Consider the following 72,089-nt stretch of genomic DNA (forward strand, 5'->3'; position numbering starts at 1 on the left):
GATTTCTCTTTCAGGAAAGGAAACAATAAAAAAAGGAAGCAATTAGATCATGTAATTTAGGGAACATAATAAGTAATTGGCAGGAAACAGAATGGAAAGATTACAGTTTTAGTGTTTCTGTTGCTGTTGTTTGTTTACTTTAACCTTAAGGCCATTTGACTTGGATGGAAAGGTTTGCAGATTTGAATGACCGAAAAATAAATTTGGCAAATACAATTTTTTAGGTGAAGTTCTTTAATTAATTCTCTTTTCCTCTACATGTTATATTCCAAGGCATCCAATTTCTTAAGGTCAGCAGTCTATGCATTGTAACAGGCCAAATCTTGATTACATTCCATTCATGGTTTTTAATTGGAAATACGCATTCTTACATTTATTTTACAAGCGTGTATCCTGATGGAGTACCTCATCATATGGGCCATGCACTTTTCTCAGCATATAAATTTGGCCAATATACAGCTCCTTCCTCAACAAATTTATAGTCCAGCTAGGGAGACCACAGATGAACAGATATGATATATGCAGAACTCTGTTCTATAACAACTTCAGTTGTATGTCACAGAAACTGGCTTAAGTGTAAAATGTCATTTTTTGGCTAATGTAAATGAAATGTTCTAAGTTATGTCTCCTCTTCTTTGTGACATAAATGCTTTCACATGAAGTCACCATATTTTGGCCACAGAGTAGTCCTGGCTTTTGCTGGGCTCACATCATCATCCTAGCACATCCACAGAAAAATAGAGACTCTGCTTTCCTGTAGCCCAAACAGGAATCAAATATCATTATCTTGAATTGGTCTGATTTGTTTTGTGAATGCCTCCCTTAATCTAGCATTTCCGTTGTGCCCAGGCAGTGTAATGGTGCCGTAAGAATACTGCTTAAGAATGGCGTAAGAATGCCGTAAGAGTACCACAGTGCAGTTGTGCCTTGAATGAGTGGCACGTGTGCTGGGCATAGTAGTAGGGCAGGACTTGGGCAGCCAGAGATCCAGGCTAGTCATCTCTGGTGATGGGTAGCTTCATCTTTTGTCTCAATGTGGCATGACAATATATATATATGGCTTCCCTGGTGGCTCAGACTCTAAAGTGTCTGCCTACAATGCAAGAGACCCAGATTCAATCCCTGGGTTGGGAAGATCTCCTGGAGGAGGAAATGGCAACCCACTCCAGTACTCTTGCCTGGAAAATCCCATGGATGGAAGAGCCTGGTAGGTTACAGTCCATGGGGTTGCAAAGAGTTGGACACAATGGAGCTTCACTTTCACTTTCTTTCATATATATATATATATGAAAGAAAAAAATATATTTTATGATATATATATAATATATATATATTTTATGAACCCTACTATGGACAAAGATGGAGAAGCAGTGGCTTAAATGCATTTTTATCACTAGTGAGATACAATGTTTTGTTCAGCCCATCCTTGAGACAGGATGATGTCAATTTTTTTGTGGATTCTCTGGAATGGAGAGTGGGGGAAGGGGTATGATTCATCTAGGGCACATTTGAGAGGTTGTTAGCAGAATTAGGGAGCATAAAACAACAAACGGGCGCTTACAGCAGTGGTAGAGAATCTGATTCTGTGTTTTCTTGTCAGAAAACTGGAGCTTTGCTTGTGCTCTAGAAATAAAATACCACACAGTTGAAGTCTGCAATGTTTTTCTATGCATATATTGACAAAATATCCCTAAGACTTCTGTCTTCTCAGTGGTATACTAATTAAATCTTAGGATAGTCTTCAATAATATATGAGTTCTTGCAAAAAATTACCAATTTGCATTAAAAAATAAAGAGAGGATAAAGAGAAGGAGAGCTTGGGGTGGAATTTTTTTTTCAATGAAAGGTCATTGAAAAAGCCTCTGAGCAGGCGTTTGCTCCATGGGCATGACAAATACCTCATGATTTCTGCATTGCCATCATTTACAGGCTTGGGACATGCTTTTAACGATCTGAGGAGCTGCTAAGAAATTGGCTCCTTAGGGTTATATAGCAAATAAGAAGGTCTGATTAGTCAATTATCCCTTGGTCTGGAAGAGGCCATTAAATCTGATGAAGGAAGCTGTCGATGCATTAAAAGGTATGAGTGAGTGAAAGGTGAGAACAAACGCTGACACGTATGGTAAACACAGGACACAGCTGACAAGACACAGGACAAGCTGAGCAAATGGCTCATAAAGCTGATTTAGCAGAAGGACAGTAAAAATCCTTCCTTTCAAGTGATTTGACTTTTTACTAAGCATTTATATGGAGACAGGGTCTACAAAGGAAGGTGGATGACATGTTTTGACCAGATTTTGCAGGCATCAGTCTTGTATAATCATTATTTATTGTAGCATTAAATCTGCTAAATTCTTACAGTACTTTTTAGCCTAGAATCAGATATTAACTGTCTTAACTCTAACCATTGCTTTTGACAGGTTCTCTTCTGTATCTTTTTAAAAAAAGTTATGCAGAATTGAGTTTCTCTTGTAGTGAAGGCTGGTATAAGGTAAATCCTTAGAACTAATTACAAAGAGGAGAAAGACCCAACAACTTCTCCCTCTCCTAAGAAATTTTACAGCTACTGCTTTATAACTCCTCTTGCTGCAGATGGTTTTATCTCATGACCACTATATTAACACAGTCCTTATTAACACAAAGGCCTCAAAAGGGTTAGAGATTTATTTTGTTTCTAAATAGGCACCCAGACATTTAGATGTTTATTCAAAGTTTGTCTGAACCTCATTGGTCTGGAACATGCTTAAATTTGTGAATATTTAGTAGCTTCTTGTAAGATTTGTAGTTTCAGATTGCATTGGAAGACAATGAAACCCAACTGCTTGGTAACTTTTCACAGTAGCCTGATACTTTCTCATCGAACCATCTAATGAGACATCTACATGCCCATTGTTTTCTTAAGGCTGTGTTCAAATGTTGAGTTATGCCTTGTGGCTTGGCCATCGTTGTGACTGGGCAAGGGCTGCTCTCTAATTTATAACCTTTTATTAGTAATGTAATGCTAGCTGCTGAAACAAATAAAGCCCGGATTCTTTGTGGCTTAACATAATAGAAATTTATGTCTTGCTCATATCAGGTCTAAGTTGTGGCTGGGGATTTACTCCCTGCAGCACATAAGGATCAGGCTTAGGAAATAGTTGGTGTCCATGGTCACACTCAGTCTCAAATTCAGCCTGCAGGCAGGAGAAGAGAGAGAGAGCAGAGTCTCTAGGCAGATTTTTTTTTTTGGGAAAATCGCTTTGGCCACTTTCCACTCGGTGGAACTGGGTCTCAGGATCTCACCCAAAGTAAAAGGTGTTGGAAAATGTAGTTTCTTATTGGACAGGGGCTTCTCAGACACAACTGCACACAAGGGAAGGAGAAGCACAGATATTTGGTGGGTAGTTAGCAGTCTCCCCACAACTGCCGCAGGACACAGCTCTGGAGCTACAGGTGCTTATGACCTATGTGTCTGAATGACGAACTCCTTTGGAAATAAATCTTCCCCACCTTCAGTTTAGAGAGCCAGAAAAAGTCCCCTCCAAAATTCTTTTTATTTCCCCAAGTTAGGTACAATGATAAGAAACTCTTCAAATTCCCAGTTACCTAATGGTCTTAGGATTCTGTATAACCTCCGAGAATATTCTGTCTTTCATAGTTATCAGTCTATATGGCGATGACCACAGTCCTTGTCCCCAAGATGGTTCACCCACAGTTTGAGAGGCTTTTTTTTTTTTTTTCCAGTGGCCTGACGTTCTCTCTGAATTCTAGCTCTTGGCTGGCATGTGCTGAAGATCCATGTTAAAGAAATTACTTTTGCCAACAAAACTAACATCATAAATTTTAAAACCTGAAAAGGCTTCTATGGAATAAGATCTGTGTTTTTTCTGCCTATGTGTAAGCCATATGACTATTTTCCAAGCTCACTCAGTAATAAGACTAATGTTATTAATAGTAGTATTATGACCACTTATCCAGGGCCCTGCTCAAAGTACGTTAGAGGTATTAAATAATTTAATCGTCACAACCAAAGTGTGAGGTACCATTATTATCTCCATTTGACAGATGAGAGATATGCCCAGTGTCAGGTCTCCGGGAAGTGGGAGAGCTCATTTTCTAACCCCAGGAGTCTGGCTCCGGAGTCCTGGCTACTGACCACCACAATGGGCTGCCTGTCCCTCACTTCCTTTGTAAGCTGGTTAGATCAAATCCATTGTTATAGTGAACATTTATTTTCTATCTTATCTGAAAAAAGAAATAAGTGTGCTGAACTGGCCCCACAATTAATAGAAGGCACTAATATTTTACTCTGGGGTCATAATTATGGTTTAAAGGATTTGGTGGGATCTGGAAGTGGAAGCTGCTTTGGACATTTGGCTGGAGATAAGGAAGATGATGTCAATGCACCATCGGGAAAGGTCAGCTAACATATATGTGCATATACCATAGAAACAAAGCAATCACTGACAGGAGGCTGTAATTCCCTAAAGTTCCCCAAGGTCAGGCTAAGAGTACATGAGTCTTATCCCTGAAACACCAGCCTTTACATCAGTAGGATCCCAGTCTACCTATCCCCTCTTTGCCCCTTTTCCACACCTTACCATGGAAAAGCCTTCTCTCCCTGCTTTCCACTCCAGCCCCTTCACAAAGCACTCTATACCACTGAGGCATCTCTTTTTGTTGAACATCTGTAATTTATTTAGAAACTATTATTCAGATGTTATTGTATAAAAGATATAAATGTTCATGCTGTTTCTCTCAAACGAGATTCTAAATGCACCAAGAGTAGTGAATACATCTTTTAGTTCCTTTTTATCTTCCTACTTCACTCAGTGTGATACTTAATTCCTAAATTAATTAAAACTGTGATTTACAGAGAACCATGTAGGGTGAAAAACATCACCTGGGTTTGAGCCTTATAAAGATGTTTACCAGTCAGTTCTTTCTGAAATCCTTCCTAGATTATAGTTTCCCTGGATTCAATATTGTCAGGGCCTTTCTCAGATGCCTGAACCTAGAAAAACACACATTTCAGACCAAAAAAGTTTTCGAAGTCAAATTGCTTCACTGTTGTTTACTTTGTTGACTGGAAAATGTTCTGAGTCAACCATGAGGGCATCTCTAATTGTCACAGCTGTTAGAAGCAGAATATGTGAATAAGATCAAGATGCTTGGACTTTTTGCAGGATCTTGGAGAGGACAGGGTATGGCAGAGCAGTGCCTGAGTGACCACATGTGTGCTGGGAGGTCACGGGCTCTCCCTGCCACACGGCAACTGGTGTGACTGAGTCATCACCACCAGCTTTGTCCCAAACTTGGGATGCGAGTCAAACACTTGTTTAAAATTATAGTAGATTGTCCTATTTAAATTTATTTTTATATTTGCAGTTCAGAATGTTGACATGGAAAATAGCTATACATATATATATACACATATACATATATATGTATTCTTTTTAGTCAAGCAAACAAACTATTGTAGAAAGATGCAACACCCTGGAAAACATCTGTGAGTGTATTTTTCCTGCTGGGTGGTTACAGGATACAAATCCAATGTACTTATTACAGAGATTATCTAGAGAATGTTCTGGAAATACTATACTGATCTAGGACTTAGCAGATAACGATTATCCAGGAAACATTGGACACTAGTTGGGGGATTTGTCATGACACATTTATAACATCACTGGTTCTATACATCCTGAACCTCTTCTGTTTTTTGATAGCATGGGATTCTGAAACAGAGCTACACATTGATATATGTCACAATTCCTTAAGAAAAGTTCATCTTCTACCACAAGTTTTATTTTGTATTTGGAGTTAATTTGAATAACTATGAATGTCAATATTGCTTATTTTTAGAAATTATTTCTGTGAATACTTTTGCATGTATATTTATAAAATTGTCTGTAATTCTATAAATTATAAAGTCAAGAGTTACTTGGGCAACAAAATTTAACTTGCTTAAAGCTCTAAGGTCATGTTTTTTTTCCCCCAAAGTGTGGGTTTTTCCCAGACATTCATTCATTCAACAAATATTTATTGAGTGCCTACTATACACCGAAGAATTGATGCTTTTGAACTGTGGTGTTGGAGAAGACTCTTGAGAGTTCCTTGGACTGCAAGGAGATCCAACCAGTCCATTCTGAAGGAGATCAGCCCTGGGATTTCTTTGGAAGGAATGATGCTAAAGCTGAAACTCCAGTACTTTGGCCACCTCATGCGAAGAGTTGACTCATTGGAAAAGACTCTGATGCTGGGAGGGGTTGGAGGCAGGAGGAGAAGGGGATGACAGAGGATGAGATGGCTGGATGGCATCACTGACTCGATGGACGTGAGTCTCAGTGAACTCCAGGAGTTGGTGATGGACAGGGTGGCCTGGCGTGCTGCGATTCATGGGGTCGCAAAAAGTCGGACAGGACTGAGCCACTGATCTGATCTGATCTGATGTGCTAGGAACTGTTCGAGTTACATGGAGTTGTTGTTTAGTTACTAAGTCATATCCAAATCTTTGCGACCCCATAGACTGTAGTCTGCCGTGCTCCTCTGTCCATAGGATTTTACAGGCAAGAATACTGGAGTGGGTTGCCATTTCCTTCTCCAGGGGATCTTCCTGACCCAGGGATCGAACCTGCATCTCCTGCTTGGCAGGTGGATTCTTTACCACTGAAAGCAAAAGCCTCAAGTCCTTGTTGGGTTGATCTGGAGGCCAGGAGAGTTTGGCTATAAACAACAATTATCAATAGTAAGTTGTGTAGTCTGTTAGAGGGTGATATATGCTATGGAAAAAAAAATGAGTAGAGAAGGTAAGAGGAATCGAGAGTGAATCGCTGGGTGAGCAGTGTTACAATTTTAATAGGTAAGGGTGTTCTAAACAGAGGTTCTAAGCAGGGACTTGCTTGGCAAGTTCAAAGGGCAGCAAGAATTCGTTTCTGGGACGAAGTGAGGAGAGAGAGGTTGGAGAAGTAATAAATAGGGAGGGTTGTGAGGGAAAAGGGCAGCTCAGGAAGGGCCTTTTCCAGTGCTGTGAGGACCTGCTTTAGCTCTAAATGAAATGGGAAGCCAAGGTAGTTCTCATATTAGCTTCACACAGCTGCCTGGTGCATGTGTATGAAGTATTACTTCATCTTATGAATGAAGAAATGAGATGCTGAAAGTTGAGGTAACATGTGAAACAATCTGTTCTTAATAATTTGATTTCTTATAGAAAATGAAGGAAAACATTTGTAGAAGACCACTTTTGGACAGACATTATATTTTGAGCTTGTCTTTCCTATTTTCACTTCCTTTTAATTTTTACAAATAATCATAAGATAGATAATAAGTTTCCTGTTCAATAAGTGAAAAATGGAGGTTTAGAAAGGGTGTGAGTTTCAGAAAGCTTTCACAGCTAGTGAACATGGATTCAAGGTTGAGTCTCTGAATCCTCATACAAAATGATTTGTAAAGCTATATTAAAATGGCTTTAAATTTTTGACTAAGAGTTACTTCAAAATCAGAAATCAAGACAATATAAAAGCTGTATATTGTAAAAGGAGATGTCCCTAGACATCTTCATGATCCAAAGATATTAATTTTTACCCATGTATGCTATAGATCATGTTTTCTTTAATTTGAAAAATAAAATATTTAGGGTTTTTCCCATTTGGTTGAGCCAAAATGCTATATTGTTATTATATTAATTGGAATCTTTTATTATTCAGTTCAGTTCAGTTTAGTCACTCAGTTGAGTCCAACTTTTTGCAACCCCATGGACTGCAGTATGCCAGGCATCCCTGTCTATCATCAACTCCTGGAGTTGACTCAAACTCATGTCCATTGAGTCGATGATGCCATCCAACCATCTCATCCTCTGTCGTCATCCCCTTCTCCTCCTGTCTTCAATCCTTCCCAGCATCAGGGTCTTTTCAAATAAGTCACTTCTTCGCATCAGGTGGCCAAAGTATTGGAGTTTCAGCTTCAGCATCAGTCCTTCCAGTGAATATTCAGGACTGATTTCCTTTAGGATGGACTGGTTGGATTTCCTTGCAGTCTAAGGGACTCTCAAGAGTCTTCTCCAACACCACAGTTCAACAGCATCAATTCTTCAGCAATCAGCTTTCTTTATAGTCCAACTCTTATATCCATACATGACTACTGGAAAAACCATAGCTTTGACTAGATGGACCTTTGTTGGCAAAGTAATGTCTCTGCTTTTTAATATGCTGTCTAGGTTGGTTATAGCTTTTCTTCTAAGGAGCAAGTGTCTTTTAATTTCATGGCTGCAGTGACCATCTGCAGTGATTTTGGAGCCCAAGAAAATAAAGTCTGTCACTGTTTCCATTGTTTCCCCATCTATTTGCCTTGAAGTGATGGGACTAGATGCCATGATTTTAGTTTTCTGAATGTTGAGTTTTAAGTCAACTTTTTCACTCTCCTCTTTCACTTTCATCAAGAGGCTCTAGTTTGATTATTAGTGAAGTAAAAAATGTTTAAATGTTTTTATTAACCACTCAGTTTACTTATTTTCTGAATTGCCTGTTATATTATTAGTCTATTTTACTATATATTACCTTTTACTTATTCACTTGAAGAACTCTTTATGTGTCCTAGTTAATATTCATTTATCTGTCCTAATCCTTGCAAATATTTTCATGCAATCTACATCTTATTTTTTTCACCATTTATTATAAATACACAAAAGATTGAACAAAATATACATGTATGCTTAAATAATTTTTCTGATCACAGAGACAGTATATCAATTTTTCCTCATTAGAATATATTACCTTTAGGTGTCTGGTCAATGGCATTTATTATATTCACTAAGAAAGTTGCTAAAATGGAAGTGATATATCATCAAATATATTTTTTGCTTTTATTGAGGTGATTAATACATTGAAATGGTGAATTATACTCATTGTTTTTCTAATGTTCCAACAATTCAGCATTTTTGGAATAAACCCAAGTTGTTAATTTTTTTAATACATTTTTCTATTACTTTTTTTCACTTTGTTTGTTTAGTATTTTGCATCAGTATTCCTGAATGAAATGTCTAGTAATTTTCTACTAACTTCCTTTCCAGACTTTTTATGATAAAATAACTTGGCGGGCATTCCTTCTGTTTTTGTTCTCTGGGAGTATTTGTGTAATATTGGAATTAGTTGATCCTTGTTTGTTTCATGAAACTTGCTATTGAAGCCAGCTGGACCTGGAGATTTATTTATGGGAAGGTTTGTTATTATATTCAGTTTTTTAAATGGACTTTCTGTTTTTATTTCCTCATGAGTCCATTTTGATACATTATTTTTTAAGGGATTATTTCATTGAAATTTTCCACTTTTTTTGAACATAAATTTGTTCATAATATCATCTAATTTTTTAATGTGCATATTAATAATAATGATATTCACTTTTATATTATTGATGTTGATTGTTTTGCCCACTCTCTTTTACTTGATTAATCTTCAGTTCAGTTCAGTTCAGTTCAGTTGCTCAGTCGTGTCCGACTCTTTGCGACCCCATGAATCACAGCACGCCAGGCCTCCCTGTCCATCACCATCTTCCGGAGTTCACTCAAACTCAGGTCCATCGAGTTGGTGATGCCATCCAGCTATCTCATCCTCTGTCATCCCCTTCTCCTCCTGCCCCCAATCCCTCCCAGCATCAGAGTCTTTTCCAATGAGTCAACACTTCGCATGAGGTGGCCAAGTATTGGAGTTTCAGCTTTAGCATCAGTCCTTCCAATGAACACCCAGGACTGATCTCCTTTAGGATGGACTGCTTGGATCTCCTTGCAGTCCAAGGGACTCTCAAAAGTCTTCTCCAACACCACAGTTCAAAAGCATCAATTCTTCGGCACTCAGCCTTCTTCACAGTCCAATTCACATTCATACATGACTACTGGAAAAACCATAGCCTTGACTAGACGGGCCTTTGCTGGCAAAGTAATGTCTCTGCTTTTGAATATGCTATCTAGGTTGGTCAGAACTTTCCTTCCAAGGAGTAAGTGTCTTTTAATTTCATGGCTGCAATCACTATCTGTAGTGATTTTGCAGCCCAGAAAAATAAAGTCTGACCTTGTTTCCACTGTTTCCCCATCTATTTCCCATGAAATGATGGGATCGGATGCCATGATCTTCGTTTTCTGAATGTTGAGCTTTAAGCCAACTTTTTCCCTCTTCTTTTTCACTTTCATCAAGAGGCTTTTTAGTTCCTCTTCACTTTCTGCTATAAGGGTGGTATCATCTGCATATCTGAGGTTATTGATATTTCTCCCTGCACTCTTGATTCCAGTTGTGCTTCTTCCAGCCCAGTGTTTCTCATGATGTACTCTGCATAGAAGTTAAATAAGCAGAGTGACAATATACAGCCTTGACGAACTCCTTTTCCTATTTGGAACCAGTCTGTTGTTCCATGCCCAGTTCTAACTGTTGCTTCCTGACCTGCATATAGGTTTCTCAAGAGGCACGTCAGGTGGTCTGGTATTCCCATCTCTTTCAGAATTTTCCACAGTGTATTGTGATCCACACAGTCAAAGGCTTTGGCATAGTCAATAAAGCAGAAATAGATGTTTTTCTGGAACTCTCTTGCTTTTTCCATGATCCAGCGGATGTTGGCAATTTGATCTTTGGTTCCTCTGCCTTTTCTAAAACCAGCTTGAACATCTGGAAGTTCACAGTTCACACATTGCTGAAGCCTGGCTTGGAGAATTTTGAGCATTACTTTACTAGTGTGTGAGATTAATGCAATTGTGCGGCAGTTTGAGCATTTGGGGCATTGCCTTTCTTTGGGATTAGAATGAAAACTGACCTTTTCCAGTCCTGTGGCCACTGCTGAGTTTTCCAAATTTGCTGGAATATTGAGTGGAGCACTTTCACAGCATCATCTTTCAGGATTTGAAATAGCTCAACTGGAATTCCATCACTTCCACTAGCTTTGTTTGTAGTGATGCTTTCTAAGGCCCACTTGACTTCACATTCCAGGATGTCTGGCTCTAGGTGAGTAATCACACCATCGTGATTATCTGGGTAGTGAAGATCTTTTTTTGTACAGTTCTTCTGTGTATTCTTGCCACCTCTTCTTAATATCTTCTGCTTCTGTTAGGTCCATACCATTTCTGTCCTTTATTGAGTCCATCTTTGCATGAAATGTTCCCTTGGTATCTCTAATTTTCTTGAAGAGATCTCTAGTCTTTCCCATTCTGTTGTTTTCCTCTATTTCTTTGCATTGATCGCTGAGGAAGGCTTTCTTGTCTCTTTTACTATTCTTTGGAACTCTGCATTCAGATGCTTATATCTTTCCTTTTCTCCTTTGCTTTTCACTTCTCTTCTTTTCACAGCTATTTGTAAAGCCTCCGCAGACAGCCATTTTGCTTTTTTGCATTTCTTTTCCATGGGGATGGTCTTGATCCCTGTCTCCTGTACAATGTCACAAACCTCTGTCCATAGTTCATCAGGCACTTTGTCTATCAAATCCAGTTCCTTAAATCTATTTCTCACTTCCACCCCTAAATCATAAGGGATTTGATTTAGGTCATACCTGAATGGTCTAGTGGTTTTCCCCACTTTCTTCAATTTAAGTCTGAATTTGGCAATAAGAATTTCATGATCTGAGATACAGTCAGCTCCTGGTCTTGTTTTTGCTGACTGTATAGAGCTTCTCCATCTTTGGCTGCAAAGAATATAATCAATCTGATTTCGGTGTTGACCATCTGGTGATGCCCATATGTAGAGTCTTCTCTTGTGTTGTTGGAAGAGGGTGTTTGCTGTGACCAGTGCATTTTCTTGGCAAAACTCTATTAGCCTTTGCCCTGCTTTATTCTGTATTCCAAAGCCAAATTTGCCTGTTACTCCAGGTGTTTCTTGACTTCCTACTTTTGCATTCCAGTCCCCTATAATGAAAAGGACATCTTTTTTGGGTGTTAGTTCTAAAAGGTCTTGTAGGTCTTCATAGAATCATTCAACTCCAGCTTCTTCAGCATTACTGGTTGGGGCATAGGCTTGGATTACTGTGATATTGAATGGTTTGCCTTGCAAACGAACAGAGATCATTCTGTTGTTTTTGAGATTGTATCCAAGTGCTGCATTTCAGACTCTTGTTGACCATGATGGCTACTGCATTTCTTCTAAGGGATTTCTGCCCACAGTAGTAGATATAATGGTCATCTGAGTTAAATTCACCCATTCCAGTCCATTTTAGTTCACTGATTCCTAGAATGTCGACATTCACTCTTGCCATCTCCTGTTTGACCACTTCTAATTTGCCTTGATTCATGGATCTGACATTCCAGGTTCCTATGCAATATTGCTCTTTACAGCATTGGACCTTGCTTCTATCACCAGTCACATCCACAACTGGGTATTGTTTCGGCTTTGGCTCCATCCCTTCATTCTTTCTGGAGTTATTTCTCCACTGATCTCCAGTAGCATATTGGGCACCTACCAACCCGGGGAGTTCCCCTTTCACTATCCTATCATTTTGCCTTTTCATACTGTTCATGGGGTTCTCAAGGCAAGAATACTGAAGTGGTTTGCCATTCCTTTCTCCAGCGGACTTCATTCTGTCAGACCTCCCTACCATGACCATCCCAACTTGGGTGGCCCCACACGGATTAATCTTATCAGAAGTTAGTTCTATAAGTTATTTTTAAAAGCCAACTTTTGGCTTTGTTGAACCTCTCTCGAGCATCCTTATTTTTTGTGCCTTTAACTTTGCTTTATACTTCCTTTTTATTCATTTAATTACTTATTTATTTATATTTGTTATACTGCCTTTTTCCTACTGCCCTGAGATGGATGATTATTCACTAAGTTTTATTCTACTTAAAAAAAAAAAAAACTATAGTAAGCTATCAATTTTTCTTTAAGTCCTGCTTTGGGTGCATATAGGTTGGCTTGTATTTCTGTTCAAAATATTTCTGATTTTAATATGAGTTTTAGTGTGTGTTAAAAAAATAAATGTGTTTTTAATTTTCTAACATTAGGCATATTTCTAGGTTTTTTGTTTTCTTTTCCCACTAAGATTTTAATTTCTAGTCATAGAAAATGTGTGATTTAAGTTATTTGAAATTTGTTGAATATACTTTTAGTCTAGGATGTGATCAGTTTTTATAAGTGTGCACATTGCAAAAGAGCATGCATTATAAGGTTGCTGAATGGAGTGGTCTGTAAAAATCTACTATATCAAAAATTTTTAGATCAAATTTTTAAATATAGCTATTTGAGTTTTCTATATCCTTATTTTTTCTTTTTAATTAATCCTTATAATGGAAATTGTGTTAATCTTCCACTCTGATTTTAATTTATATATTTTTCTAGTTTTATCAATTTATTATATACAGTAAGGTTTAAAATATTATAAGTTATTGGTGAACTGTAATAGACATATTTTCTCATTTGAAGTGGCCCTGTTGAAATACAATAATATTTTTTGCCACAACACCTCTTTTTCTGCTATAAAGTGTCATTTTTAAGGAAGATTAATATTTCCAAAGTACTCTGTTTCCAGTTTTTGAACTTTTATTCTTTCTTCATTTCTATTTTTAGTGTGCATCTTTAATAAAAAGTTTGATTTTGCATTTTTAATTTATTTTATCTTTGCTGTTTAATTATCACATATAGCTCATTTATATTTAATGTAATTGCTAATGTTAAATTTTACCATCTTTCTCGTGCTATTTGTCCAACCTGTTGTGTATTGCTTTTTCTAATTTTTTCTGTTTTCATTTGTGATTGTGTTATTTCTTATTGCTGCATGTTTTTTCCATTCCCTAATTGGAATTTGTAACTTTTTATTCTTTAGTGGCTGCTCTGCAAAATACCTATCACTTCATCTATCAAATACAGCATTATTGAATGCATTTTTTTCTGAAGGAGTGTAGGGATTAACATCGTACAGCTTCTAGAGTCTGTTCTCCTACCACCTATTTCCGCTTATGTGACAGATTGAGAAAGTAAGTTCACATCGTACAGGTGAAGTCGAACTGTGCTGTTTTGGTAACATAGGTCAGGTACCTTCCTCAATAAACTAGAACTTACCCTAGAAGCCTCACGAAATCATGAGAATAAAATCCATTATTTTAGGTTTCAAGAGGTTCAAAATCTCTGATTTGATTCATTATAGAATTACTTCAGAATCCCATATGTTGTTTTGTTTGAGTAAAATCTGAAATATATTAAAAAAATACCTACTGCTGCGTTGCCTGTTTGCTTTTCTCTTTTTAAAAGTCCTATTGAGAAGTGCTGCAGAAATTTTGTCTTGACATGTGGGGGCCCAACTATTTCCTGCCACACTCAGCTTGGGGGACATAGCCTCTGGGTTATACTCTTTTGAAATTGTCCTGCTGAAATGCATGTTTTGATTTTTGGATTTTCCAGATGCTTCATAAGCAGGTCCCATGTGTTAAAATTTGTGGCAATTCAGGCTGTTTCTGAATATGAGGCATCTAAGTAGTTCACCAATTTAGGGCAGTTAGTCTATTAGCTATGACGAGAGTATTGCTATTTAATTTTATTTCATTCTATTGTTTACATATTATATGTTTATTCTATGCTTTATTTTTTATTTTGTCTGCATTTTTAAAGAAGTCTCTACATTTACCATTTTAAACAATTTGATTTTTACATATAATTATATCCTCTGGCTACTTAAATTGAAGACACATTATAAATATAAAGCAAATTAATATCAATAAATGAACAATGCATTCACATATGACAGGAGCTTATTTCTATGCTAAGATTTTCTGCTTATTTTAATCCTCAGAATTATAGCACCACATAATATTAAAAGTTGGAAATAAATTTACATACCATGTCCACAGATTTTCTCACTCAACTGATGAGGAAACTGAGACCCAAAATGTTTAACACATGGGTGATAACTCAATTAGTCCTCAAACCCAAATTTCTTCATTCCTTATATCAATCCCAGAAACATGTCATATGTCTTAAACATAATGGTTTCAAACATTAACGAAGTGTGATTCTAAAATAACATGATGTTCATACAAATCTAAAATTTCAGTCTTTGCACAGCTATTCAAAGGGTTTCCCTGGCAGCTCAGATGGTAAAGAATCTGCCTGCAGTGCAGGAGGCCTGGGTTCAATCCCAGTTTTGGAAGGTCCCCTGGAGAAGGGAATGGAAACCCACTCCAGTATTCTTACCCGGAGAATTCCATGGACAGAGGAGCCTAGCAGGCTACAGTCCATGGGATCGCAAAGAGTCGGACATAACTGAGCAACTAACACACACACACTAGCTATTCAAAAGGTAATATTGTTGTCTTAAAGTTTCTTACTGGGGCTAAAGCACCTGCCAGTCACTTTGATAGGTACCAGTGATTTAGTGGTGAAAAAAAAAAAATAGATATGATCTCAGCCTTCAAAAGGTAACAAATCATAGAAATGAATGTGAAATTGCAACTGGTGCAAATACTCACCGTCTCTTCTTAACTCATCCCAATTACCTCTTCCAGATCTTTCAAACCTCAACCTGGATTTCCTTTCTTGAGAGAACTTTTCAGACTAGTCTAGGTCTCTAGTCACCCACCCTTCTGTTACTGTACCTGTTTTGGCTCACTCTTAGGGAGGCCACATGTATTTGGGGTGTGTGAAGTACACCTTGGAAGGCCTTACAGTAATCCATAGTAAAGACTTGGATTTTTAACCTTACACAATTGAAACCTTTTCAAAGACTTATTCATAATATCTATGCATTCAAATAAGTTGCTTGGCTGCATTCTTGAAAGGTAGGAAGCGAACTTAAAGGGAGTCTAGTTAGAAAGCTGCCACAGCAGTCCCATGGGAGATGATGCTAGTTTATTCTGAGGAATCTTCCTGAATAAAGAGATGGACAAATTTGAGAGTGGCTCAGACAGTAAAGAATCTGCCAGGAATGCAGGAGACCCTGGTTCGATCTCTGGGTCTGGAAGATCCCCTGGAAAAGGGAATGGCTAAACACTCCAGTATTCTTAGCTGGAGAATCCCATGGATAGAGGAGTTTGGTGGGCTATGGTCCATAGGGTCACAAAGAGTTGGACACAACAGAGCACACATATGAGGATTCCTAAAGTATGTTTATTGTTGTTTAGTTGCTAAGTCCCATCCAATTCTTTATAACTCCATGGACTAACATTCCAGGCTCCTCTGTTCATGGGGAATTCCCAGACAAGAATACTGGAGTGGGTTACCATTTCCTTCTCCAGTTGATCTTCCTGACCTACAGATTGAACTTGGGTCTCCTGCATTGGCAAGTGAGTTCTTTACCAATGAGCCACCAGGGAAGCCCAAAGCATAAGCCTAGAGAGCATAAAAAAAAAATCAGATGTAAATATCAATGATGGAAATATGGAAAATGCCTTCAAATGTAAATAATATATGTCTAAGCAACTTGGAATTTTATGATTGGAAAGATTTGATGTGGGAATCCTTGATAACATATTGTTGTTAATTAAAACATCTATTTATAAATGAACAATGGAATACGACTACTTGACGTGATTAGAACTTCTGAAAATGTTAGGGATGCTTCCTGTATCTACATGTAAGAAAAGTCTTTATGCTCATTTTAGCATTCGAATTACTTTTATTTATTTTATTTTATTTTATTTTTTTTTAAAACCTGAGTGTCCAAAATTATATTTTTATGCAGTACAGATATAACATTTTTAATGCAATACAGTTACACTTTTAAAAAGCTGGGTGTGCTAAAATTACTTTTAGATCCCACATGAAGCATAGCAGATTTGGGGTTGTATTGGTTAGCTGTTTTGTCTGATATAAGTGAATGGTTTATTTTCATATACAACAAGATGTAGCAGGAGGAAATATTACATATCAATGTGAATATTTATTTTAAAAGATGTTAGCACTTTTGTATTAGGTAGGAAAGTTTTCTTCATTACCATAGAAAGCCAACCTGATTATTTTGGGACACATTAAAAAGTTATCAAATTGCTATTTCTTTTTAGTGATATGTATATTTTTTAGCCCTTTGTAAAGGAAAAAAAAAAAACTTTGGAAAGGAATCTGGGTATCAGATATGCCTTAATTTCTTTGTGATTTTTTAAGAGCTACAATAATAACCTTGTTGATAACTCACAGTATTAAGAATATATACATAATATATTCCTAACTGAATCACTTCAGTGATTCCTGAATCAGTGATTCAGTACAATTCCTATTGTACACTCTAACAAGACATTGTAAAATTAACTATATTTCAATTTTTAAAAGTCTAATGAAAAATCCATCAAAGGTTTTTAAAATTTTCTTTGGCTCTAAAGGTAATACTACACCTGAAGTATATAATTCACCTCCTAACTCCAGAAATGGTTAAACCAAACTATGCATTTAATATAGATATCATTGTGACAGGGCTTAACTTACCTTGAAGTGGCAAGACACCTCTAGAGTCTTATTAAAACTGGCCTTAAATTTGCTAACTGGCAAAGTTTGGATTATATATGGGGTCTGGTTATCCTGAACACAAGAATATATTCTTGATGTTCTTAAGGCCATTCTAGTTAAAAAACGGCCTCTGCCAATAAAAAAATGTATAGCAGAAACCAACAACACATTGTAAAAAGCAATTACATCACAATAAGAAAAGGTCTGTGAAACCATCTTCCATATAGATACTTTCATTAAAAAATTCACATTATGCATCATATTAAATAAAGTTTGAATTCTGGGAATTATGTGGTTTTGAAAAAAATACTGATGGCAACAATAGTTTTAATTTACTGAATGATATATAAATATATTTATATATATTTAATATATATATTAAATTTCACAACCTGTAAGCTTGATTCTGGACTTCCCTGGTGGCTCAGACGGTAAAGCATCTGTCTACAATGCAGGAGACCTGGGTTCGATCCCTGGGTTGGGAAGATCCCCTGGAGAAGAAAACGGCAATCCACTCCAGTACTATTACCTGGAAAATCCCATGGACAGAGGAGCCTGGTAGGCTACAGTCCATGGGTCTGCAAAGAGTCGGACATGACTGAGCGACTTCACAAGCTCGATTCCACTATTATAGATGAGGCACGTGTGGGCTAAGCAGCCCCATCTGAAGTGACACAGCCAGTGAGTAGTGGAAGTGGAAGCACACCCAGGAGTGCTGACACTCTGGCATGGTTCTCACTTTGAAAGATCATTAGAGCTTATAGTAAGTGACACTATATTCTCTGTCTAGTCTGGAGTTGAAGAAACTAGAGGCATGCAAAGTTTTTACTTTGCTTTATGGTATATTATTATTTATGCACATATTTAAGTTCCATTATAACAAAGATAGTTCAAATCAACATGGGGGGTGGGGTGTGAACTGAAATCACTTTTTCCTTTAAAAGTCCCCATATATTACTCAGGTTTGACACACACCGTACTGGTCCCATCCAAGTTCAACATTTTATGATTATGTGATTTCGTTGGCTGTGGGTTTTGGTCTTATAGGAACCATTTCAAATTACTTCAATGGATGTTGTGCAATCCTGCTCTACTAGGAAAGAGTTATGCTCTTTATACACCGGAGACTGGGTTTATTAAACCCATCCACACCCTGTGGTGTGTTTTTATGCACACTCCCTTTGTCTTCTAAAGGAAGTTTCTGCATGTGGGAGACGGGTGTAAAGGAAAACAAAATCCTGGACTCTGTCTGTATGATGAATACAACTGAGACACAAAAACATCTGCTGGGTTAAAGATACCAGCTGTTGACTGTGCAGAGCAATCACATACAATGCCGTTGGTCAGGAAATTAAGAAAGCCCTGGTGTCAGTGGATCAAACTGTGAAGAATCTTGGAAAGACTAAATATTACTATACACACTGACATTTGACCAACACAAAGGGCTTAAATAAAATATACTTATTTTAAGACAATTTCCTTCTCATTCCCTCTATTTTCATCACTGATTTTAGCCAAGTAATTTTGAGTCACTCTCAGAAAGGAATGAGCTTATTGCTGTGTACAAACCCTGACCTGCAATGAAAGAGGGGTTTTATATTTTTAATTCACCAGTGTTTTGCTTCTCATCTCCAAAGAAGCTCTGCTGATATTTCACATCAGAAAACACTTTTGAAACTGATGTAGCTTTTTTAACGCACAGCTATTGATCATCCCTTCCTACTTTCTTTTCATCTATAGCCCTGAGAAGGAAATGGCAACCCACTCCAGTGTTCTTGCCTGGAGAATCCCATGGACGGAGACGCCTGGTAGGCTGCAGTCCATGGGGTCGCACAGAGTCGGACACGACTGAAGCAATGCAGCAACAGCAACAAAAGTCTAAATTTCAAAAAAACATATGCACCTATTTATTCTTAGGACTTATCAATAGTATTTTTGTAATGTTGTATTGGCAAAATACCGATATCCTTGAAGACTTGTCCTGTATTGTGGCATCATGGTAAGTCACATTTGATTGATGCTCAGAGTAGAACAAGTCTCATGTTCCTCAAAATATAGAAGATTTACATTTTATAAAATAAAGGAATGATTCTGAATTTGTTTTATTTGTTGTGTTAGCTGTAGTTAAGTACAAATAGCTATAGCAGAGGAAATTGTTATAATTGACCAACTTCACAGCACTTGAAGCTTCTTACAAGCTCTGGAAAGAGCAAAAATATAATAGATTACAGAAAGAATTCTCTAATTAATCAAAAGCAAAGAAAGACTTTTTTTCTGTGTCCAGAGTGTTTGGGTAGAGATACTAAACTCTGATGCCCAGTGCTTTTATCTGTTTGGAGGAACATTCATTAGTATAACACTCCTGGTTGCTGAGCCCACCCTTGCTTCTCCCAGAGAAGTAAAAGGGACTACCTGATTTATCAGGCATATGCTATTTGTGTGCTGCTTCTTGGTTCCATGGGGTTGATCTACTAAATTCTTGCAAATGGGGGCTCAATATCTTATTTCTCCTTCTCACTCCACCAGATTCTGAGAGAGGCAATGACCTGGGTAAGTTTTTTTGTCCTGTAAATTTCAAAATCTCCTTTGGTTAAGTTTTCTAAGACCAAAGCAGTCAAGTTGCCTCACCAACTGACCTCCTCCAGCTTAACATGTGTAAGAGAAGAGTGTGGGTCTTCATCAGCAGGCTCTTTTGGCTTATCTCACGGTTGGCACAGAAACTGAGTGGATGAGAAGGATGCTCTTTATCAGACCGCCTTCACTTCCATCTTGGCCTATTTGTTTCATTCATTGGGAACTTCATGAAGTAGAAGCCAGGGTATGTTATTTTTGGACAAAAACACTTATGAAGAGGCCCAGGGAAGGGTCAGGGCTTTGAGCTTAGGATTCTGGTAGGAGACTCTGTATGCCTTTAATGTGGACAGCCTTTGTGGCTGTTGTTTTTGTTCAGTTGCTAAGTTGTGTGTTTTGTGACCCCACAGACTGTAGCCCTCCAGGCTCCTCTGTCCATGGGGATTTCCTAGGCAAGAATACTGGAGAGCCTGCTGCTGCTGCTGCTAAGTCGCTGCAGTCATGTCCAACTCTGTGCGACCCCATAGACGGCAGCCCACCAGGCTCCCCCATCCCTGGGATTCTCCAGGCAAGAACACTGGAGTGGGTTGCCATTTCCTTCTCCAATGCATGGAAGTGAAAAGTGAAAGTGAAGTTGCTCAGTCATCTCCGACTCTTAGCGACCCCATGGACTGCAACCCACCAGGCTCCTCCGTCCATGGGATTTTCCAGGCAAGAGTACTGGAGTGGGGTGCCATCGCTTTCTCCGACTGGAGAGCCTACTTGGTATAAATAGTGGAGTGTGGCCGGGTTTGAGGTGGTTTTAGGATTTAAGCATAAGCCTTATAAGATTTTCCCCTGAAAGATCATTGCAGCTTACAGTTGTTCAATTTCTCAGTCATGTCTGACTCTTTGCGACTCCATGGGCTGCAGCACGCCAGGCTTCCCTTGTGGTAAGCTTATGGTTAAGTGACACTTTTTTAGAGGCAAATTTTGCCTTATTGTCTACAGAGGTGGTGGGGCTTAAGTGAAGAAGCAGGTGTTAGAGAAAGCTTAAGACTTTGCAAACATAGGTGGGTTTTAAGTGTTTCAGCACACAAAACATGAGCTGAGCAGACTGGGATAGCCTGCGAAAATATGCAAGGACCGTAGAAACCTTAACCAGGATTTAAACTTGGTTTTAAATGTTGTGTGTGAGACTATCCATGAAAAGGCATGGCTTATATAAAGAAAGTTTTCATGCACAGGCATTTGGGGGCGGAGCCACTGGTTATTGTGTTTATTGTGTTTTTCAGTCACATAGGCCGGACATTTTTCATGCCAGCTCTAGACAGGAATGTGCTGTTTGCTGCGAATTATTCTGACTTGCCTTTGGAGCCAACAGAGGGAACAGGGAAAGCCTAACCTGGGAACTCAGGAGACCTGTAGGGAAGAATCACTCCCCACTCTGTCTTCCTGCCTTGCTCTGGATTGTTACTTACCTAAGCTCTAACCACTTCGGGAGATTTTTCAAGACCCAAATATTGACTTCTCTCAAATAAGAAAAATACATTTCATTACTGGGCTTCCCTGATTGGTAAATAATCCACTTGGAATGCAGGAGACCCTGGTTCAATGGGTCGGGAAGATCCGCTGGAGAAAGGACAAGCTACCCACTCCAGTATTCTTGGGTTTCCCTAGTGGCTCAGCTGGTAAAGAATCTGCCCGCAATGTGGGAGACCTGGGTTCGATTTCTGGGTTGGGAAGATCCCCTGGAGTAAGGAAAGGCTGCCCACTCCAGTATTCTGGCCTGGAGATTTCCATGGACTGTATAGTCCACGTGGTTGCAAAGAGTGAGACTGAGCGACTTTTACTTTTGGGGGCTTCCCTCATGGCCCAGTTGGTAAAGAATCTACCTGCGATGCAGGAAACCCCGGTTCGATTCCTGGGTCAGGAAGATCCGCTGGAGAAGGGATAGGCTAAAAAGAAGAGGACCTTTTATCATAGGCTAAAAGGAAGAGGACCCTACATCATAATTTAGAGATTCAATCCATTTTAGAGCTTCCTAGCAGCAGAATCTCCACTGGAGCTCCTGTAGGACATGTATTAGTGGGGATTCGGAAGTAGAGTTTTATCTGCATTGTTTAATTTTCTTTTACCTAAAATGCCTTATATTCTGTCAATATGTGAAACCATCAACTATTTTCACACATTAAACAAAAATCAGAATTGGGTAAAGAAGTTGCATAATAAGATCAACAGCTTATAGCTTCCTGTATTTTTTTTTAAATATTATTTTTGGCCCTTTTATTAAGAAAGAGATCTACAATTACATTGCTGTTTTCAGAATCTTGATTTACAGTTTAGAGGGAGGTGTGCATTAACATTTGGAACTGAATTCTTTCTTTTGTGATGTGACTGAATTTATCCCATGCCTGCAAACAATAACTTAATTAAGTTCCCAAAGTGCCTTTGGGTGAAATAGGACAAGATTTAATGAATTTTGAGGCATTGCAGAACAACAAAAGAATTTTAGGGCATTGTTCCCCAGCTCCGAGGAGGGCCTGTTAGTGTATTCGGCTCTGAGGGGCCCTAACAATAGTGGTTCTCTTCCAGTCCAGAGTTTCCAGTCTTGAGTTTTGTTAGCAAGGACACCAAAGCCAAAAGGCAGTAATGACCTGTGCCATCTGGCTTGTCAACAACCAGCTCCAGTGAAGTGTGAAGGAATTCAGTCATTATTTATGTATCTTGGCTCCATGAGTCATTTTGATATATTTCCCCACTGTTAGTCAAGATCAAGATCTGCCTGTGTCTTCTTGAACATGTCATTTCTGTGAAGGGTTTAGCTTAAGATCATTTTGCAGTTCATTTGAGTAGAAGATTCTTTTCATATGAAACAAATTATGTCTTTTCTTTAATTTGGCGGGCTATTTAAAAATGAGCTACTTGAAACATTTCATTAAGTCCCACCATGGGTAAGTTAATGTCTGGATTTAAAATTGGAAATATTTAGAAGCAGGGATAGGCTAAAGTGGTTTATTTATTTTGTATTTTCTAAATTGTACTCAAGTTTTGGTATGATTGGGATTGATAATCACTTCCTTCTAGATATCTGAAAGCACTCGGAAAATTCACCTTTCTTCGGAAAATTACAGTCTCATTCTTGGACTGGAATGATTCTGATCAGAAGGTAGGAGATTTTTCTTAACACCAACACCCCCCCCCCTTTTTTTTCCCCAGAAATAGACTGATTCAAACACTATCCCCAGTTCCTCCTAGATTTCTTTTGCTGGGTACTTCTTTACTAAACTGCTTTTAAATTTTTTTTTTTTAAGGGGAAGACCCTCACTTCACATTTCTCTATGAAGAAATAGAGGAACAGAGAGGGTAAGCTACTTTCCCAATGTCACACAACTTTTAAGAAGCAGAAGTGAGATTTGAATTGAGGCTTCATGAGGTTCCAGAGTCTTTGATGTTATAATTTCCCAGACACAGCCTAGACCCTTTTGAAAGATTTTTATTCAGCAAGTTTGAATAACTTGCTGGGGATATGGTTTTTAAGCAAACAACCCAAATGAGATGATTTTCCCCATTAGGAAAGTTTGGGAAACCTACTCCAGTGAATAAATGTAAATGTATATATTGCAGAAAATTTTAACAATTTTGGTTTTGCTTAGAAATAAGATATACCTATGCAAACTTTATGTATGTTCTATTCTGGGTTCCAGATTCTTACACAACTCTTTCTTATGAATAAGTTGGGAATAGTTGCTTTCCATAACAGTTCAGGAAAATAACCTGAGGCTAATAAAAATGGCCTAATAGAAATTAGGCAGTAGGTCTGAAAAAACTGGCCATGGGCAGCTTTGTAAGAAATCACCAAAAAAGGAAGCAGCCAAGTTATAAGGATAGACATTTTCCCTTTGTTTAGAAGCTTCTGTGACTTGCTGGGTTGAGCCAAGAACAGGAAATCTGAGTCTCTGTTTTCTTCCAGGACTCTCTTTGGCCCACTGCATACACAGGAAGTGGCAAAAAGCTGTATGGTGGCTCGGGAGGAATTGAAAGTTCTTGGGCAAATCAGTCCGACCTGACTCTCTGCATCAGCAAGCCAGAATAATAATACTGGCTAAATTTATTTGAATCCCATCTGGATTTACTTACTGGCAAGTGTAAAGTGTTTCCAAAATACCAAATAGTATATAGGGCATCCAAGCAGCTTCAGTTTCAGTGGCCCCAACCTTCCCCTTCTTCCGCTTCAGTGTACACTGCTTACTGGGATGGGATATACTGTAGTAAACCCCCAAATCCCTGGACTCCCACACCCGTGCCTGATGGTGTTCTTAGGTGCTCGTGCAGTTCCTGCTGGCCAAGACCTGCCTTTGGGCCACCTATTCTCTGTTTACTTCCAACAACTACTTTGATGATCCTAAAGAAAATTTTGTTTTCAGCTTTTTGGATACCTGAATAAAAACATACAGACACTCTGAAAATTAAAAAAAAAATAATTGCTACTGAAACATATTAACTTTCCCAGTACACAATTTTGGGAACTCTTACCCCCTACCCACAAGGCCTATCACACCTTGCTAATTCGCATACTCAAGGCTCCTCTGTCCATGGAATTCTCCAGGCAAGAATACTGGAGTGGGGGGGGGGGTTGCCATTCCCTTCTCCGGGGGATCTTCCTGACCCAGGGATTGAACCCAGGTCTCCTGTGCTGCAGGCAGATTCTTTACTTTCTGAGCCACTGGAGAAGCCCTGAGAAATAGGTGTGCCTCTCCTGTTTTAATTTTGGTCCACATTACAAATCATGTAATTAATCTCAGAGCCCTCTTTGTACTGACTGCTAGGAGAGTCAGATCTATGTGTGTGGCTTACATGAGGACTTGACACACATTTATTTGACATATATACTTCAATCCCAGCTTCATCTTTTATTTCCTACTTTGCATTTCCTTCTTCTCATTCAATTACTATTAACACTGTGTTTTAATGTGTTTTCAAGTTGCCTTAAACACTTGCATGCATAACAAGAATGATTGAAGAAGACTTTATTTAAAAATTTTCTTGGCAAATCCTTGCATACATCCTCCAGAATTCTGGATGCATAAAAATATAAAAGACTATCTCTAGTTTTCTTAGAATGTGTATTTTTTTTCATGATATAACACAGAAATCTTTATTTCTCTCCTCTGAGTATGCACTATATTTGAGAAAAACAATTTCATGCATCTGTAAGAAATTTCCTCAGATTTGGTCTTCTTGAGACATCTAAAACCTTTTACATGGAATTTCTCATGTTAAGGGATTCGAAACACACTTGATTTCTCTTCTCAGGGAGCACTTGTCTAAATCAGAAGAGCAAAGGTAAAGAAACACTGAATTTTAAAAAGAGCAAGTGAATACAGGTTGAGGGAAATTCTACTTTATGAAGTCCCTCCATTTCATTGCCTCATTCTCAGAGCCTATTCACTACTTGGAAAAATTCATAACCTGGCAAAATAAAAGCATTCATTCTCCTCCAGGCTGTAAGCCAAATCAAACCATTCTTTTTAATTACAGGTGAATAATAACACCCTTAAATTTCTTACAAATAACGTCAGCCTCCTTTTGCTTTTTGACTGATGGAAGGTGATGAATGAAGACCTTTTAATTCGGTACAGCTGGATGTCTTTTGTTGCACTTCCTCTCAAAGGTTGCTGTGCAGATCTGGCCTATTTTGTCAGATGTGCTAAAAACAGCCTGCCTGACTGGAGGTGGAAACAGCCTTCGAACAGGAGACATTTGCGTGATTGAATGCCCTGTCGGGGCAGCAGCTGCGGCAGTCAACAGGCGAGGTGGGAGACAGGCCATTTGTTTGAGCCCATGTGCTTGTGTGAGCACGTGTTTTTCAGTCTGATGGTTCTCCCAGGACTAGAGAAGGCCTCCTCTAGTCAACCTTTGGAGCTGGTATGAAAGTGACTTTAGTACTGTTGCCAGTTTTGAGGCTGCCCTGTAAAATGGAGAGCTGACTGCTTGGACCTCCAGTCTTTGTTCCTGTATGGATTTCAGAATACCCAGTAAACCAAGCCTTCCTTGAGCAATTTAAAAGATCTGTGAGCTGCAGAACTTGGTGACATCTGGACAAGGAGTTGACTTGCTGCAGGTTGCAGTTTATCCAAACTCTTCCAAGAATGAACTCAAAATCCATGTCCTGGGGAAGATGGGAAAGGTGCAGTGACCACCCTTCACCATTACCCTTTGCTCACTGTAGCTTTAATTGAAATGAGTGATCTGTGACAGAGTGCATCTGGACCTTATCTCATTAGTGTTGATCTGTGTCTCTAGAGGCACAAGTTCAATTGTTGGTAATAGATAGCTCAGCAGAGACTCAGTTTACTAGGGATATAGCCTTCACACACAGGAGCCAAGTCACAGGACCAATAGAATGGATTCCCAAGCTAGAACAAAGTCTTGAACTGGCTAAATTCTTTCTTTTGTGCTAGACTACATATAGGGTATTTCTTAACTACCTTATGAGATAGGCATTATATTTCCATTTTATAGTTAAAAAATGGTAATATAAAGCTTAGAAGAGAGCTGAAAGGACAAACATTCTGAATTTAGAGCCAGATCTAATTTGAAATTCTGTGCCCTTTTCTCAACTTTACTTCATTATCATTTTTAATCAGTGTGTCTAATAAAGCTGATGGTAATAATTTGAAAAAGAAAAGCACACACTGTACTTGAATAAATGTGTAATAATTTTTTTTTTGCCAAAATGTTTAAATTATTAGGGTTTATTTAAAAGGCAAGCATAATTTGCTAGATTTGTGTGTCTACTCTTCCTAAGCAAAGATAAGCCTTAAAACATTTACTTGGATGATATTTTCACACCAAGAGAGAAAGAGAAAAAAGAAGACAGTTGGTATTGGAGAATTTCTTGTTTGGAACTCTGGCTTCTCTCCAGTTGCCTTTAAATTCCTTACGTGGATCCACACAACATAAATTTAAATCACTCAGCAAACTCAGTGATTGATCATCAGCTAATAAATACCTTGTATGAGCTTAGGGAGTTTAACACTTTAAGTTCGAATATAAATGTTATGTTTGGAGGAACTTTGAATATGGTAAAAGAATGTCCTTAATTAGCTGAAAATGTAAGTAATCAAAGTGAGCTATATATGTTTAAACCTCATTGCCATAGCCTTATAGATATTTTGCAATAGATAATTAGTTGTGTGTGGGGAGTGTTCTGAACAGTGTAAGATTTTCAGTAGCATCTTTGGCCTCTATCCACTAGTTGTCAGCAGCACTCCGCTTACAGTTGTGAAAATAAAAAATATCTCTAGATATTGCTAAATGTCTCCGGGGAGTCAAAATTGTCTTTGAAGGAGTACGGCTGCTTTAAAAGATGTATGACCATATAAAACAAAAATTTAATGTATTTTGTATATATAGCTCTACCTGTATGTGTATAGATGGATGGATATAGGTACAGATATTTGCATATATATCCAAAAAAGCACAGAGAATATGGGGTGTTGAATTGGATTCAAGGCTCCTGTATATTTTATATGAAGCAGTTCAATATTGACTCCACATAGTTTGCAATAACTTAAAGATATGCAGCATAATTCTTTAAAAAATTTCAAGGAGATATACTAAACAGGAATAAAAATGGAATACTAACAATTGATTAACTGAAAATAGGGCAGGAAAGAAGAAATGGATAAGGAAAAGCAACAAGAACAACAACAAAATCATTTGAGGGGAAAAAATGGATACAAAGTGGCATACTTAGGTCAAACTATATCAATAGTTACATTAAATGTAAATGGACTATGTTTTACAATTAAAAAGGAAACATTATTGATCTGTATAAAGCAGCAAGACACAACTATATGCTGTGCCTAAAAAGATATATTTTAATTAGAAAGGCACAAAGAGTTTAAAATTATAAAGGATGAAAAATTATATATCATAGATATACTATTCATAATAGAGCTGAATTGCTATACAACAAGGTTGAATACATCAGAAAGAATTTCAATGTGTATATGTTTAAAAACAGTTTTGATAAAAATGAAGCAACTACTGATAAAAAGAGAGATATAGGCAAAATCACAAACATACTTGGAACTTGTATCACATTTATCCCAGTAGTTATATAAAGCAAGTGATTCATGTTGATGTGTGGCAGAACCAATACAATATTGTAAACCAATTAGCCTCCAATCAAAATAAATACATTTAAATTAAAAAAAAGTAAAATACAGCTTCAAAAAAAAATTAAGCAAAAATAATCAGAGGAAGAAAAGAAATAATGTAATTAATACTATTTTATTAGCAGTGTTCTCCAGAGAAACAGAACCAATAGAATATATATGTCCATTACATATAGCATAGTATAGTATAGTGAAATTTGCTCAGTTGTGTCCAACTCTGTGACCCCATGGGCTGGTTTAGCCTGCCAGGCTCGTCTGTCCATGGAATTTTCCAGGCAAGAATACTGGAGTGGGTAGCCATTCCCTTCTCCATGATATCTTCCCAACCCAGGGACTGAACCCAGGTCTCCCGCATTGCAGGTGGATTGTTTACCATCTGAGCCACCAGGGAAGCACATATGTTTTATATTCAGTTCAATTCAGTTCAGTTGCTCAGTCATATCCGACTCTCTGACCCCATGGACTGCAGCATAGCAAGCTTCCCTGTCCATCACCAACTCCCAGAACTTACACAAACTCATGTCCATTGAGTTGGTGGTGCCATCCAACCGTCTCATCCTCTGTCATCCCCTTCTCCTCCTGCCTTCAATCTTTCTCAGAAAGAGGGTCTTTTCCAATGAGTCAGTTCTTCATATCAGGTGGCCAAAGTATTGGAGTTTCAGTGTCAGCATCAGTCCTTCCAATGAATAGTCAGGAATGATTTTCTTTAGGATGAACTGGTTGGATCTTCTTACAATCCAAGGGACTCTCAAGAGTCTTCTCAACACTACAGTTCAAAAGCATCAATTCTTTGGCACTCAGCTTTCTTTATAGTCCAATTCTCATATCCATACATGACTACTGGAAAAACCATAGCTTTGACTAGACGGACCTTTGTTGGTAATACGTATATATGGAGATTTATTATAGGAATTGACTCACATGGATGATAATGGAGACAAAGAAATCCCACAATCTGTTATTGTAAGTCAAAGAACCAGGAAAGATGATGTTAAAACTCAGTCCAAGACTTTCACTGTGTGGATCACAACAAACTGTGGAAAATTCTTCAAGAGGTGGGAATATCAGACCACCTTACCTGCCTCCTGAGACATCTGTATACAGGTCAAGAAGCAACAGTTAGAACCAGACATGGAACAACAGACTGGTTCAAAGTTGGGAAAGGGGTACGTCAAGGCTGTGTATTGTCACTCTGCTTATTTAACTTATATGCAGAGTACGTCATGCCAGGCTGGGTGAAGCTCAAGTGGAATCAAGATTGTCAGGAGAAATATCAATAATCTCCATGAAGATGATAGCATTATAATGGCAGAAAGCGAAGAATTAAAGAGCCTCTTCATGAAAGTGAAAGAGGAGAGTGAAAAAGCTGGCTTAAAACTCAGCATTCAAAAAACTAAGATAATGGCATCTAGTCCCATTACCTCATGGCAAATAGATGGGGAAAAAATAGAAACAGTGACATACTTTATTATCCTGGGCTCCAAAATCACTGTGGACTGTGACTGCAAGCCATGAAATTAAAAGACACTTGCTCCTTGGAAGAAAAGCAATGACAAAGCTAGATAGTGTATTAAAAAGCAGAGACATCACTTTGCTGACAAGTATCTGTCTAGTCAAAGCTATGGTTTTCCAGTAGTCATGTATGGGTGTGAGAGTTGGACCAAAAAGAAGGCTGAGTGTTGAAGAACTAATGCTTTCAAACTATGGAGAAGACTCTTGAGAGTCCCTTGGACTGCAAGGAGATCCAAGCAGTCAATCCTAAAGGCAATCAACCCTGAATATTCATTGGAAGGATTGATGCTGAAGCTGAAGCTCCAATACTTTGGCCACCTAATGTGAAGAGCTGACTCATTGGACAAGACCCTGATGCTGGGAAAAATTGAAGGCAGAAGGAGAAGGGGGCAACAGATGATGAGATGGCTAGATGGAATCACCGACTCAATGGATGTGAGTTTGAGCAAACTCCAGGAGATGGTGAAGGACAGGGAAGCCTGGCATGCAGCAGTACATGGGGTCACAAGGAATCGGACATGACTAAGCAACTGAACATCAGCAATCTCTACCTTACAGACATTTATAGAACATTTAACACAAGTTCAGAATCCACATTCTTTAAAGGTGTACATGAACTATGACCCAGGATAAATCATACCGAGCCATAAAAAAAGTCTCAGTGAAGTTCAAAAGACTAGACAGTATTAGTAATTATATTCTGTGACAATATGAAATTAGGTTATTGATAAGTAAGATATATAGAAAAGTTCAAATATTTAAAATTTAACAGTCAACTTCTGATTAACACATGGATCATAGAAGAAATCATTAATCAGATAATATTTTGAACCAAATGCTGAGTAAATTACAACATTCCGAAATTGGTGGCATGAAGCTAATATAGTATATAAGGGAAATTTATACCATTAAATATTTATATTAGAATAAGACAAAGCCTTAACATTAATAATTAAATTTTCTACTTTAAGGAGCCTTATGATTGTGATTAATTTAAGGTTATCATAAGATTATTTTAAGAACCTAGAAAAAGATATAAAAATTTAATTCACACACGGAAAGAAATAAGATCAGAACTCAAACAAACAGAGAAGAGACACAACTGAAAAATTTTGCAAAACCAGGAGTTAGTTTTTTTAAAGGTTAATAAAGTGTATAAATTCTAGGAAGAGTGATAAAGATAAAAAGAGAGCAATCACAAAATTCTGAGATTAGGATTTGAAAGATAGTATATTACTCCAGATCCCACAGAAATAAGAAGGATTTTAGATACTATGGAAAATTTTTTGTGAATGAATCTGGCATGGTAGATAAAGTCAACAAATTCATTAAAAACACACGACTTACCAAATCTGATACCAGGTGAAACAGGAAATATAAATGCCTTATATCCATCAGAAAAATTGAATCATATACCAGAAACTTCCACATGAAGATAAGACTAAGCCTTGATGGCTTTAATGGTGAGTTCTCTCAAATTTGAGGAAGACATAATATCAATCTTACACAATTTCCCCCCAAAATAGACAAAGCACACTTCCCTACTTGTTTTATGATGACAACACAATTGTGATATCAGACAGACACCACAAGAAAAAAAATCATAGACCAATCTCCTTCATAAAATTCCTTAAGGAAATATTCACACATCAAATTCCACAATAAAAGCATAATATATAATAACCAAACAGGTATTAATAATCTAGACTATGTTACTTCAGGGACTCGGGTTAAATTATTGCTTAGTCTTTTACTGTTTCTGATTCCCTGGTGTCTGGTCAGGGGCTTTGTGCAACTTTGTCATTGCCAGTAATTCATAGGTTTATTCTCTGCTCTTTTAACTCCTTTTTGGTCCATGGTGGAACATCTGCTTTTCGTATGAAGTCAAGCTCAGGAAAAATAAAAATGTTCACTAGCTTTATCTTTTCTACTCAAAATGAATAAACTTTATTCAAAATAAAGTGAAAAAGAATGTTTTTCACTTCGGGAAAACATCTTCTTCCACCATGTAGACTGTCTACTTTATTCAACAGAAAACTTCCAGTGAGAAAACTGGTAAGGCTTTCCAGCATTCTGAATTTCAGCATTTTATTTGAGAAGGAAAACATGAACACAGCTTCCTACTATTCATCCCTCGCATTCCTAAAATGCTGTTTAGATGATAAAATGAATTCTCCCATTTTCTCCCTGATGCTTCCTCTTGTGCAGGCGTTATTTTCATCCACACTACTGACTAAAGAAAGCGAGGTTCAGGACAGGGTAGAAGAAGCTCACGGAGGATTACAAAGAAGGCAAATAGCATATCTGCCATGGGTCTGTTGTGTGTTCAGAACTACACTAGTCTCCGTGAAAGCAGATGATAAGATACAGTGGAATCATGCTCTATTTTCTCTCAACCTTTGAAATTATTTTTCTAAAACCTATTGTCCGGTTGAACCATCATTTCCTTTCTTGTTTATTGCTTCTAAGATCATAAGAATTTCCCTCCTGGGTGACTTAGCACTTCACTGAATCAGCCAGAACAAATCTAGACTCATGGCAAAATGATTGTCAACAACAAAAGGAAAAACATGATTGTCAAATCCAAGGAGAAGACATAGTTAGTAAAAATAAACGTGGGCCACAGAATCTTATAACTCAAAGAAATGCAACTTGAATAATAGTTGCAACATTGTAGATAGTCATAAATATTGATTAAATTAATGAATGAGTAGAATTGTGAGATAAATTTTTGCCTATCAAATTATAGGTATATAATAGATAGACAGACATGGATAGATAGATGTGTGTGTACCCAGTTGTGCTTCAGTCTTTGCAAACCATTGGACAATAGCCCTCCAGGCTCCTCTGTCCATGGATTATCCCAGCAAGAGCACTGGAGGCCCTTTCCTCCTCCCAGTGCTCTTCTTGAACCAGGGATCAAAGCTGTGTCTCCTGCATCTCCTGCATTGACAGGCAGATTCTCTACCCCGGAGCCATCTGGAAAGCCCAGATGGATAGACAGATAGGCAGATATAAATATAAAAAGAGGCACTATGACCCAGTACTCTTAAGGATATGTTTAAACTGGCATTACTCTTTATTGCCATTGGCATTATAAATTCAAACAATCATTTTAGAATGAATAAAAAGAGTAATAATGATGTCATATGCTATAAATGAGTAAACTTATTGTGGGTAACAAAGCCAAGAGTAACCATCCAAAATAAGGAGGAACTGTATCACCTCACACCTGTCAGAGTAGCTATCATTAAGAAAATGCACAAATAACAAATGTTGGCGAGGATATGGAGAAAAGGGGAACCTCGTACATTGCTGGCGGGAATGTAAACTGGTGCAGCACAATGGAAACCAGTATGAGGGTTTCTTACAAAAATTAACGGTTGAACTATCATATGACCCAGTAATTCCGTGCCTGAGTATATATCCTCAAAATCCCCAAATCACCAATTCAAAAATATACATTTCATCCCAATGTTTATAGGGCTTCCCTGTTGGCTCAGACAGTAAAGAATTTACCTGCACTACAGGAGACCTGGGTTGATCCCTGAGTTGGGAAGATTCTCTGGAGGAGGAAATGGCAACCCACTCCAGTAGGAGCCTGGTGTGCTGCAGTCCATGGGGTTGCAAAGAATCAGACGTGACTGAGCAACTTAGCATGTCAATGTTTTTAGCAGCATTATTTACAACAGCTAAGATGTGGAAGCAACCTAAGCGTCTATCAAAAGATGATTGGATAAAGAAGATGTGGTATATGTATACAATGGAATACTAATCAGCTATACAAAAGAATGAAATTTTGTCATTTGCTACAATGTGGATGGACTTGGAGGGTATTATGCTTGGTGAAATAAGTCAGACAGAGAAAGATAAGTACTGTTGATATCACTTAAATGTGGAATCCAAAAAAATTAAACAGACTAGGGAATATAATAAAAAAGAAATAGATTTCCAGATATAGAGAATAAATTAGTGGTTACCAGAAGGGAGGGAGAAGGGGGACTAGCAAGATAGGGGTAGGGCATGAAGAGGAACAAACTACTATGTACAGAAAAAATATGGCCCAAGGATATTCCATACAACACAGGGACACTGGGACTATAGCCAATATTTTGTAATAACTATAAATGGAATATAACCTTTAAAAATTGTGTATCACTATATTGTACACCTGAAACATATAATATTATACATCAACTATGCCTCAACAAAAATTTAAACGAATAGACAAAAAAAAAGCAAAGACAAGTAAGCAAAAGCTTTGAAACTATAAAACCTGTTCAAATACATCATTACTATTCTTGGAATTGTATTATTCTGTTTTTATCCTTTTTGTGCATGGGAAGCTAGAATAAAAGTCTTAATATTATAAAAAAAATAAACAGAATTATACGTTTATAGAAAAGTGTTCAGAGTAGCATAATTTTTAATAGATAAAAACTGAAAACAGTTCTTTCCCTTCACTTTATTTCCTATCTGTAATTGTCTCTTTTCTCTTTAAATTCAGTTTTAAAGTTTTGAGTTTAGTCACCTGGACGGGCCTCAGCCAAACTTGATCTACATAGGTCCTGTTGGATGGTCTTTATTCCTTGCAAAGCAGGCATCGCTCCAGTTTCTTAAAGTATTGCCCACAAATTTCAATTTTTGCTCTTCAGAATCAGCTATTAATTTTCCATATCTTTATGTTCTTTCCAAAGAAATCAATTTTGGGAGCCTTGTCTCTCTAATCCACTCACGTTTTAACTCAGTTTTCCAAAGTTGTTAGAGCTAAATTTCACATTTCATTTTGGGCTGCTATGTAATGAGCAAAAGTGAGTACTGTTGTTGTTGTTGTTCAAAGCAACGTTGTATGATTATCATGAAGGTTTTCACCAAACAAATGTCAATCACAAGTTATCTATTACCCAGTAGGACAAAGTGCTTCCCACTATTTACAGAAGAGGTTTACCTGTTACATGGTGGGTGTTGTTCTCACCAGATTATGGTTCCAAATGAGAGATGGGTCAATCTTTACGAGGGGAAGTGTTAAGCAGATCAGACTTTTAAAAAATGGACTTTATTATTTAGAGGAGTTTTAGGTTCATAGCAAAACTGAGCAGAAAGTACAGAATTCCCAGTATATTCCCCACGCCCACATACAGAAGCCTCTGCCCCTAATAACATCCCCTACCACAGTGGTACATGTGTTACAACTGATGGACCCAAATTGACACATCATTATCGCCCAGGGTTTGGTCACACTAGGGTTCAGTCTTGGTATGGGACGGTCTGTGGGTTTTGACAGACATATAAGGACATGTGACTACCGTTATCCTGTAGGAATAGCAAAGATCAGTGTCTCGCTGAGCACACAGTGAGGATGGACAGCATGCAGACTGAACAAAGGGCACGTTGTCCATTTCTGATTGCTAACAGCTTCTAGCATAGCGACAGTATTTTGAGGAACATTTATATGGAACACGAATACATTAGGCCCATTCTCAGTTATTCCTGTCACCAATTGTCCAGAATCCCTCCTTCCAATTTCCCAGTCATTAGCCATATTGTTAGCCAACTGCTTATGCCTCAGGTCGGAACGGCACCTTAGGCCATTTCTCCTTTTCCAGGGAAAAAAAGACAGTGAGATGTGGTGTTTTATGTTTTTTTCCACCTGTGGGGAAAGACTTCTCCCCACCACGGTCCTTTGGGGCCACCCTGAATAGACTAACACAGTAATAGTACCCTTATGGCTGGTACCAGCAATCTGTAAATCGGGCTTATATTTTTCCCTCTTCCATCAACTTAGGGCATTTTCTGTGAGAACACAGATGTCGGTTGATGAGGGGTATGTGGTGGAGGAGGAGAGTAGGGGACATGGTGGTACAGCAAGAATATGATGGTGTTGGCTTTATTGTGCATGTACAGGAGAGTGGCCCAAAGTTTGGTTCAGTAACAAAGGGTGGGGAGTAAAAGATGTATGCCACCAATTCACTCAACAAATTAATGATAAATGAGTCTTAAAAAAAAAAAATCAATAAAACAATAGCTTTCCTGGAACCACCACCTAGTATTCTGCTTTCATCTCATTGGCCAGAATTTTGTACTTGGACCATATCAACTAAGTGATTAGTTTCAAGTGGACACATTGCAATGCTGAAAAATATTCAGGTTTTATTAGAAAGGAAGAGGGAGAAATAGATGTTGGTTGGCACCAAGGGCTTCCCTTGGCGGCTGAGATGGGAAAGAATCTGCTTGCAATGCAGGAGATATGGGTTTGATCCCTGGGTCAGAAAGATCCCCTGGAAAAGGAAATGGCAACCTACTCCAGAATTTGCCATGGACAGAGGACCCTGGTGGGCTACAGTCCATGGGGCCATGAAGAGTCAGACACGACTGAGCAGCTAACATTCTTTCACTGGCAGCAAGGAGCATCATCAAAATTACCTCCCTGAAGTGGATATAAAGAAACTGCTACAACTCAGAGATGATAAAAATCCTCTGCATCTATTTTATTAAAAATTAACTTCTAAAAAGTGGTAATGAACAAATTTCAACCATTGTTTTGAAATATTGTAACTAAAAACTAAAAGTAGCATTTTAAAGTTGGAGATAGGTACTATTAGGCACTTGTTTCCTCATCCCTTCCATCCTTTCTTGTAAAGTTATAAATGTTTACAGTCTCTTAATTGTCGAGTGCATTGTTGGTGGACTGTGTTTGGGGCCCTTCTCAGCCTCTGCGCCAGAGCAGCTGGACCCACAGCTGGGACTCTGAGAACGACGCTGCCTTAATCACAGCGGCCCCCCTGCCTGTGTGCCTCTGTCAGGGCTCTTTGAACAATGGCTGTACCACTAAAAGAACTGGAAAACCACCAATTCAAGTCTGACTCCCTAGTTGTACAGAGAAAGAAACCAAACAAAAGTTAAGTGACCAAAAACCTAAAGGAGAACATCAGAAGTGAAGCCTTTTGCTTTTTAAAAAAATTTTTTTAGTATTTCCACCAGTCATCTTCTAACTCATCCTTAACAGGTTGTTCAAGTTATCCTTGTCACTGTTGCTTAAACAGATGGGCCTATGAAGTGTCTGAGAATAGAAATTCACCTTCTGAATCTTAGTCTAATTAATTGCCATATAATGGATGTTTAGTAAAAACAAAACAAAAGCAGAACAAATCTTTTTACAACAGAGACTCATTATTTCAGATTGTGGTTTTGTTTATGCAAAAAGAAAAAAATGTGTACCTACAGTTGACCTGTTTCTCCAAGAATCACTGCACATTCAAATTAGGGTGCGTAATTTATCTACGTAATACCACACGTTGTAAAACTGTAAGAGCAGACACTGTGTTAGGTACTGCGGCCTCCGCTCAGGGGTTCAGAAACTTCTTTTGGGTCTAAAAGGGACAGAAAACATTTTTCTGTGTTTTCATTAATTCTCTTCAGAATTTTGGGCTGAAGTGGTGAAGAGTTTGTTACGAGGCACTATAATAACAATTGTACTGGTAGGGGTATTTTCCTCTAAGAAGAAAATTATTGCATTCCATATTTTTAAATCTGCACTGGCCAAAAAAATTTCTACTTAAAACCACAATAAAGAAGTTAGGAAGTATGACGTTTACAATGTCCCCACCAAAATCGGTTTACAATCTTGTTTTGAATTTGATATATCTTAACCATGATGAAATTCTTAATGGTTTTAATTTATTTGGCTTATGCTTTTAATTATAGATTCATTGTTATAACAGCTTTCAACTGTTCAGAATTTTGTCAGGATGGGGAGCAAGAATATGTGTATCTCAATAACATTTGCTCCAAATTCTTTATTATTTTTAATAACTTCTTGAAAATCTTAATCAGAAAGGGGTTATAGAACAAAGAGCTCCAGCCTCGACCATAACATGAGGAAGTGATTTTAGCACTCTGAAAATATGCTGGAGGATAAGCCCAGCAAAAGCAGGGCGGTGCTACACACACGGTCTCCCTTCTCTAAAAACAACAGCTGGAAGTGCCTGTTGCCACTGGTGGGGGAGGGTATGATGGAAGAAACTTTTTTTTTTAGTGTTGGAAAGTTTTCAGTGAGATCATGATGTCACCAGGATATGTTTTGTCTGTGATTAAGATTTGCATAAATTCCTTCCCATGGAACTATGTGACATATAAAGGAAAGTTTCACGGTACATTTTGTGTCTATGGTGCCAATACTTTTAAGAGTCTATGAAGGAGATCTAATGTATGAAGAATTTGTTTTGCAAATTCTCTCAAAGGAAGAACAAATGAAAAAGAAAAGAAACATGGCTGGCAGATACTACAACTTCACATTGTACTCCGAGAAAGACGGATTGTTTTTCGTTCCTGATCACTGACTAATATTTTAACTTTGTACTACATACTTTTGAGAAGAGGATCTTCATTTTCTTTCACACTTACAGCTTGAGAGAGCTACTCATTTTATTATTCTTCCTGTTATAATTAACTTGGACTATTTTGTCAAAGGCCTGTGTTTGGAAGATTTTAATCATCCAGCAAAATGTATTTGGGGCACATTTTAAAAGATTCACTTTGACATCAAGTTAAGGAATGTTTTGCTACAGAGCAGAGATATTCGAGTATCAAATAAAATGTTGAAATGAAGAGCCATTGAGTTTGCTGCAAAGGAATTTTAATTCCCAAAACATCATTTGAAACTTGTGTACATGGTTCAAGTTGACTCATCAGTCCCCACGTTGATCAGAGAATATAAATAATGCAGAGGGAGTGTTCTCAGTAATTCTCTCATCTTGTATTCTCCTTTCTTGAGGTTTCCGTTCTGGCTAACTTTTTGTTTGGTTAGAATACTTTGCCTAGTAATTGCCTCCAATGGAACATACCTTTTTTATCTTTTTTATACTTTTGAATCCTTGTATATCTACACAGCTCTCTCTTTTTTTTTTTTGACACTGGTAAATGATCGAATCCCTTCTTAATTCCTGTGTAGCAGATAAAAAGTTCAATCCTAAATGTCTTTGCTCTTCCTTGAAAATAACCACTGCTTTTGGAAGCTTAAAATAGGTCCTTGAATATAGTATTAATTAACATGTGTCTTTTCTGATAGGCTTCCCAGGTGGCACTAGTGGTAAAGAACCTGCCTGCCAGTGCAGGAGATGTAAGAGACAAGGATTCAATCCCTGGGTTGGGAAGATCCCCTGGAGAAGGGCATGGCAACCCACTCCAGTATTCTTGCCTGGACAATCTCACAAACAAAGCAGCCTGGTGGGCTGCAGTCCATAGCGTCACACAGAGTTAGACACGACTGAAGAGACTTAGCTCCCATGCACAACTTTTCTGATAAGCCCTTCCTAGAACTCTCTGAGCCCTTCTAGTCTGAAAATTCAAGTCTTTTCGCTGCTTAGAGAAAAATTTAAAAGTGACTGGCTTAATGATTTCCTTTCCAGCATCTGTTTCTTTTCTTCTTTCCGGAACTCCTGTTTTCCCATTTTCGGTTCTCCTGCAGGATGACAGGTGCTCTAGTTGGAGTCTCCTAGAAACCCCTGGGAACTGGCTCAGCATTCAAGAAGGTAATTAGATCAAGTTGTGTTAGGCTGTGCAGGCTGCAAACATGCCTGACAAGCAAGCTAGAGTATTGAGTATGGTCCTGTGGCAATCATATGGTGCATTGTGTACCTCAAGATTAATGAGGTGTACTTGATCCAGGTGAAGAGGTCCCTGGCAGGTTTCCAGACAATGCTCCATCCTGGAGCACTCTGGGCTTATGTGTATCAGGCCAGGCTTAGAAGAGGACAAGTATGCTTTCAGACAGTCTGATGTGAACTTGATTGATTTGGATGCTAACTACAACCGTAGAGGCTTGACTAAGACCTTTGGAGGCCAGGATCTGTGCGTCTTCCTCAGAGAATGGTGATCTCTCTGTTGGGTACTATGACACCTCTGATGTTCTTCTGAATCCTTTAGATGAGCACAACTTGTTTGATTTGCCCAAGCAGTTGTGACCCCGTCCCTGATCTTTATATCAGTGATACTACTTGTAGACATTTATCATAGAGTAGTCATGTTCTCCTGAATCTATCATGATGTTCTTTTGTCATCCAGTTCTTGTATATCTTTTCATATTTTGCCTTATATTTGTATTTCTTCCTCTGTATTATAAGATCTCTCCCCAACTTGATCATTCATTTGTATTGTTATTGTTCCCTATTAATTCACTATCATATTTTTTTAATTAAAAAATCATGTTGTTGTTTCCTAAGTCCCAGAAAGGGTTTTGTGTGCATGTGTGTGTGTGCACATATACCATCATTCATTTTCTTATATGTTTTGTGTTTTGGGTATCATTTTATGGACCAATTGTCTTTTCTTTCCTCCAAACAGTTCCTCCAACAGTTTGAACACCATGGTGGTGTGTGTTCTTACTCTGGACCCTGAGCGTGTTCTTCCTCTAGCTGTCTACTGTGTCCCCTTAGCTACATAACAATTGTTTTTTGCCTCTTCACCAAGCACAGTGCTGGAACCAGGAGTAGCAGCCATTTTGTAAACGGTGGTAAATGTGGTAGCTTCTTCTGTTGGGGGTAGGCATGCTAAGTCACGTCAGTCATGTCCAACTCTTTGCAACCCCATGGATGGTATAGCCCACCAGGCTCCTCTGTCCATGGAATTTTCCAGGCAAGAATACTGGAGTGGGTTGTCATTTCCTTCTCCAGGGGGTCTTCCCGATCCAGGGATCAAACCCATGTCTACTGTGGCTCTTGCATTGCAGGCGAATGCTTTACCACTGAGCCACTAGGGAAGCTGTCTACTGGGGGCAGGTGATATATTAGACAAGGAAGAATCTTCAAATTGAAAGACGCAAAGTGAGTTTTTAAGCATCATATAGTTGGTAGTAACTCTTTTGGGAACAGAATTGAACTTTCTAAACTCCAGATCTCACTTTAAAAAATACAAACTGTTCCACTTCTTTACTTCTTTTCTGTTGGCTAATGGTCTAACTAATTTGAATAACACACATCTTTCACATAGACAAGACTCTAGAAACTAGAATATGATGACAAAAATGCTATTTTTTTTTCTGGTCCTAATGAGTAAAATCAACACACTCAAGGTTTAGACTTTAAAAACTTAATTAACCCTAGGATAAATTTAAGATATAGATGATAAGCTACAATGACTTATTTCTGAAAAATTGTGACAAATGTTAACAAATAAAACTCCAGTGACAAATGGCTACTACCCTTATGAAGTGACACTCTTTTAAAACTCAACGAAAGTAAAAAGTTTTATGACCACGAAAGTACCATTTATTAGCAGATTTCTCACAGCCGTATTAAAGTTAATTGTGGTTGCTTTCAGCGAGGGAATTATTTCTTTGGCTAGTGTTATTTTTATGATAAATGTCTCATGCCATTCATTCACTGAATATTTTGAACAGTATTTTACTGACCCATAATCCTTCTCCGTTCAGCTGTGTTTTAAGATACTTTAAAGAAAGTGACAACAAAATCTCACTCCTGTCTTGTAGCTGACTATTCTTCTATTCTTTCCTTTCTGTGCGTAAAATTTCTTAGGTAAATACAACTGAGAGGAAGTAGGTATATCAAAGGGGCCTCATTCTGCTAGTCTGGGGACTTTTGCAAAAGAAGGTTGCTCTCTTTGAAAACAATTGTCTGGAAGACAAGAAGCTTTAGGCAGGGCCACCTGCTGGGCAGTACACACAGGAAACAGCCTGACAGTTTCCCATCTCCACTGGCAACCAGAAAAAGCATTTCCGACCCAACTGCCCTCCCTTTGTTATAGCTTTTCAGATGGTCGTAGAACTCTGGTTTCAATAATGGCCACAGCTTGAAAAGCATACCCACACTTCAAAACAGAAATTCTAAGAGCCTATTTTGAAAAATATATCTTAATTAAAGAAGAAAAATGATAGTCAAGGCATGGAAATATATGAGAAATTTGGATGAAATGCTAAGATTGCCAAATATGGATTATTTAAAGTTAACACAAATCCAAGTCCCTGGCTATTACAATTTATGCCATAGTTATCTCTATATTGAGAAGTGTCAAAAAATTTATCCCAAAGGGTGAGATGGTTGGATGGCATCACTGACTCAATAGACATGAGTCTGAGCAAACTCTGGGAGATAGTGAAGGACAGGAAAGCCTGGTATGCTACAGTACATGGGGTTGCAGAGTCAGACATGACTTAGCAACTGAACGACAACAAAAGATTAATTTCTGGACAAGGAATCTAAATCGCTAAACAGGGAATCCAATTTTAATATTTAAGATACCAACCACTTTTCTTATTAATTTCAAATATAGTTTAAATATTGCTGGGAGCATTAGTTTTCTAAGAACTGCTACAGCAAAAAACCACAAACTGAGTGTCTTCAACAACAGATTTTTATCTTCTTACACTTCTGGAGGCTGGAAGTTCAGTATCAAGCAGATTTGGTTTCTCCTGAGTTCTCTATCATTGGGGAGGCACTGGTGGAGAAATGGGGTCCTGGGCCAACAACTAGTACCAATTATCAGCCATGAGAGTCAGCCACATTGGAAATGGAGCTTCTGGCCTCAGACAAGTTTTGAGAAAACTCCTCCAACTGACATCTCACTGCAATTGATAGATGCCCAAGAAAATCCCCTCAGCCAAGCTCTTACAAAGTCCTGACCCATAGAATCTGTGAGCATAATAGATGGTTGCTTGTTGCCACAAAGTTTGGGCTAATTTTCTGCATAACCTTAGACAACTGAAACAGGTTGAATGTTGTAAGTATAGTTGAAATTCATGGTTTTTTAAAGTTATGATCATTACTTTATTTAAAATTTACTAATTTTTTTTCTCTGCTTTAAGGGTACTGATTTATTATACCCTGAATTGTTCCCTGTACTTTACTTTTCAATGTGTCTGAAAACATTCTTTATCTCCCTTTTTTCCCCTTCTTTGTCACTTTCTCATCTTTTTTTCTCTTTGTTCTCTTCTTCCATTTACTAATCCTTTTCTTTGTTCTACATATATTGATTTTATATCTATAATGATTTAGAATGAACACATAACTCCTCCCATCAAGACATAGAGTCTACTTCTCCGTGTTCTAACTCTGGGCTGGTCTTAAGTCTTGCTTCGACAACTATAATGTTCTAGAATGACTAGCCAGTTCTGATATTAAGCTTTGAAAGGCCTTATAGCTCCTATTTTTCACTCTTGCTGCTTTGAAGTCACCATGTGAGGAAGCCTAGGCCAGCCTACTGGAGGATAAAATTGGGAAATTAGCCATCTCTGTTCAGACTCCTAGACCAACCAGCCCTACAAAACCCACAGATGGACTGTAGCATCATGAGTGACCTCATTAATTAGCTAGAAAAGACTGTTAAGAAAACTTTCCAGATGGACTCACTGAATTATGAGCACGTGGAATGACTTATTATTTTAAACTCACCATGTTTTGGCATGATTTCTTGTCATTGTTGTTCAGTCACTAAATCGTGTCCGGCTCTTTGTGACCCCATGGACTGAAGCACGGCAGGCTTTCCTGTCCTTCACTGTCTCCCAAGTTTGCTCAAACTCATGTCCATTTAACAAAATGTGGTCCACTGGAGAAAGGAATGCAAACCACTTCAGTATTCTTCCCTTGAGAACCCCATGAACAGTATGGAAAGGAAAAAAGATGAACTTCCCAGTTCGGTAGGTGCCCAATATGCTGCTGGAGATCAGTGGAGAAATAACTCCAGAAAGAATGAAGAGACAGAACCAAAGTAAAAACAACACCCAGATGTGGATGTGACTGGTGATGGAAATAAAGTCTGATGCTGTAAGAGCAATATTGCATAGGAACCTGGAATGTTAGGTCCATGAGTCAAGGAAAATTGAAAGTGGTCAAATAGGAGATGGCAAGAGTGAACATTGTCATTTTAGTGAACTAAAATGGACGGAATGGGTGAATTTAACTCAGATGACCATTATATCTACTTCAATGGGCAAGAATCCCTTAGAAGAAATGGAGTAGCCATCATAGTCAACAATAGTCCAAAATGCAGTACTTGGATGAAATCTCAAAAATGACAGAATGATCTCTGTTCATTTACAAGGCAAACCATTCAATATTATGGTAATCTAAGTCTATGTCCTGACCACTAATGCCGAAGAAGCTGAAGTTGAATGGCTCTATGAAGACCTATAAGACCTTCTTGAACTAACACCCAAAAAAGGTATCCTTTTCATTATAGGGGACTGGAATGAAAAAAAAGGAAGTCAAGAGATCCCTGGAATAACAAGAAAATTTGGCCTTGGAGTACAAAATGAAGCAGGTCAAAGGCTAACAGAGTTTTGCCAAGAGAATGCACTGGTTATAGCAAACACCCTCTTCCAACAACACAAGAGAAGACTCTACACATGGACATCACCAGATGGTCAATACCGAAATCAAATTGATTATATTGTTGGAGCCAAAGATGGAGAAGCTCTATACAGTCAGCAAAAACAAGACCGGGAGCTGACTGTGGCTCAGATCATGAACTCCTTATTGCCAAATTCAGACTTAAATTGAAGAAAGTATGGAAACCACTAGACTATTCAGGTATGACCTAAATCAAATCCCTTATGATCCTACAGTGGAAGTGACAAATAGATTCAAGGGATTAGATCTGATAGAGTGCCTGAAGAACTATGGATGGAGCTTCGTGACATTGTACAAGAGGCAGTGATCAAGACCATCCCCAAGAAAAAGAAATGCAAAAAGGCAAAATAGTTGTCTGAGGAGGCCTAACAAATAGCTGAGAAAAGAAGAGAAGCTAAAGGTAAAGCAGAAAACAAAAGATATACCCATTTGAATGCAGAGTTCCAAAGAATAGCAAGGAGAGATAAGAAAGCCTTCCTCGGTGATCAATGCAAAGATATAGAAGAAAACAATAGAATAGGAAAGACTAGAGATCTCTTCAAGAAAATTAAAGATACCAAGGGAACATTTCATGCAAAGATGGGCACAAATAAGGACAGAAATAGTTTGGACCTAACAGAAGCAGAAGGTATGAAGAAGAGGTGGCAAGAATACACAGAAGAACTGTACAAAAAGATCTTCATGAGCCAGATAACCATGATGGTATGATCATTCATCTAGAGCCAGACATCTTGGAATGCAATGTCAAGTGGACCTTAGGAAGCATCCTTATGAACAAAGCTAGTGGAGGTGATGGAATTCCAGTTAAGCTATTTCAAATGCTAAAAGATGATGCTGTTAAAGTGCTGCACTCAATATGCCAGCAAATTTGGAAAACTCAACAGCGGCCACGGGACTGGAAAAGGTCAGTTTTCATTCCAATCCCAAAGGCAAGGCCAAAGAATGTTCAAACTACTGCACAAATGCATGCATCTCATATGCTAGCAAAGTAATGCTCAAAATTCTCCAAGTCAGGCTTCAATCGTATGTGAACGAGGAACTTCCAGATGTTGAATATGGATTTAGAAAAGGCAGAGGAACCAGAGATCAAATTGCTAACATCCGTTGGATCATTGAAAAAGCAAGAGAGTTCCAGAAAAAGCATCTACTTCTGCTTTATTTACTATGCCTAAGCCTTTGACTGTGTGGATTACAACAAACTATGGAAAATTCTTAAAGAGATGGGAATACCAGACCACCTGACCTGCCTCCTGAGAAATCTGTATGCAGGTAAAGAAGCAACAATTAGAACTGGACATGGAACAACAGACTGGTTCCAAATCGGGAAAGGAGTATGTCAAGGCTGCATATAGTCACCTTGCTTATTTAACTTATGCAGTGTATGCCATGTGAAATGCCTGGCTGGATGAAGCACAAGCTGGAATCAAGATTGCTGACAGAAATATCAATAACCTCAGATATGCAGATGACACCACCCTTACCACAGACACTGAAGAAAAACTAAAGAACCTCTTGATGAAAGTGAAAGAGGAGAGTGAAAAATTTGGCTTAAAAATCAACATTCAGAATGCTAAGATCATGGCATCTGGTCCCATCACTTCATGGCAAATAAATAGAAGGAGAAACAATGGAAACAGTGAGAGACTTTATTTTGGGGGGCTCCAAAATCACTGCAGATGGTGACTGCAGCCATGAAACTAAAAGAAGCTTGCTCCTTGGAAAAAAAGTTATGACCAACCTAGATAGCATATTAAAAAGCAGAGACATTGATTTGCCAACAAAGGTCCATCTAGTCAAGGCTATGGTTTTTTCCAGTAGTCATGTATGGATGTGAGAGTTGGACTATGAAGACAGCTGAGCACCTAAGAACCAATGCTTTTGACTGTGATATTGGAAAAGACTTGAGAGTCCCTTGGACTGCAAGGAGATTCAACCAGTCCATCCTAAAGGAAATCATTCCTAAATATTCACTGGAATGACTGATGCTGAAGCTGAAATGCTAATACTTCGGCCACATAATGTGAAGAACTGACTCACTGGAAAAGACCCTGGTTCTGGATGAGATGGTTGAAAGGCATCACCAACTCGAAGGACATGAGTTTGAGTAAGCTCTGGGAGTTGGTGACAGTCAGGGAAGCCTAGCATGCTGCAGTCCAAGGGGTTGCAAAGAGTCAGACATGACTGAGTGACTGTACAGAACTGAACTGAATGGCCATTGAGTCGGTGATGCCATCCAACCATCTCATCCTCTGCTGTCTCCTTCTCCTCCTGGCTTCACTATTTCCCAGCATCAGGGTCTTTTCTAATGAGTCAGCTTTTCTCATCATGTGGCCAAAGTATTGGAGCTTCATCAGCTTCAGCATCAGTCCTTCCAATGAATATTCAGGGTTGATAGGATGATTTGCTCTGCAGTGAATAATACTAGCTAAAACTAACACTCATGGCAGTCATGGTTAGTATTCAACTCTAGCATCTATTCTTTCTTTTTCCTGAGTAAAATAATTTCACTTTTTTTCCCCCTGGGTATTGACTGTCACCTAGAATAGGAGGTCCTGTAAGAACTGCCAGCAGCCATGACATTAGGGAAAAGAGTAGGGAGGATTCATTATATCATGGTGGAGCAAAGTTATACACAAAGGAAGGAACTCAAGTCAGAGTAACCACTCAGCAAGCAGAAATAGAAGACGTGATTTTGCTGGGGGTAGGGGGTAGGCAGTATCTGACTCTGCTTGATGTCCAAATGGCTCAAGTGTCTTATAATTTGACATCTTGTTGGGTCAAAATATTCAACTGTTTCTGTATCCCAATTTGAAGCAGGTATAAACAATCAGTATAAAAGGGATGAGATCAATGTAAGCTATAAACAATCTACTGGCAGAGATTAAATTAACTCTTTTGCCTCTCCATGCAAAGCCATTATTTCAGATAGTCTCGAATCAGTAGCGGTTCTATGGAGCAGCTGGGAGAATGAGAGCTAAGAGGCCATTAAGTGAAAGAAAAGAGACTTTGTGTTTTAATTCCACTTCTAGAAAGACACTTGGTTGTAGTTATTCAAATATGGGATTGACTCAAAGCCAATTTAAAAGAAGTGTACTGAGTTATAGCGAGGATCACATTGCCAAACAAAACCAACCAAACAAACACAACAAACAAGCCTAGAATCTGGCTGAGAGTAGCTGGACTCCAAGCCTAAAGCTGCAGGAAGGTTTAGGAGGTGAGCAGCTTCCATACCCTGAGCTTCATCCAGTTCACACCACACTTATGGAGAAGCAAGAATCTTACTGAGGACGGAACCACTGGTCTCAAGGACAATTGATAAAAGGGTGTGTATTAGTTTTCAATGCTGTATAACAAATTGCTGTGAACTTAGTGACTTAGAGTGACATACATGTATTACTTGGGCTTCCCAGGTGGCTCAGTGGGTAAAGAATCCACCTGCCATGCAGGAGACATGGGTTCGAATCCTGGATTGGGAAGATCCCCTGGAGGAGAATATGGCAACTTGCCCCAGTATTCTTGCGTGGAGAATCCCATGGACAGAGGAGCCTGACAGGCTACCGTCTATAGGGTTCCAAAGACTCAGACAGGACTGAAGCAACTGAGCATGCACACATGTGTATTACTCACAGTTTCTGTGATTCAGGGAACCAGGCGTGACTTTGCTGATCCATGGCTCAGAGTCTCTGAAGGGGAAGCTGGACTGTGTCCTCATATGGAGTCTCGACTTGGGGAGAATCTGCTCCTGAGCTCCTTCAGATTGTTGGCAGAATCCATTTCTCTGTGGCTGCAAGACTGATGGTTTCAGTTTATTGCTAAAGCCAGTCCTCAGCTTCTAGAGACTGCTCATGATTCCTTGACATGTGGGCTTCTCCGAGTGGCCATTTATTTCATGACAGCTTGTAGTGGAGGGAGAGAGAACAGAGAGGACAAGTCAGTCGGCTAGCAAGACTGAGTCTTACAGAATGTAATGGAACTACAGGAATGAGATCCCATCACATTTGCCATATTCTTTTGGTTTGAATCAAGTTGCAGGTTCTGCCCACACTCTAGTGGTGAGGACTACATCAGGGTCTGAGCACCCGGATCATGGGGGCCACTTAAAAACTTATTTGCCATAGAGAAACGTTGCAGAGAAAGTAACCGGGGCTTCTAAGTGGGGAGTTTATTCCTCCATTAGGGGTTGGAATCTTTGCTTTCCTGCCTAGCAAGATTCGATAGATTTTATGGATCAGAAGCCATTGCACCTACAACCTTACTGAATTTAGAGAGTGTCTTTACTAAGGTCATTTTGTTCTTTCTTCAGTGTTTTAGAGACAGATATCTTGCATATTAGTTTATATATCATCAAACCACAAGAAGCACTTTATGACTGGAGATCTCCAGACTGGAGCTGAACGAAATCATGGATAGACTTCAGGGTTGTTTCTTGGGCATGGAGCAAGGGTGTGTTCTATGGATGGGAAGAATATGTGTCTGTTTGGGTAGCCAAAGAGGCAGATTTTGTCAAAGAATATTATTTCCATGCCTTCAGATCCATTCTTGTCACACTTTCCTCTCAATTTTCAGCTGGGTCCATAGAATTTGTCATGAAGGCAATGCGTAGTCAATGCAAGATATTAATCAGGTTTGCTAGATATTCTGCAAACACAGGGCTGTACTGCAAAATGAAAACTTGTCCCATAATACTCATGACTTTCAAATGTCTCCCCCTGTATTTGTGTTTGTGAAAAACCTGTTTACAACTACCTGAGCGTGATAGCTAGCCCTAGCTAAAAATAATCTTGAATATTTTTGCATGTCTTTCGTATATTTTATGTTATCCAGAAATGCAACAACTGTGTAAATTGAGAAAAGACGTATTTTGTTTTGTTTAGAACTCTACCAAGAGTAGGTCATCATTTCAGAAAATCACACCACCGACACTGGGGCCCCTTATGCATTAAGGTTGCCAGCACCACTTCAGTCAGTATTTCTTCCTGACGTGTTTATATTATTCTAAGCAGAGAACCGGGCTGTTGTAAAGAACCCGCCTGCCAATGCAGGAGTTATAAGAGACTTGGGTTCAGTCTATGGGTTGGGAAGATCCCCTGGAGGAGGGCATGGGAACTCACTCCAGTATTCTTGCCTGAAGAATCCCATGGACAGAGGAACCTGGTGAGCTATAGCCTCATAGGCTCACTAAGAGTCAGACACAACTGAAGCAACTTAGCATGCACATGCGCAAGCAGAGAAACAATATTTGATGATTTCATCATGGCTTCTGGTAGAGCCATAATCACACTGAAATCTATAATACGGATTATTTCTTCTTTGCATTTCAGGCTGCATTGAAATTATTTCTGAAGATATATTATCCAGGAAGATCACTTAGGGATAGAAAAGGTATTATAAAGTATTTGTTATAAAAAGGCAACATTAGGCCTGACAGAGTTGAACTATCCTGATTGAAGTACAATGAGAGCCTAAATGCTTGTGGCATTTATCTCCATGGCCATCTGAAACAAGGTCATCTTTTGGAAAAAACAAAGTCAGAATGCCTGTAAAAACAAAAGTAGATACAGAGCATTAGTGCACACTTTGTGTGGGGCACTCTGCTTTACACATGGTTTGCTCAAGTAATCCTTACCCCAACATTGTTAGAAGGTATGTGGTACCGAGTTGCTAATCAAAAGACTCCAGTGTAAGTTCTAGTTCTGTTGCTTACTATCTGTCATTTAGGGAAATAATTTTTTTTCTCCTAGTCTCAAATTTTTGGAAATAAAATGGAGAAAAACAATAAATTTATCCAAGTGGAGAAAAAATAAATTGATGTGAGGATTAAATGAGGTGCCACTTTGAGGATGGCATATCCTGGGGGTGACTTTAGATAAAGATAACTTGAAAGGTAACATATAACATTTTTTTTTAAGTCACTCAGTTCAGTTCAATTCAGTTCAGTCTTTCAGTCGTGTCCGACTCTTTGTGACCCCATGAATTGCAGCACGCCAGGCCTCCCTGTCCATCACCAACTCCTGGAGTTCACTCAGACTCACGTCCATCGAGTCAGTGATGCCATCCAGCCATCTCATCCTCTGTCGTCCCCTTCTCCTCCTGCTCCCAATCCCTCCCAGCATCAGAGTCTTTTCCAATGAGTCAACTCTTTGCATGAGGTGGCCAAAGTACTGGAGTTTCAGCTTTAGCATCATTCCTTCCAAAGAAATCCCAGGACTGATCTCCTTCAGAATGGACTGGTTGGATCTCCTTGCAGGCCAATGGACTCTCAAGAGTCTTCTCCAACACCACAGTTCAAAAGCATCAATTCTTCGGTACTCAGCTTTCTTCATTTGCAACCCCATGGACTGTAGTCCATGGAATTCTCCAGGCCAGAATAAGGGAATAACCTTTCCCTTCTCCAGGGAATCTTCCCAGCCCAGAGATTGAACCCAGGTCTCCCTCACTGAGGCAGATTCTTTACCAGTTGAGATACCAGGGAAGTCCAAGAATACTAGAGTGGGTAGCAGATCTTCTTGACCCAGGAATTGAACCAGAGTCTAGATATAATATATCTTCTATTGTCCGACAAATCCTTATTTCTCAAAGTACTATTTGAAATCTCTGGACTTGAAAATGAATACATAAGCATTTCACAAAGTTTCTGAAAATTTGAAGTGAATAATATATAAGAAAATTAAATATTGAAAAAGATAGTAAATATCTTACTATTTAATATTGAGATACTGTTACCAGTAAGATACAAATCTGTTGGCTTGTAGCTTTGGGGTATAATGAAATAATATATCTGAATACATTTGGATTAAACAGCATGTTTATGACTAAGTTATGGGGTAAAATGTTTACACAATGGCAATATTAAAACAATTTTGAATTGAATGATCACGAAAATAACCCATGTTGAAATTTATAGGAATAGCTAAAGTAGAGACTGGAGGGAAATGTAAAGCTTTAGATGCTTCTATTAGAAAAGAGCAAGGTTTAAAAAAAGTTAATTAAGCTTTCACTTCAAGAAGCTGGAAAAGAACACATGTACACTCATGGTGCATTCATGTTGATGTATGGCAAAACCAATACAATATTGTAAAGTAATTAGCCTCTAATTAAAATAAATAAATTTAAATAAAAAAACAAAGATGTAGTTAGATGTAGACAGAAGATATTAATAAAAGTAAAAGTAGAAATCAATGAAATAGAATACAGATATGCAATAAGAAAATCAACAAGGTCAAGAACTTATTTTTCAAAAGTTTATAAAGTTGATAAATCCCAAGCAAAGTTAACTAACAAAATAAGAGAAAAAACCCTCCAGAATTTACCAAAAATGTTAGTGAGATAAAGACATTATTCTAAGTCCTTAAGATACAGATAATATGAGGCTATTATTATCAACTTAATGCTATTACCTGGTAACTGACATGAAATTGAAAATTTATTTGATGAATATTTATTAAAACTGACACAAGAATATACATAAAATATAAGTAGATGTACATGTATTACAGAAATCAAATCCGTAGTTAAAAACTTTCCTATAAAAAATCCCCTCTAGGCACAAGTAGTTTTACAGGTTAACTCTAATATACACTTACAGAAAAAGTAATTACCTCATCCAAACTTGTTGAAAGAAATAAAAAAGAGGGAATAATTCTAGTTCATTTCATTAGTCCAATATAAACCCAATAACAAACTCAAGAAAAAATATTAAACAGGGGAAAATGTATACTAATATCCTTCATAGACACACAAAGAAAAATTTTAAATAAGACATTAATAAATCAGGTCTAGTTATATTAAAGAAGTAGAAGTAGATCATGAAGTGATGAAGTAGGTTTTATCCAGTGGTACATTGGTGAATGGTCTTCACTGGTAGCTCAGACAGTAAAGAATCCCCCCGCAATGCTGGAGACCTGGCTTCAATCCCTGGGTCAGGAAGAAAACCTGAGGAAGGGAATGGCAACCCACTCCAGTATTAATACCTGGAGATTTACATGGACAGAGGAGCATGGTGGGCTACAGTTCTTGGGTCGCAAAGAGTTGGACATGACTGAGTACCTAAGCATGAGGGCATGATGCTGGTAAACACTTAACAACTGGCTTTCCAAATTAAAAAAAAGGACTTATAGATATATGGAGAATAATATATATAGATAATATATATCTATATATTATATTTATAATATATATCTTATATCTATATATCTATAGTATAGTATATATCTATATATAATATAGACATATTTAATATATATTTATATATTATTAATATATATTTAATAATATATAATTATATATCTATAGATATATATAGATATATCTTAATATCTATACATATATTTATAGATATATACTTATATATATTATAGATATATCTTAATATATCTATATATATATAGATTATATATTAATCTATATATATAGATATATCTTAATATATCTATATATATATCTATATATATGAGGTCAGTCGCTCAGTCGAGTCCGACTCCTTGCAACCCCATGAATCGCAGCACGCCAGGCCTCCCTGTCCATCACCAACTCCCGGAGTTCACTCAGACTCAGGTCCATCGAGTCAGTGATGCCATCCAGCCATCTCATCCTCTGTCGTCCCCTTCTCCTCCTGCCCCCAATCCCTCCCACCATCAGAGTCTTTTCCAGTGAGTCAACTCTTCGCAGGAGGTGGCCAAAGTACTGGAGTTTCAGCTTCAGCATCATTCCTTCCAAAGAAATCCCAGGGCTGATCTCCTTCAGAATGGACTGGTTGGATCTCCTTGCAGTCCAAGGGACTCTCAAGAGTCTTCTCCAACACCACAGTTCAAAAGCATCAATTCTTCGGTGCTCAGCCTTCTTCACAGTCCAACTCTCACATCCATACATGACCACTGGAAAAACCGCAGCCTTGACTAGACAAACCTTTGTTGGCAAAGTAATGTCTCTGCTTTTGAATATGCTATCTAGGTTGGTCATAACTTTCCTTCCAAGGAGTAAGCGTCTTTTAATTTCATGGCTGCAGTCACCATCTGTAGTGATTTTGCAGCCCAGAAAAATAAAGTCTGACACTGTTTCCACTGTTTCCCCATCTATTTCCCATGAAGTGGTGGGACCGGATGCCATGATCTTCGTTTTCTGAATGTTGAGCTTTAAGCCAACTTTCTCACTCTCCACTTTCACTTTCATCAAGAGGCTTTTGAGTTGCTCTTCACTTTCTGCCATAAGGGTGGTGTCATCTGCATTTCTCACTCTCCACTTTCACTTTCATCAAGAGGCTTTTGAGTTTCTCTTCACTTTCTGCCATAAGGGTGGTGTCATCTGCATATCTGAGGTTATTGATATTTCTCCCGGCAATCTTGATTCCAGTTTGTGTTTCTTCCAGCCCAGCGTTTCTCATGATGTACTCTGCATAGAAGTTAAATAAACAGGGTGACAATATACAGCCTTGACGAACTCCTTTTCCTATTTGGAACCAGTCTGTTGTTCCATGTCCAGTTCTAACTGTTGCTTTCTGACCTGCATACAAATTTCTCAAGAGGCAGATCAGGTGGTCTGGTATTCCCATCTCTTTCAGAATTTTCCACAGTTTCTTGTAATCCACACAGTCAAAGGCTTTGGCATAGTCAATAAAGCAGAAATAGATGTTTTCCTGGAACTCTCTTGCTTTTTCGATGATCCAGTGGATGTTGGCAATTTGATCTCTGGTTCCTCCTTTTAGAAAAGTCTAAAACCAGCTTGAATATCAGGAAGTTCACGGTTCACATATTGCTGAAGCCTGGCTTGGAGAATTTTGAGCATTACTTTACTAGCATGTGAGATGAGTGCAATTATGCAGTAGTTTGAGCATTCTTTGGAATTGCCTTTCTTTGGGATTAGAATGAAAACTGACCTTTTCCAGTCCTGTGGCCACTGCTGAGTTTTCCAAATTTGCTGGCATATTGAGTGCAGCACTTTCATAGCATCGTCTTTCAGGATTTGGAATAGTTCAACTGGAATTCCATCACCTCCACTAGCTTTGTTCGTAGTGATGCTTTCTAAGGCCCACTTGACTTCACATTCCAGGATGCTGCCTCTAGGTCAGTGATCACACTATTGTGATATTCTGGGTTGTGAAGATCTTTTTTGTACAGTTCTTCTGTGTATTCTTGCCATCTCTTCTTAATATCTTCTGCTTCTGTTAGGTCCATACCATTTCTCTCCTTTATCGAGCTCATCTTTGCATGAAATGTTCCTTTGGTATCTCTAATTTTCTTGAAGAGATCTCTAGTCTTTCCCATTCTGTTGTTTTCCTCTATTTCTTTGCATTGATCGCTGAAGAAGGCTTTCTTATCTCTTCTTGCTATTCTTTGGAGCTCTGCATTCAGATGCTTATATCTTCCCTTTTTTCTTTTGCTTTTCGCTTCTCTTCTTTTCACAGCTATTTGTAAGGCCTCCCCAGACAGCCATTTTGCTTTTTTGCATTTCTTTTCTATGGGAATGGTCTTGATCCCTGTCTCCTGTACAGTGTCAGGAACCTCATTCCATAGTTCATCAGGCACTCTATCTATCAGATCTAGTCCCTTAAATCTATTTCTCACTTCCACTGTATAATCATAAGGGATTTGATTTAGGTCATACCTGAATGGTCTAGTGGTTTTCCCTACTTTCTTCAATTTCAGTCTGAATTTGGCAATAAGGAGTTCATGGTCTGAGCCACAGTCAGCTCCTGGTCTTGTTTTTGCTGACTGTATAGAGCTTCTCCATCTTTGGCTGCAAAGAATATAATCAATCTGATTTTGGTGTTGACCATCTGGTGATGTCCATGTGTAGAGTCTTCTCTTGTGTTGTTGGAAGAGGGTGTTTGTTATGACCAGTGCATTTTCTTGGCAAAAATCTATCTATATCTTTATCTATATAATATATATATATAGAGAGAGATATATTAAAGTATATCTATAATATCTATATTATATATAGATATGTATATTATCTATATATATTATTCTCCATATATCTATAAATCCTTTTTTTAAATTTGGAAAGCCAATTGTTAAGTGTTTACCAGCATCGTGCTCTCATGCTTAGGTACTCAGTCATGTCCAATTTTTTTGACCCAAGAACTGTAGCCCACCATGCTCCTCTGTCCATGTATATACTGGTAAGGAAATGGCAACCCACTCCAGTGTTCTTGCCTGGAGAATCCCAGGGATGGGGAGCCTGGTGGGCTGCCGTCTATGGGGTCACACAGAGTCTGACACGACTGAAGTGACTTAGCATATACATATACATACACACACACAGAGGCTTCCTAGGTGGCTCTAGTGGTAAAGAACCTCCCTGCCAATTCAGGTAGATGTAAGATATGCAGGTTTGATCCCTGGGTCAGGAAGATCCCCTGGAGGAGGGCATGGAAATCCACTCCAGTATTCTTGCCTGGAGAATCTCATGGACAGTGGAGCCTGGTGGGCTATAGTCCATGGGATCACAAAGAGTCAAACATGACTGAGCCAAGTAACACTTTCAGGCATATATACACACACACAGTTCATTACAAATTTACTGAGATAAAGGATATTTACTATATGATCTACAGATTATAATAAAATATAAATTATTTTTTATTGTAAAGTCTCACTTATTTTATTGACTTCTGTTGAATCGTATTTGTATACAACCGATGGTCACAACTAATGAATAAATGCAGTTTCAATATATGTTGGTTGATATTTTGGTTTATGTTGATAAGTAAAACAAAAGTTAAACAACAAAGAAATGGAGTAGGAATTCACTAATTCATCAATAGTATGTTCAAATTCTTTGCTGAATTGGTTAATGGTTTCCAAATAATGGAATTTAATCAATTTTTCCTGGAAGTTAATCAATTTTCCTATTTTCAAATACTGGAAGTTATGCAATATAACAGCTACAAACAAACATGTTTTTGTTGTAAGTATAGACAATCAATAAAACAAAAAGTCAAGCTTTGATTTATAGCTTTTGCTTATTTTCATGGTATAAATTCTAGTTTGGGAGTTTAAGCTAGCAATGTGACTTCACTGAACCCAAACAGAGAAGCAGACTATTACATAGTATTTCCATCGTATAGATGAAAAAGATCACAAGTAGTTTCAAGAGCATAAGTAATAGTAGAATGCAATAAAGTAATTAGGAAGTGATGAGTTTTGAGTACAAAGTTCATTTGCTTTTAATATAAAGTCTTTATAAGTTTACATAATTTGATACTTAGATGTCTGTATTTAAAAACTGGCTAGCAGAATTCCAGAAAATTGAACAATCAGGTCTTACAGGTAGGTATACACTGATTCTAGCACAACAGTGGTTTTATCCTAGGGAGCAAGACTGAAAAAATATTGAAAAATGATCACTGTAATATACAACATTAATAGAATAAAAAAGAAAATTATATAGTCTTAAATAAATTAGGAAAAATGTTTGATACAATTCAATACTTATTGATAACAAAACCTCTAAGTGAAGAGGAACTAAAAAGCCTCTTGATGGAGGTGAAAGAGGAGAGTGAAAATAGCTGGCTTAAAAATTAACATTTAAAAAGCTAAGATCATGGCATCCAGTTCTATCACTTCATTGCAAATAGATGGGGAAGAAATGGAAACAGTAACAGATTTTATTTCCCTGGGCTCCAAAATCACTGCAAATGGCAAATGTAGCTATGAAATTAAAAGACACTTGCTCCCTGGAGGAAAAGCTATGACAAACCTAGACAGTGTATTAAAAACCAGAGACATTATTTTGCCAAAAAAGGTCCATATAGTTCAAGGTATGGTTTTTACATTAGTCATGTACAGACATGAGACCTGAACTATAAAGAAGGTTGAACACGGAAGAATTGATGCATTCTAACTGTGGTGCTGGTGAAGACTCTTGAGAGTCCCTAGGACAGCGAGGAGATCCAACCAGTCAATCCTAAAGGGAATCCACCCTGGATATTCTTTGGAAGGACTGATGCTGAAGCTCCAATATTTTGGCCACTTGAAGCTAAGAGCTGATTCACTGGAGAAGATCCTGATGCTGGGAAAGATTGAAGGCAGGAGGAGATGGGGACAGCAAGAGGATGAGATGGCTGGGTGGCATCACCAACGTGATGGCCATGTGTTTGAACAAACCTGGGAGATAGTGAAGGACAGGAAAGTCTGGTGTGCTGTAGTCCATGGGGTTGCAAAGAGTTGGACATGACTAAGCGACTGAATAGCAACAACGACATCTACAAAACCCCTACACCCTCGCATCACAGTCAATGATGAGATACAGGTAAAACATGGTTCTTGTGTGTGCTTAGTCATGTCCAACTCTGTGACCCCATGGGGTGTAGCCTACCAGGCTCCTCTGTGCACAGAATTCTTCAGGCAAGAATACTGTGATGGGTTGCCATTTCCTATTCCAAGGCATTTTCCCAAACCAGGCATTGGAGCTGTATCTTCTGCATTGGCAGGCAGATTTTTTTTTACCACTGCCCAACCTGGGAAGCCCAAAGATATGGGTAAGTTTGCAATAACCTAACTGATCAGGCCAATATGGCATAATGAAAGTGAAAGTTGCTCAGTTGTGTCCGACTCTGTGACCCCATGGACTTTACAGTCTGTGGAATTCTCCAGACCAGAATACTGGAGTGGGTAGCCTTTCCCTTCTCCAGGGGATCTTCCCAACCCAGGGGTCAAACCCAGGTCTCCCGCATTGCAGGCAGATTCTTTACCAGCTGAGCACAAGGGAAGCCCAATAATCAAACCAGGGTCTCCTGCATTGCAGGCAGATTCTTTACCAACTGAGCTTTCAGGGAAGCCCCAGTATAGCATAAGGGCAGAACAATGAGTTAGCTGATGGTAGTCATACAAAAATCAAAAGTTACAACAACACTTAGGAAGACTCAAGATTCATAAAATTAAAATTTATGTGAAAGGCATGGACTTGGAAGTCCTATGAGGTAGCACTAGAGACTTCCTTATAAAACAAGATGCTACTTAACAGCTAAGAAGCACAGATGTGAATTACCTCAGACTGTGCAGTCAACTTTCTGTCCCAGTCAAGAATCAACAAATTGGCATTTCAGATTCTGCTACCTCAGCTAATCTGAGATGATATTACTCTCCTTTTGAGTCTGGTAGAATTACTGCATTGTTAGGAAGGCAACTCCAGGAAATAGTAAAAGCAAATGTTAGCAAGAAGAATTAGAATGATGCAAAAGAAAATTAAACCCATAACATTAATAAGTTTATAACTTCTATGTGATAAAACTTTTTTCTTCTAATTATGGTGTTTAAAGCATTTAAGAGAAAAGGGATATGCTGGATTTGAAGGTTTAATTGGATGTTTTGAAGAACTTTATTAAGTAGTTCTGCAGACAATGGGGAAATTTAATTTGTCAAATCCATGAATCTTTATTTGTTAATTGTATAAATATTGTGGCTATTTAGAGGAATGTTACTCATTTAATGTTAAACAAATGCTCATATTTAAGTAATAAGACATATATATATATATATAGTGCATTATATAAGAATGGGAGTGGCAAATGTCTATATCAATACAAAGGAGTTCATTCAGACATTAATTCCATCGAGAATATGGACAAACATTTAAATACAAGAATGCTCATCCAGAATTATTCATAATGGCAAGGATTATCTAAAGATCTAATTTAGGACTCTTATTGAGCAGATTATCACATAGTCATTGGGTATGAATAAAATAATTTGTAGAAATGATATACAAAATATTCAGCATAAAGAACTATGTGAAAAGAACAGAGGAGAAAATATTGTATAATGTTTAAATTTTTATCATATACAGATGTTCAAGCGAATTTTTATTTCTCAAAGACCAACATCCTTTGTAAGAATCTGTCAATTCAGAGAATAGACTATAAAGATCTAATAACAAAGTTTTATACCTGTAATTTTTAAAAGCCTGTGCTCATGACAGAAGTCTGGAAATACGTGAGAAATGCAAAATTCATTTACTAGGAATTTTTTACCTTGAAAATATTTGTTCATTGTATAAACTCCTCCAAACTAAAATTTCTTATAATTTTATGTGTGTGCATAAACCTATATATATACAAAATATGTTTATAGTACATATGCATATGTATGCAAGAAAATGAATAATGAAAAGTCATATAAAATATTAATAGAAATGATTTTGAATTTTGGGAATAAGTATGATTTATATGGGCTTCCCTGGTGGCTCAGACAGTAATGATTCTGCTTGCAATGAGGGGGACCTGGGTTGGATCCCTGGGTTAGGAAGATCCCCTGGAGGAGGGCATGGCAACCCACTCCAGTATTCTTCCCTGGAGAATCCCCATGGACAGAAGAGCCTGGCGGACCCCAGTCTTTGGGGTCACAAAGAGTCAGACATGACTGAGCAACTAAGCATAGCACAGCACATGATTTAAATATTTTTGTTTAAGCTTTTCAGTTTTCTTCAATGTGAGTTATTCTTTTGTAATTTGAAAAGAAAAATGTGGTTTATTAAAATCAATCAAATCAAAAAAGTTATATATTTTTTCAATTTTATTTAAGTATACAATCTATTTATTGAAGCATAGAAAAACACTGGAAAAGAACCTTAAAAATCCAATAATAGAGAAAGGATTTAATAAATTTGGTAAAACTTTGTGCCAGCATTAAAATGTTAGGAATGAAAATACTAATGATATACTTTTAAGTAAAAATGACAAATTCACCATCATAAATATTTCATGATTTTAATTTTATAAAAGTTATTTTTGCATTACTTTCAACTGTGTGCATTACCCACAATGTCCATGAAGATCATACTCACAATGACTTTTAGTGTTTTTGAAGATATAGTCTAGAAATATGACTTTGTATTAACCGCAAGTATTTTTCTTATTTTCTCTGAGAGTCACCTTCCTAGGTATTTCAGATTCTCCAGCAGCTGATCAAAATTTACTTGGGCTTTTCACATATGCACAATTCTATGAACATAGGCAAAGAAACAAAATATGAGGCAGAATAGCCTAGATATTATGAAAGTACCAATACTCAATTATATTTTATTTGACTGTCAGGTCTGTTGGGCAAAATGAGGATTTTTGCTGAGGATTATCACGGTACATGCCTAACCTTTGGATAGGAACTTTGGGGACTTTTGAACTGAGGGAAGGACAAAGTTACTTTAGGGTATGAATGTCTGAACTCTAAAACATGTAGGTCACCTGCATCTCTAGGTTCAATCTCTATCCCCTCAAACTCTCCAAGATTTTACTACAAGACTGAGAGCTAAATGGATAAAAATATAGGAACACATCATTTGTACAGTAATTATTTATTTATTAGTTCTGTCTTCATCAATAAGCATGGTATAAATATGGCTGAGAAGTTGAAACTAGCTTTATAATATTGAATGGGGCATATCAATTACCTTTTTAACATGGTTTTTTTTTTTTCTTTTCCTTCTTTTCTCCCTCTCTTCCACCCTCCATCCCTCCCTCCCTTCCTTCCTTTTTTTCATTTTCTCCCATCTTACCACCTTTACTTTGGACTGTCTATTGGTTGAATCATCCATTAGTTAGGTAGTCCATAACAAGATGCCAGGTTTTCTGCACAGAGAATATTTGTATATTCTTAACTGTGTAGATCACAATAAACTGTGGAAAATTCTGAAAGAGATGGGAATACCAGACCACCTGATCTGCCTCTTGAGAAATCTGTATGCAGGTCAGGAAGCAACAGTTAGAACTGGACATGGAACAACAGACTGGTTCCAAGTAGGGAAAGGAGTTCGTCAAGGCTATATATTGTCACCCTGTTTATTTAATTTATATGCAGAGTACATCATGAGAAACGCTGGACTAGAAGAAACACAAGCTGGAATCAAGATTGCTGGGAGAAGTATCAATAACCTCAGATATGCAGATGACACCACCCTTATGGCAGAAAGTGAAGAGGATCTAAAAAGCCTCTTGATGAAAGTGAAAGTGGAGAGTGAAAAAGTTTGCTTAAAGCTCAACATTCAGAAAACGAAGATCATGGCATCCAGTCCCACCACTTCATGGGAAATAGATGTCCCCATCTATGTCAGACTTTATTTTTCTGGGCTCCAAAATCACTGCAGATGGTGACTGCAGCCATGAAATTAAAAGATGCTTACTCCTTGGAAGGAGAGTTATGACCAATCTAGATAGCATATTCAAAAGCAGAGACATTACTTTGCCAACAAAGGTTCGTCTAGTCAAGGCTATGGTTTTTCCTATGGTCATGTATGGATGTGAGAGTTGGACTGTGAAGAAGGCTGAGTGCCAAAGAATTGATGCTTTTGAACTGTGGTGTTGGAGAAGACTCTTGAGAGTCCCTTGGACAACAAGGAGATCCAACCAGTCCATTCTGAAGGAGATCAGCCCTGGGATTTCTTTGGAAGGAATGATGCTGAAGCTGAAACTCCAGTACTTTGGCCACCTCCTGCGAAGAGTTGACTCATTGGAAAAGACTCTGATGCTGGGAGGGATTGGGGGCAGGAGGAGAAGGGGACGACAGAGGATGAGATGGCTGGATGGCATCACTGACTCGATGGACGTGAGTCTGAGTGAACTCCGGGAGTTGGTGATGGACAGGGAGGCCTGGCGTGCTGTGATTCATGGGGTCGCAACGAGTCGGACACGACTGAGCGACTGATCTGATCTGATCTGATCTGATTCACAATAAACTAACATTTTCTAAAATTGCTCCTAACAGCTGACATGTAATAACTTATTATGTGTCTTTTCACTGGTTGAATGTCAATTTCTCCATCTAAACTGTAAGGTTCATGAGAGCAGAGACTGTTTCAGCAGCAGTGTATATAGACTATATATAGCAGTGTATATAGAACTGTACCTAGCACAGTTCTTATCACACAAGAGAAAATCAAGTAGTATTAGTTAAACCAGTGAAAAAAAACATGAAAATATTAGACAAGATTCTTTTTTGAAGAAATGGGAAAGGGTATTGGTTATAACAACTGGAAAAGACAAGACAAAGAAGTCATTATAATAACTTAAAATTAAATGAATAGCAAAAGGTATTATATATTTTTGGCTAACTTTTAGGATGTTACAGTTTGTTTTATTTAGTTCTCAGAAAGGCTTTCCAGTTCACTTTTATTGGTTCTACCTTAAAGAACAGGACCTAAAGCTAAAAGCGTTGGACCGCTTGCCTGAAGTTACAGAGCCAGCAGGAATTTGGATATTTGACAAATTACAGAAGTGTTAAGGACCACGTTGTATCTCCTAAAACTCATAGGGTGAGGCCTAATCTCCAGTGCGATTGTGTCTGGAGCCACAGCCTTAAGGGGGCAATTTAATTTGAATGAGATCATAAAGGTGAGACCCTGATCCAATTAGACTGTTGTTCTTATAAGAAAAGGAAGAGATACCGGAGTGCTCTCTCTGTCTCTGTCTCTCTCTCTCTCACGCACACATGCACACACGCACACACACACACTCAAGCAGGAGCGGCCATGTGAGGCCACACCAAGTACACAGTCATCTACAAGCTAGGAAAAGAGGTTTCATGAGAAACCAGCACCGACAGCACCTTGATCTTGCATTTCTAGCCTCCAGGGCTTTGAGAAAATAAATTTTTGTTGTGTAAGCCACCAGTCTGTGGTATTTTGCTATGGCAGCCTGAGCAGGTTGATACAAGTGGAGAGGGAGGAGAGACAGATAGGGGTGGGGTGGGGGAAAAGGAGGAAGCAAGAAAGAGAGAAATAGAAAGAAGAGTAGAATTTAAGCTAACAGCAAGAAATAAGTTCTTTATATGAATTCAGAGACAGAAAATTGCGGAATCCCTTCCTTTGGACAATTTTAAGAATAGACTAGGCTATTATTTATCTTGTATGGTTTAGATTTTCTTATTCTTGGAGACAGGGTCATGAATTAGATCATCCATTAAGATAAATGCTGGACTATGTTTCCAGAGACTCAACAAAAAAAATTTAATGGTACTAATGAGAATCAGACGTCAATCTTGGAGGAAAGACACTATTTTTCTTCTTTTCTCTCTCCCATTTTTGGTCCCCCATCCTTTCTGTCCCTCACCTTTCTAAAACCCTGTTTTTAGTGATGAACTTCGGCAAAGCAAAGCTAGAAACAAGGTTTGCTGAATATATATATATATTTCATGAGAATAAAAAAGTTTGTAATGAGGAAGAAGAAAACTAGATATTTCAAATGTGAGCAGTGTGAAAAGAAATAATAATGACTGAACTCTAGTCCTTGGACTTTGAAGGATTGTTCTGAGTTCCCAGATGGTAACTGCAAAGCACTGTCCTAGAGGGAACCCACTTTCTTTGCAGCCACCAAAACTTTCAGGAATATGTGGACACTGGACCTTTATAACAGGCAATTATTATCTTAGTTGAGGAGTGGAGGTGTTTAGAGGATTAAGATTATTCTAGCTCGATTTGGGTATTTTTGTTACAAATCAGAAAACTATCTTAAGCATAGGAGGGAAAATGGTTTCAGCAATCATGGTGAACTGGGCTTCCTGGCCATGGGCAGAAAGGTTGCATCTTAACAAAGCCATACGTATCTTGCAGTTGTATCTCAGGTTTTACCTAGATTAGCTTAGACCAAAGTTTACCTGATGCTTTAAGTTCCCTATAAAGGTTGCATAAAGTAGCATAATCATTCATTCATTACTTTTGGTATTTTTGTGTTCATTTAATAAATATATTTTTGCATCCTTACTGTACCTACTATGCATTAGACATGTACTGGGCAGTGGGAATACAGTGATCAATTATCAAGAAGATAGAATCTCTGCCACCACACAGCTTCCCTTCTTGTAGGGAAAAGAGAAAAAATAAGCTCAGACAAGTCTTAATACTTTCAGATTAGAAAGAAGCTGGGAAGAAGTAAAGGGGGTACTAATTATATAGTAGATAATGCCAAGAGCTGTCTCTAGTTAGATAGGATAGAGTTCTGATAAAACATCTTAGAAAAGCCAAATACTTCAACATTCGAACATTTTTCTAGTGAGTCTAGACACCAGGCTTGGTGGACCCACTGTATAAATCATAGCTAAATATAAGTAGTCATTTAACTAACTACATCATCGTCACATTCTTTCAGATAATAGTTGGAAATTTTTGCCTTGCAGACAATGCTCTTGGCCATTTGATCTGCAGTAATTTTTGCTCATCTGGGAAAAGGTAAGCACCTTTTGCTAGTTATGTAGAGCTTGGTAGCAAAGTAATCTACGGATTGCAATTATATTCCATGTTTCAGATCTCCACTTCACCCATCACATATCAGCCCAGCCATTTTCATATTTTAGGGTCTTCCATCAGCAGTAGCAGAATTCAATGACCATTTTCAATATTAGAGCGCTGTATTAGAATAGGCCAGAATTTGTTAAGGTAACAAAAAACCCCAAATCTCAGTGACTTAACAAAGTTTCATGTCTCACTTAGGTGATCTCCGATTCAAGCCTTTGGTCATTATTCTTCAAGTAATTACTCTGGCATCTGTCTCCTTCCTTCTGGTGATGTCACTGGTTTAATTATGTGGTCCCAAAGGTTCCCAAAGAAGGGTAAGAAAGAACACGAAGGGAGTTTTATGACCAAGACAGAAAGAAATGTACATTATCTCTGTTCATGTTCCATTAGCCAGAACTGTCAGACAGCCCCGATATACCTGGAAAGGAGGCTCAGAGATGTAACCTTCTCATGTTCCCTGGAGGAGAAATGGACTTAGTGCATGCTTAGCTTCTACTACAGTTCTTCCTTCAGGTCATCAAATAACCATTTTACTTTCCCTGCCACGTGATTGTGGAAGTTGGTTTAGTCCAAAATCTGATAAGGAAGTCCAGTAGGCTGGAGACTCCGGAAGGAGTTCAAGTTTGAATCCAAAAGCAGTCTGCTGCCAGAATTCCTTTCTGCTTGGGGGAGATCAATTTTTGTGCTCTTAAGGCCCTCAACTGCTTGGATGAAGTTGATCCACATTATGAAGGTAATCTGCTTCCTTCCAAATTCATGGATTTAAATGCTAATCTCATTTAAAGAACACCTTCACAGAAACATTTGGAAAAAATTTTGATCAAATACTCCGGCACTGTCACTTAGTCAAGTTGACACATGAAATGAAGTATCACTTTCCTGGTAGCTCAGCTGGTAAAGAATTTGCCTGCAATGTAGGAGACCTTGGTTCAATTCCTGAGTTGGGAAAATCCACTGGAGAAGGGATAGGTTACCCCCTCCAGTATTCTTGGACTTCCCTGGTGGCTCAGATGGTAAAGAATTTGCCTGCAATGCAGGAAACTTGGGTTCAATCTCTCAGTTGGGAAGATCCCTGGAGAAAGGAATGGCAACCCACTCCAGTATCCTTGCCTGGAGAATCCCATGGACAGAGGAACCTGGTGGGCTACAGTCCATGAGGTCTCAAAGAGTAGGACACGACTCAGCAACTAAGCACAAGTAATAAACCACTATATCATTGGGTTGAGAGATGGTACCTTTCAATGAAGTCACCTAGAAATTAAGACGATCTATTCAGCTCATCCCTTTGCCTTTTTGCCTATAAGCCTCTCCCTTTCAACCTAGGACAGCTACTGGTGCTTATCTGGAAACAAAACAGGAGAGGAGAGCATACCCCTATTTCATGTTTTCCTTGTTGTTAAGTCGCTCAGTCACGTTCAACTCTTTGTGACCCCCTAGACTGCAGCATGCCAGGCCTTCTTGTTCTTCCCTATCTCCCAGAGTTTGCTCAAACTCATGTCCATTGCGGAGAAGGCAATGGCACCCCACTCCAGTACTCGTGCCTGGAAAATCCCATGGGTGGAGGAGCCTGGTAGGCTGCAGTCCATGGGGTCGCTAAGAGTCGGACACTACTGAGCGACTTCACTTTCACTTTTCACTTTCACACATTGGAGAAGGAAATGGCAACAGCGTTCTTGCCTGGAGAGTCCCAGGGACGGGGAAACCTGGTGGGCTGCTGTCTATGGGGTCGCACAGAGTCGGACACGGCTGAAGCGACTTAGCAGCAGCAGCAGCATGTCCATTGAGTTGATGATACTATCCAACCATCTCATTCTCCATTGCTCCCTTCTCTTCCTGCCCTCAGTCTTTTCCAGCATCAGGGTCTGGTTTCACTTTATTATTCATTCATGAAGTCTTTTTTGTTGTTTTGTTTTTTACTGGGCCACTGTTGCTTATAGCCTCCATAAAATCCACATCCATCCCTTTGAGTTTGGAAGCAGCTAGTTTTTCCAAATCTGCAGTGTCCCAAGCCCTTTACCCTAAGATAATCATTTGCAAACTAGACAAACTCATCCTTTTCCTGTAATAACTTGTTAAACACAGCCAATAATAATCAAAACACAGTAATGTGGTATTTCCCAGGCTTTCCCCCAGAGCTTTTCACTCAGCAGGCACATGGACTGCCTCTCAAGTTATTGCATGAGACAGCTTATCCAAATATTTTGCCACTGTGCAGCACAGATTGTCAACTGTTAAGCCTCTCACATCAGCTTCTCTGCTTATTCCACCTGTGTGTGAAGTCAATGCCCTGGAATTTTAGGTTTGTTACCTCACCACTCTACCTTAGGTATCAGTTTTGGGGATAGATGCGATAGAATAACTGCGCTCCAATAACAAACAAATCCTCCAGTCTCGGTAGCTAAATACAAGAAAGGTTTATTGCTTGCGCATGTCACAGTCTGAAGTGGCTCAGGAAGTTCTTTTTGGCAGCTCCTCTCTAAGCAGTGACTCCAGGCTTCCTCTATCTTGAAGTGTTGCCATCCTAAATATACAGCTTTCAAGGTTGCCACGGGGTGGGAAGACAGCACAATAGGGAGATAGAGAGGGAGAGAGAAAGAGAAAGGTAGAGGGAGGGGTAGGAGAGAGAATTAATAGAATCTTCTCTAATTTTTAAGTCTCTTCTGAAGTTTTAAACCGAAGGTGTGTAATAAGTGCCTGAACACTTAAAGAAAGCAATGGACACATCCCTATCAGGCCAGTGGTGGGGCATTCTGGTCACTGGGCTATCCACCTTCATCACGCACTGTCAGTCTGAATGACAGACACTTGGAGATCCTTGAGAAGAGGACATGAGGAGATTTGTGGGAAGAGCACAGTGTGATGGAGCAGAGCAGGCATGCTTTCCATTCTGTTCTTCAAGAGGTCATCACAGGAGACTTCCTTGGAAGGATCTGGGGAGACTGGCATTTTACTTCCTGTCTGCCTCCTTTTTGAGCTGCAAATACATGTGGGCTTGCTGGGGAACAGGACTTTGGAGTAGCTGGCTTCTTGTGGGGCATGGAAGCAGATGTGGACCTCTGCCAGGAAATGTCGCAGGTGGCAGGATGGCTGCACTGGGCGGCGTGAAGAGAGAGGGGGAGCTGTGGGACCGTCCTGCAGGTTTGTAGTCTAGCAGATTTGTGTGCTCATTTCTTCAATCGTGTGTGAGTCTTTGCGACCCTATGGACTGTAGCCCACCAGGCTCCTCTGTCCATGGGATTTTCCAGGCAAGAAGACTGGAGTGGGTTGCCATTTCCTCATCTAGGAGATCTTCCTGACATAGGGATCTAACCCATGTCTCCTGTGTCTCCTGCATTGGCAGGTGGATTCTTTACTGCTGAGCCACCTGGGAAGCCCCAGTCTATCAGGCTTAAGATGCCTGAATTGCCCTGGGACTACATGGAGGATGGAAGACATGGTTCATTTTGAAAAGGGACAGCTGCCAAAGGAGTTAGGGAAAGGCATTGAACTGAGGGCCCACTAGAAGGGAACGCAAAGAAGAATCCACCAAAACATCCCATGAATAAGAGAGAGAATGGCTAGTAGCCTGGCATAGCAAAGGGCATCAGAGAGTCAGAGGCTCTATAGACTCCACTGGCCAAATAAAGGACATTGTCCTCTTCACCTCTCATCCTCCCTCCTCCTTGGCTTCCAGAAGATCCAGAAGGGGCCCAGTGGGGTTGGAGGTCATGGAGCAGGTGCTGAGAATAGCACATGTGCTACTCTGCTCATGCCAACAACAGTCTCATGGAACCACTGCTCAGGCTGCAGCTGGGAGTGAGGACTTAATGCATGTTTTGATTTATATCAGGCAAGAGTGCTTGATATATAAAAATGAGGTTCTGCCAATATGTGAGACTGACCGGATAAGCTGTGGGGTTTTCTTAATATGATGTTCAGGAGTGGTAAAAGAAGATCCAGGCTAGCATATTTGAAGGCAGTAGTGTGAAAAAAACAAACTCAACTGTGGCCAGTCAATAAACTGATTGCATTTTCAGTTCTCTTACATTATTGTGAAATAAAGATATTCCTGACATTTAAATCAACACAAAGTGTGAAGGAAACGGAATTTTCTGTAAATGTTCCTTCATGAAATTATTCAAAATTTCTTCTTTGGAAATAAATTAAAGGAAAACCAACCTTTAACACTGTATGTAGAAAGTAAAATTTTCATGAATGTGGTTTCACTGTTATCTTAATTATATCAATGATTGCAATGATAGAGAGAAAATTTTCAAACAGCAGACTTTTCACCCAAGTGTCTCTTTTACATACAGAGATAGGTATTTTTAGGAGGCAAGTCCATTCTTCCAGGCTGGTAGATCTCCCTTTAAAACACTTTCATAAAGCCCCTAATGTGATCTGAAACAGATGAGAACTCAAAGCTAAACCTTTCTCAGTGAGTTTCAGAGAGATCACCTTAGAACTCATCAGAAATGCCCTTGACATAATGTTGTCTCTTAGTTGGCTGCATTCTCTCAAAATCACACTGGGATGCTTATTGGAATTATATTAATTTACAGGCTAATTTGAGCAGAAGTGGCACCTTTACAACATAGGTTTTCTACCTTAGGAACATAATATATGCCTCCATTTAATCTGAAAAGTCAAACTGATACAGGTAAAGAAATGACTCTAATGTTGCAGCCTTAAATATCATGCTCTTTGCTGTGGTTGGTGAACTCTTACTCGCAAGTTAAGAAAATTGACTTGCTAAGTGTCTTTTAAAGTCCTAACTTGCTAAGAATCTGTTATACAGGACAAACATTGCCTTTTACTGTCATTTCAGCATCCACTGATAAGGTTTTCTCCATTAATACAGCTCTCTTATATATTGTTACCAATTGTTTCTCAATGTGTAAAGACTCAGGAATGTCCTTTTTCCAGATATGTCTAGTAACATTATTAAGGCCCAGATTTATCCAGCTATCTCTGTCTATACTATCTCACTCTCTCTATCTCTCTACCTTTTTTTTTCCTCTTGACTTTGACCACGGCAGGTTCTGGGCAGGCCTCCTGTTCTGAACTCATGAATCCACACATTGACGTCCTCCAGCTGTACAGAGAAAGTGGAGGTGTGTGGTCAGTGAACCTGATTTTGGATTGTACAAGCAGGAAACAAGATGACAGACAGTACCATGATCTCTTCAAGTGAGACATAGGGAAGGACTTACCCAGGAGATAAGGAGACTTAGTGAAGTTTACTGCTCTGCTGAGCCTCTTTCCTTTATTTAGTTTTAGATTTTTATTTATTTCACTTCTGCAGGTCTTAGTTGTGCCATTCGGGAGCTTTGACCTTAGCTGTGGTGTGTGGGATCTTTTAGTGGCAGGATGCAAATTCTTAGCTGTAGCATGTGGGTTCTAGTTTCCTGACCATGTGGGATCTAGTTTTCTGACCATGTGGGATCTAGTTTCCTGACCAGGGATGGAACTTAGGCCCTCTTCATTGGGAGCGTAGAGTCTTAGCTTACATACATCAGTTGAAAACCAACTTGTCATTTTCTGTGCAAGGTTCCTTTCATATGTGTGTGTGTGTGTGTGTGTGTGTGTGTGTGCATGTATGTTATTTACATGTGTATGTTATCTTTTCCCTTCATTTAAAGGCCCACTCCCATGGCTCAGTAGTAAAAGAATCTGCCTGCAATGCAGATGTTCAGGAGACCAGGGTTTGATCCCTGGATTGGGAAGATCCCCTGGAGGAGGGCATGGCAACCCACTCCAGTATTCTTGCCTGGAGAATCCCCATGGACAGAGGAGCCTGGAGTCGCAAAGAGTTGGACGTGACTGAGCGACTAAACAAACAAACAAAAAAAACAAAACCCATTTTATACCTCTTTCATTGCTGGCACCTACCAGAATTTCTTTTATTTTATAGGGGAAGAGGTTTTTATTTTTATGGTCATTAACATGAATTTTACTTTCTCGCATTTCTGACTCTTCTAGTATTGGGTCTTAGGGAAAGAGCCACAGTATTTTGTTATTTTGTCAGAAACAGTATACAGGAAAAATGTTTACATCAATATAAACAGCTATATAACTTAATTATTTTGACTCTGAGCTTGCTATAGTGTTGTTTCCCCAAAGATATTGCTCATTCAATAGTGTGTTTTCAGACATATTTAAGAAAAATATTTTTTATTAAACTGAAAGTCATTTACTTGATATGTTCCAAAGAAGCCTCTAGAAAACAAATTTTAGTAATTTTGTTTTAGCTTATGAAATAAAACATTCCAAGAAATGACAACTTGATGATCACTAGGGAATACATTCTCTGAGGTTGTCACCATTCTGGATGCTGTAGAACAAAAGCTGTGCAGAAATCTTATTGAATTTGTGGTTTTAGTTCTGTATTTTCAAAAACTGTGTAGATACTTTTTGACACAAATTTAAACCTCACACATGGTGTTGGCACTTTGCATTTTATGAGCTCAGAAATATCCTGAGACGATTTCATGAAGAATGTTTACTCTGACTATTCTTAACGAGCCAGCAGTCTGACTACAGGGTCCTTTACATGAGATATTACATTATGAAAGGCCACAGCAGCAATTTACTAAACAGTGCCTAAGGGACATAAGTAAATGAATCTCGAGTGACTAATTTGCTAGTCCAAATGAACCAAATCTATCTACACTAGGTACATACTATGTCTCTGGAACCCTGAAGTGACTTGTTTGATTCTGCTATCTATAGAGCCAGAAAGAATTATTTTCTTAGAATCTGTTCATTAGCTTCACTTAGGAAAGTGCATATAAAACTGAAAAGCTTATTAACAGGTCTGATTAGGTATTTTAAAATTTCTACTTGAAAAAAAACAAGCGTGTATTTCTCCAGCTTACCCACGATCTTCAGGCTGACAGAATTTCTAGAAATTTTACCTTTGTCTGGATTGGGCTGATGAATAAGTTTCATTCCAATACTGCAATATGAACTCACAACTTTCATAAGTACTTAATATTTGATGGCCTTGGATATCAGGCAGAAAAATAAATCTATCTCCAGAACTGTAAGGTGATTTTCTTCTTAGCATTGGGATTACTTCTCTTATTGTCGCATGGTGCTCTCACAATAACAACAAAAAAGAAAAATCCTTGAATAGATTAATCAACAAAATTATTGGTTTGAATCACTGCAGTCAATTCATCTTTAAGTTTCTTACAGAATCTATGGAATCTATAAACTTGTTTTATATATCACTACTTTATGGTTTTTTTTCATTTGCCACCATCCTTTTTGAGATAAACATTGCAATAAAGGCATATAGAATTTGTGATTGACAGGTATTTTAACCCCATCAGAATTAATTAATAAACCTGAATTCAAAAAGAGCACAGACTAGCTTTTCTTAACCCCTACCCCCTGCTTTCTTTCTTCCATTTCCTCTATTTTCTATTCTGTTTCTGTCTTCCTTCCCTTCCTTTGTTCCTTTCTTAACTCTTCCTCCTCCCTCTTTTCCCTTTCTCCCTCTCTTTCTCTATTTCTTCTTTACCTTTCTCTCTTTTTTTCTTAAATAAAAAAGTGCCCCCCAAAGCAGTGTCAGCTGCCCTGGTAGTCCTGGCACAAGCATGCCCATTGCCCTCATCAGCCTTGCTTGAGGAGGAGTTAATGTTCTTCATGATCTGTGTCTACTGCAGAGTCCCAGTCAGTGACTGGAGGCTGTGGCTCCCGGGCAAAGGACGTGGTGGAGGCTGAAGCAAACCAGCAGTTCACTTAACGGCCTGAGCCTGGTGGTGACCTCTCAGTTTCAGAGAGAAATTGGGAGGAACTATGCTGTCAACAACAGGAAGTTGGTGAAAAATGAGAGATGCCCTTGGGGAGTGAAATGAAGAGCAGATGGCTTTAATTGTTAGCCTTACTGTGACAACTGACAAGAG

General features: G+C 38.5%; 1 long non-coding RNA gene across 1 annotated transcript; it reads left to right on the top strand.

Annotated features, from left to right (window-relative positions):
* The first annotated feature begins 23,005 nt into the window (after window positions 1-23,005).
* On the top strand, window positions 23,006-24,948 carry LOC112579954. The gene is made up of 3 exons (XR_003104301.3): window positions 23,006-23,088; window positions 23,234-23,285; window positions 23,893-24,948. It is a non-coding gene; the product is annotated as an uncharacterized LOC112579954 (long non-coding RNA).
* Window positions 24,949-72,089: the final 47,141 nt, after the last annotated feature.

The sequence above is a fragment of the Bubalus bubalis genome, chromosome 17 (genome assembly GCF_019923935.1).
Source record: "Bubalus bubalis isolate 160015118507 breed Murrah chromosome 17, NDDB_SH_1, whole genome shotgun sequence".
Classification (NCBI taxonomy): Eukaryota; Metazoa; Chordata; class Mammalia; order Artiodactyla; family Bovidae; genus Bubalus; species Bubalus bubalis.